The 72089-nt window shown below is 45.3% G+C and overlaps 2 protein-coding genes and 1 pseudogene across 2 annotated transcripts; 2 read left to right on the plus strand and 1 right to left on the minus strand.

Annotated features, from left to right (window-relative positions):
- The first annotated feature begins 2018 nt into the window (after window positions 1-2018).
- On the plus strand, window positions 2019-11800 carry LOC123114991 (uncharacterized; annotated as a pseudogene).
- A 1554-nt stretch (window positions 11801-13354) lies between these two features.
- LOC123113031 (NAC domain-containing protein 86-like) lies at window positions 13355-16873 on the plus strand. The gene is made up of 3 exons (XM_044534133.1): window positions 13355-14158; window positions 14249-14526; window positions 16505-16873. Exons 1-3 carry the CDS (start codon window positions 14002-14004, stop codon window positions 16721-16723), a joined length of 654 nt encoding a protein of 217 aa, XP_044390068.1. The 5' UTR covers window positions 13355-14001; the 3' UTR covers window positions 16724-16873.
- Window positions 16874-24718: 7845 nt separating this feature from the next.
- Window positions 24719-25302, minus strand: LOC123113032 (histone H4). Its single transcript, XM_044534134.1, has one exon. It carries the CDS (start codon window positions 25225-25227, stop codon window positions 24916-24918), a length of 312 nt encoding a protein of 103 aa, XP_044390069.1. The 5' UTR covers window positions 25228-25302; the 3' UTR covers window positions 24719-24915.
- Window positions 25303-72089: the final 46787 nt, after the last annotated feature.

Here is a 72089-nt window from a genome sequence, read left to right on the forward strand (position 1 = left end):
CATCCAAGTCGGGTTGCATCGCGTACCGGCGTCTCCAACGTCATTTGCTTCGACCTATCTTGACCAATGCGTCACCAACAGCATCGCTCCTGCAGCAGCTACGGCTACAAATAAATAGTATGTGCGTCGTGATCTGTCATGTCTCTCATTATGGTTACCATTACTTGTGCAATGTTGCGGTAGATGTTTCCATGTTCATCTAGTATGCTAGATTGTTGCATGCTAATAATAATTTTAATCATGATTTATATTCTCTAAAGTTTAGTCTCATGCTGCTAGTGGAGGAGATGTGGTCTACATGATCTTAACCTTGCTCTGCCTTAAATGAGTCAAATTTCCATCATCGGTTGCGTTTGTAGCACGGTCGATTGGAAGGCGAGGACAACTTCTTTACCTCTTTACCTATTATATTAATATTAATATTAATATTAATATTAATATTAATATTAATATTATATTATATTATATTATATTAATATTAATATTAATATTAATAAACCAGCGATGGCTTCTGGTCGTCCGTCGTTAGTCTTTTTGCAAAAACATCCCTCTGTTTCGGAGAAATTAACCCGCCGTCCTACATAAGTGATGGAAAACGTTTCGTTTTTTTGCAAAAGAAAACCTGCCACCACCGGCCAGCTCCACCACTTATCCATTCCCGGAACGGGTCGAGGCGTCGCAGCTGGCGTTGGCGAACCCATTCCCGGCGGCGGCGGCTTCCGGCGAGGAGGCGAGCGAGCTCGGGAAGCTCCGGAGGGGGCTTGTCGCCGAAGAGGCGAGGCCGAGGCGGCGGCGCACGGGCGCAAGGAGGCGGGGTCGAGGAGGCGCAGGAGGACGCAGGCCGGTGGCGCTCCGGCGGGGGCTTGGCGAGGGCTACAGCGGTCGCGAGGGATTGGCGGCGGCCGGCGTGCTCGCTTGGGAGGATGGAGGCCGCCTCACCGGGGCTCGGGCACGGTAGCACGACGTTGGGCCGTTGCCGATGGCGCCGGGGCCGGGCCGGTGGTTTGAGGGCGACGAGGAGGAGGTGTTGTCCTGGAGCCAGCAACGGCGGCTGCAGCTTGACGATGCAGGCGTCAACAGCTTGCTTCAGGGGCTGCGGGACGTGAGCGCACCGCGCTCGCGCACGAGACCCGTGCCTGATTTGGATCGGATTGCAAGCTGTGTCCTTGTCGAACACAGTTCAATGGAGTGCCCAACCCGGATTGTTCTTTTCTGCTATAAGAAGGAAGGGTAGTCGGCCAGAACTCCATGAGATCAATTTTTGATTTGGACGAAACATCCAACGTATTCGCCGAGTTCGCCGGAGGAAGAAACGTCGAATTCGCCGGAGCTACAAGAACAGACGTCGAGCACTCCAATGTCGCCAGCAGCGGCTACACCAGAGGTATGTTTGACCCCTGTTTGATTTATTTTCCTATCCCCTGTCTCGCTGGCGAGCCCGTGCGCGTCCCTGCTGCTGCCGCTGCTCGCTGGCGAGCCCGTGCGCGGCGACTGCTGCTGCTCTCGCACTCATGTGTGTCCCTGCTGCTGCCGCTGCTCGCTCGTGCCTTTTCCTTCCGTTAGTTTCCTGTCTAGCTAGCCGAAATCACTCTAAGGCTGCGCTTGGATTGCCGTTTTCCAGCCATCTACACGTGTAAAGTATACCCCCGTAAAAATAAAACGGACGAGCTACTTGGATCGTCGTTTTTGCGTCGTAACTTTTACACCCGGTTTCACTTTACACTTGGATATCGTTGGTATTCCGTCGGTTTGCAAAACACTGCTATGTCCGTCGTTTTCCCTAGTCGCTGGCATTCCGCCATTCTTGCTCGGTCGTGATTGACTAGGTAGCCACAACCGAGGTAAGTGCCGCAACGGCTCAACCGGAGCACGCCGAGGCCACCGCCACCGCTCGCCGGAGCGCCGCCGTAGTTCCCCGGAGACACCATCATCACCAGCGCAGTCGCCTCCTGCAGTCCTGCCGCATCAGCTTCACCACCACGGCCCGCCATTGACGCCGAGTGTCCGCAGCCACCACCATGGGTGCTTGCGCGCCGCCGCCACTGCAACCAAACACCGCTGCAGCACCCAACGTCCGCCTACACCACCACCGGTCCACGGCGTCCCCGCTGCCGCCGGATTGCCTTCGCCACTGCAGCAGGATCCTGCGTCCGCTGTGGCCGCGCTGTGACGACGCCTGGCGCTCGTTCTTCTGGTAGCCAACGGCATAGCGCACGGGAGAGACTCTCCGAAACAAGCAAAAATCCGACGAACCAAGCGCAGCATATACATGTGGGAATATCCGGTTGTATTTTACAAATCTCCTGTAATATACAAGGGTATTCATATACGGATGTAAAACTTCTACAGGGATTCCAAGCGGGGCCTAAAGCTGTGAACCAAACGCGTGTGTTCTGAATCTTCTGAACTGAATGCCTGAAAGATCGGTTTGTCCTTCTGAAAAGATTTGCTTGCTTGTCACTGTTTGAATTGGTTATTCCTCAGTTATAGTGCTTGATGGATTTGATAATCTGTGATAGCCTTACTCATATAGTACTAATGAAACCCAATTGCATACTGAAATCTGCTTGGTTATTCTTATGTTATAGTGGTACTAATGAAATCCAATTGCTTACTCATCTATTAGCTTTGAAGTGGCATACACATGAATAGATATCTCAACATATATTTGAAGTGTAACCAGCCTTTCGCAGTTTGATGTATTCCGAATGCCAATATCATTACCTTTTTCAGTTAGGGGGTAGTAGGGATTCATTTTGGTATAAATCTGATTGATAGTTACTGCTCCGGTCTGTAATTTAGCCAGAGTCAGGTTCAGAGTTGTTGACTGGATTTTTTGGGCACAACCATCAAGCAGCCTGAGTAAAGCTTACCTAAGCCAATGATTTTGTTCTTTTAGCTAGAGCCAGGTTCAGAGTTGTTCACTCTGGATTTTTTTGGGCACAACCATCAAGCAAGCTAGCACGTATTGTTTAACTGAAGCAAAGGGCAGCTAAGCTATGAATGCTTCAATTCTTTGTTCTGAACAAATGCATCTACTATTTGTATTTGATCTGAGCAAAGGTGCAACCAATTGAAGTTATTTTGAAGAACCTACACCTGAGTATATATGTTCTGATTTTATAGCCTGTAGAGTCTGTAGAGTAAAGTTTGTACATTTTGTGAATCGCTTTGTTCCGGTTTCCCTTGGTGTATAGTCTATACTGTATCGGGTTATTTACTATGTGCAGATTAGTTTGTGCCATTGCTAATCATGTACTTCTTTCTGTGCTTGGAAGCATAGTCTCATCGTATCCCCTAGATCTGTATAAGTATATTTAGCTCACATACGCTTGGCATTTGTTCTTCAAAAGGCGATGTCCTCGATGCTGGACTCCTGGTAACAGTTTATTACATGTTATTTCTTTTTTTTGGGGAGTCTTTTCTTGAGATTTAGGATTATGGAGTTAACGGGTGTTACTTTTGACCTGCTAATACAGCTGCGTTAAACTTTTTGCTCTTCGAAAGCAACTATGTAAGTCTGACGCTAACATAATGTTTACTGCTAAAATACTTCAGTATAACTTAGAGAAATCTGTCTAGCTCCTGTAGATGAAAGACTTCCTGCAAGTGAGCTCTTGAATAACTCTTACTTCCAGGAAGATGAGGTCTATTCCAGCGCCTCCAATTTCAGTCTCTCTGGTCTCAAGTGTGACTGAAGATGGGTGGCAATCTGCAAGTTTCGTGCTTTGGAAGGGTGAATTCTTACTGAAAAACCATATGCATCTTACCGACCATATTAATTTATTGCTAAGGTTTCCTCATACCAGTGGTAAATATAGCACTGAAGAAACTTTTAAATCAAACTTCACTTCAGTCTATAATGACACTACGAATTATTTCAGGCTGTTTAAAGAATGCTGAGTTGTCAAGCGAGGTGCTGCAGTGGCTGGCGTTGCCAGGCATGGGACGACGTCTCTAGGCTCCTGCCTGAGGCAAGCCTCTCCGGTCTCCTCGGATGCCCTCTAGGAACTGGCACTGCGTATGACGGCCTCCTCACCTAGCACCTAGGTTGACCTAGCCACCTCCATCGAAGCGGAGAGTTGAAAACATATGTATGATTGTTGGACGTGTCAGTCCTGCCATTGGCATGTTCAAAACTATGAATTGAGTGACTACATATATGCTTTGATCAATGAAATGAAAGGATGTTCTGTTACATCTTGTTGTGCAGATATAGGGCTTGAATTATTTTCGGTCGTATCATCTTGGCCCTATAATAAAAAAGCGAGTGTGGGAGGGCGCGACCAGTTGCTACCAGTATCAAGGTGCACTTGATGTGTAGTTATCAGTCAATGAGAACCATAGAAAAATGGAGGCACCGACTCTAGGAGTATATATCCGCTCCCAAAAAAGGGTGTGCTATATATTGAATGGTTTAATATAGGTCAATGAGTTTGAGGCAGCAAAAAGCTTTAGAGCTAAAATCAATAGGAAATGGTATTTGTTTCTTAAGAAGTTTTTTTGATAAATGTAAAAAAGAAAATGAATTAGTTAGTTAGTAATAAGAGAGAAAAGGAGACCATGACTTGATTGTCTATTTATCCTTGCTCCATATTCGAATTTTCTGCCAGCGGCTGTCGTCAACCTGCCCTTGCATGCCATCTACTTCCAATTCACTTTTGTGAAAAGGTGCATGCCCGGCCGTCGACATTGATGCATCCTCTCACTCAACATCGTGTCTCCGCAGGATGGAGCTGACAGATCGGTGAACCGCATAATGGTCAACAAAGAGGCAAAAAGTAGATGATTTTGACGTTTTCGATGGTGCATGCGGAGGTATTTTTAACCTTTTGCTGAAAGCAACACATGGGTCTCCTACTAGATGAGATAGGGGCGAAGCCCTTATTTCATAATTACAAGTCGGTGGAGGAAGGGGTTCATGAAAGCCGCGTGCTAGATTGTGATGACCAATCCCCGGTTCGGTCGTTGGCACCCATCAACAATGCACAGCGGATCAGACTTTGAGTGACCCTCCACGACCCATGTCCTTGATCTCGCTCACGGTAGTGTAGCACTGTGACGGCCGCCAATGACACCCTACTCAGGGTGCTACTTTCCTCGACGGCCTCCCTGTTGTCACTGTAGCGGGATGCGTGGGACCAAGTGTAGGGAATAGCTTGCGGAGAGCGGTCCTCATGTCCAGCTCGACAAGATTAGTTTTAAATGTTTTAAACATTCCATTGTGATTGCACCTGAATGACATGTGTGTCATGCAATGGCTGGGATTGACGAAGTCCAGACATGTTATGATTAGAGGACACTGCGGTAATCGCCGGCGGTGAAAGACTAAGATAAGTGGTGACACGTGTCGGCGAGGGACTAAGATAAGTGGTAACATGGCTGGGACACCGTGTTGAAATAGAGGACATTGAATTATGGGGGTCTTCAGCCGTATTTATCGGGTCCGTTGCAACGCACGGGCATATTTACTAGTATGGCTAAAAAGAAAAGCTGATATGTAGCACGCATCAAAACGAGACTATGACAGCAAAGCACTTGATCTGTATGCCCTTCTTATTCAAGGTACTTAAAGGTTAAAAAAAATCTAGAGATATTTTTATGCACGGTTCTCTCTCTCTTCTTCTTCTTTTTTCCTTTGCTTTTTGTCTTCAGTACATTGGCGTGTACACTCATGAGTAATGAATACGGAATTAATATAATGAGAGCAGCGATTTAGCTCCCGGGATCAGATGAGCCCGGTCATGAATAGTACCGTGATTTAAAATAGAAAAAAAGTTCAAAAAATTCCAAACTTTTTGTGGTCCAAGATGCTTCTGTGCATGAACTCTGTGCAACATTTTGTGAAGTTTGGACATTTGAGGAGCTCGTGGCAAAAAAGATAAATTTCGGATGTCTGAGAAACTTTTAAAAATCGCACTGTTCACGCCTGATTTTGTCTTTTTTGCCACAAGCTCCTTGAATGTCCAACCTTCACAAAATTTTGCATGGAGTTCACGCATAGGAGCATCTTGCACGACAAAAAAAAATGGAATTTTTTGAACTTTTTCCCTATTTTAAACTGCGGTACTGTTCATCGGGCTCATCTGAGCCCGGGCACCGAAAGGGATTTTCGTAATATATAGTACTGGTGTGAGCATGGTTCCATACAATCCAGCTTTTAAAACTTAGCAAGAAAATCACATAGGTCAAGCTTTTCTAAAAAAAATAGACAAACAGTTTATGCATGTAGAAAATGGACACAATTTTTATTGTGTTCAATGGGATCATTTGTGAGTTGTGCAAAAATAAAAATAAAAATACGTTAGTAATTTCCATCCATTGCGTTAGTTGCTTTAGCATCTCCAAGAAAGGCCCTCCAAGGGTCATTTGAAGGCACCCCCTACTTTCTCAGCCCTAAAAACTCTAACAATGCCCTTCATTTCTCAGCTTTGTAAAAAAAGATCTTCTTGTTGCACATTTGCTCTATGTGACACCAAATTTGACACCACAATAATTCGAACTATAATATGTCTACGCATAAAACTCAACAATGTTCAAATTCGTAATTTTAAGCGCCACAATTCAAAATTTTGAACACAAAAAAAATCAAATAATGCTAGGAAATGTTCATCGAACTACATAGTTCATCCAACGCGCGTAGTCGGTGTTTTAAACAAAAATATAGTAAACAAACTACTTGGACACATATCATTCCCATGAGTGCTGAAAAAAGATCATCTTTGAGTTGATCGCGTGTGTTGGCCATGGTCTGAGCCAAGGCTCATGTTTGATATATATTACCTACCATTAATTGTTTATCATTTTCATGGTTAATTAAATGGAGAGGGGCTCCTTCATCGGGGAAAAAAGGTCATTTCAAAGTTGATTGTGCGCTTGTAGGGCTTTCCATCCTTCTCTAGACATCAAGGAATTCATCTAGCAGTAATGTGATTCAGATCCTCCAAAGCCACATAGACTCCCATATCATTTCACTTGAAGTCTTCATTTTGACCCACACTCGTTCTCAATGATAACACAAACAACAGTGCGGGCAGGGAGGCGATTCCGTAGCGACTTGCACCTTGTAAGGCTGGGGCACGGTGTGGGAGAACATGGAGAGGTAGAACGGCGAGAGGGTGGCAGCCTCGGTGGCGCTGGTGGAGGGAGACGGTCGGCACCGCCCAGATTGATGGGCGGGGTGGCGAAATCAGGCAGAGGAGAGGAGTGGGATCCTGGAGGGAGGAGGTTAGGAGGATGGAGCAGGGCGGCCTTGAACTGAGGGCTTGGAGGATTATTATTTTTGGATCCTCTGTTATGAATGTATAGGGGTTGATTTGCAACAAAAAAATGTAATAGGGGTTCTTGGAGTTGATTTTTTGTCCTTGGCCCTCAAAAAGTGATTTGAGGGGTGGAGTAGGGGCCTCTTGGAGATGCTCTTATCTTCTGCTTAACATGGCAAAACTGAGATAGAGTCATTGACTGCCTATAAATCAAGGATATGATTAGTAATATGGTAGGAAATTCTAAGCTAAACATTGTTCACGTGATCCTGATATTGAAACTTAGCAAGAAAAAAATCACATGTATTAACTTTCAAAAATGTGCATGGCAAGGGATATATTCTCTTGCCTTTTTGTAGGACAGCCGATGCTCCATGTGTATTGTCTTCTTTTACGCTGCACCGGCTAATTGATAGAGTGCTCTACACTGTGTGTGCATATAGATATAGTGATGCGGCCCAAATGTAACATGGGGTGCTATATGCACGAGGTACAATTAATTGATCACTTATGAAAGAAGGCATCTTAATTGTCCTAGAATTAAAAGGAAATGGCCATAAGTGATAAGCATATTCAAATTTGAATGCTAATATGAATGTCTCGGTTATGCAAATGTGCTCCTTATATTGACCTTTTTTTAAGCTACAGCAGACAGTCGCACAGCTACTCTGCACGGTGATTACCTTGTTGGATATTTATGAGTTATTTGCCTTTTTTTGGTTCTTTTCATATTTTAACAAACTGATTTGTGTGCATGGTATGGTGTAGAGGGCGGGACAGTGTGTCTAGTTTCCATTACCTAAAAGATGACATGCATGTAGAAACCATAATGTGGCAGCATAGATGGTAGTAGGTGTACTGTTTAGATAAACCATCATTCATCACTGAACAAAAACGTGATATCCCTACACAAGATCGCACACACATATATAGCCACAGTCCACATGATACAGCTGATTCGGTGTTGCTTTGTACATTCTCTCTTCCTTCCTCTTCCTTTTTGTATGTAGAAGCTACCGGTGTACCCACATTCTTGATCCAACTCAGCTCACTACAACCAGTGTTGCTGCATTTCGTCCATGGAAATTAATATGCCTCAATAGCTATGGATGTCGTTATTTGAACGCTATAGTTGTGTTATATTAAGTTATATATGTGTACTAAGAGCATCCGCATCCCTAGGTGTTAAGCAGAGGCTAAAGGTGAGAGAAATTATTTAGCACTAGTGCTAAAGGTTTAGCACTAGTGCTAAAGGATGCATGTGAGGGTAGATGCTAAGATCAAAAGCTTAGCACTAACGCTAAGCTTAGCATCCAATGCTAAGCTTAGCAAAGTATGTTAAACTAATAGCTTGTGTGTCAATCTTTAATTTGGATAATAAATTTAATATATTGAGTGCCTTCAAGTGGTGCTAGAGGATATGGTAAAAAAACACTTATCAAGGTGAATGAGAGAGAAAGTTGACACACTTATCGAGGCTGAAAACTATAATTATTTATAGGGATGCGGATGATCTAAGAAATCGACCAATGGCTCCACAATGCATATATATATATATATATATATATATATATATATATATATATATATATATATATATATATATAACATAAAATGTGTGTAAGTGGCATCTAAAATAACGGGGGAATGCTCAGCTTTTAACTCTTGGATCGAGAGAAAGATGATGCGTATACCGAGGCTATAGGTGTTTATAGGGTGCGGATGCTCAAACAATGTAGCAATGGCTTCACATTGTACATGTATAAACATGTCCTCAGCTTTTTAACTGTTGGGCCGAGATTATGTAATATAATTATATAAACCATTTATTAAGGACCTGGTTTTTTTTTGAAACCTCAATAAAGACATGACATATAGTGGACACTGTCTTAGTAGTTTTATTTCAGCAATGGAGTAATCTAGTCACTCGCAAAAAAATTGATCCACTCACTTGCCAGGATGAGAGAGAGAGAGAGAGTTACACGTCTAGCTAGAGAGAGAAATGAGGGGCGGTCGGCCGTGTAAGGAAAAGGATGAAGCTTGCGAGGAATCTGGAAAAGAGGAGGTAGCTAGCTAAAGGTGGCCCCCATCCGATCGATGGAAATCTCGAGGGGAGGACGACTACTGTGCCTCCTACCCCAGCCGACGACGATCGACCCAGAAGCCAGAACAAGAGAAAACCTACTTATAAGGGCAGCTGGCCGCTCGGTAAAGGCAGCAGCCTCCTCCAACCAGCAGGAGCAGAGAAGAAGAAGCAAAGTGCGCGTCTTGCTCTTCCGCCGAAGCAGCTACCAACCTAGCTGCCGCAGTCCGGAGCACGCAGACGCCGTCGTCGATCGCCGGGGTATGGCGCCGGTGGGTCTGCCGCCGGGTTTCCGGTTCCACCCGACAGACGAGGAGCTGGTGAACTACTACCTGAAGCGCAAGATCCACGGGCTCCACATCGAGCTCGACATCATCCCGGAGGTGGACCTCTACAAGTGCGAGCCCTGGGATCTCGCAGGTACGTGCAGTACGCACCACCGATCTCAGTTCGCATGTGATCTCGATCGCGTATGTGTTGTGAACTGATGCGAATTACAACGTACGTCCTCATGGCGTGCAGAGAAGTCGTTTTTGCCAAGCCGTGACCCGGAGTGGTACTTCTTCGGGCCGAGGGACCGCAAATACCCCAACGGCTTCCGGACCAACCGGGCGACGAGGGCAGGGTACTGGAAGTCCACCGGCAAGGACCGGCGCGTCATGACGCAGCAGCACCACGGCGGCGGAGGAGCCGGCGGCGGCGCACGGGCCATCGGGATGAAGAAGACGTTGGTGTACTACCGCGGGCGCGCGCCACAGGGGGTGCGCACCGACTGGGTCATGCACGAGTACCGCCTCGACGACAAGGACTCCGAGGACACCATCGCCATCCAGGTATGTATAATTAATCACCTTCGTTCTCTCTAGCTATATCATATCTCTCGTCATGTGCATGGTGATCGTCATCTCCTATGCACGGAAAATTAGGGTTCTTTTTTAGGAATTGGAAGTTAGGGCTTTGAGAAAATTTTGATCCTTTTCTTTTGTGCTGGCTGGGCAAAGAAAATTTTCTGCTTGCGTCCCAAATGAAAGGCATAAAAATTTTCTGAGGGGATTAAAACATGGCTTTCTATCACGTCTGTAAAACGGTACGAGTGCTGGTAGTAGCGTATGGGTCACTTTGCTTTCATCCAGCTATACTCTGATGAGACAAACATGTAGGCCTCGCCTTGCTGTCCAAAAAGTTTAACTATCAAAAGTAAAAGCCGGGGCCTTAGTAGTATTTGTTCGTTCTCCAGCTACGCTCTTTGTTCTAAGATAAGAGTAGTACGTACTCTGCGTGTTAACCATGCATGCTACGCTACGTTCTCTCTTTTTTTTTGGGTGAGATTAGAGCAGTGTGCACTGATCATGAGACACTAAAGGGCCTTAGCCAAAGCTAGAGAGCAAAGCAAAGCAAGCCCTCATGCATCTTGGCGCGAGATAGCAGCTCGTGTCATGGCCATATGCATGTCGGCGTCCTCCCGCGCTTTCCGCTTTATTCCGTGCTGAATCCCATCATCATCCTCGCACCCTTCTGATTCTTCCATGGCCGGTAGTCTTCTTATTTCTTCTCCCGCTTTGCTTTGATCATCGATCGGCCTCTTTTCTGATTAACAATCAACAAGAATGTATACAACACTATGATGGCACTCTGATGGATCAAATTGCCCAAAACCCAAGGCCTGTTGACTACTAATTGGCAGAAGTAACTGCACATGAGATAATCATACATCAGTGTGTGCATAAACTTTCAGGAAAGACTTGAGAACCCACAATAGCGGATGGATCTTGTTTTTGCTTTTTTCCTATCATGAGTTAATATACCATGCATGGTGGATGGATCAGGACACGTACGCGCTGTGCCGGGTCTTCAAGAAGAACGCCATCTGCGCCGAGGTGGAGGAGCTGCAGGAGGGGCAGTGCAGCATGGCACTGCTCGAGGGCGCCTGCCAGCAGCTGCTCGCCGGCAGCCGCACGACGGGCCAGGAGTACTACCAGACGCCGTCGCCGGACGTGCCCGCAGGGTCCACCTCCGGCGGTGCTGACGCCGACGCAGACGACGACGCGGACAAGGACGACTCCTGGATGCAGTTCATCTCCGAGGACGCCTGGTGCTCCAGCACCGCCGCCGAGGAGAGCACCTCCTGCGCCGGCTGATCATGCATGCGGCCGGAGAGCTTCTTCTGTCGGTGGAAATAATCCTCCTGATATATACCTATATATTTTTCCTTTTTCTTTTTGTGATCGGTGCTGCTGGCAATTTATCAATAATCACCGAGCGTTGAAGGTGGAAGATTAAGCAGTAATAAGGTATATATAATCCTTTTGGGTTCCATCTTCCAGCGTATTGCTGGGAGTTTGGGTAACCGATTGATCGATGCTGGCCTCAAGGTGAAGGCTGTAATCCTTCCTGGAGTTGAGCTCATAAGGAGGATTTATATTTATATATGATGATGATAGGAACAATCAGACTACATTCGTGTTTTTCTTCTTCTTATGTTCATGCTTTCCTTGGTGTTCATATGTATTATTATGCTTCTCCACTGGAGGCTTTTTTTTCTCCTCTTCCTGTGAAAAAGAAAGAGTGAGGCTATGCCATTCCATAGCATATATAGTTGTTGTGTGTCGTCTCCCTGTATGTCAATAGAATTGAACAAAAATGTAACTGTTTGTGCCTGCCTGCTCAATTTGCATCAATCTGCTCCAAACCTGGCACCTGGTTCTTATTGCCTGAGTAAATTCATCATTCATCTGTTGATCAATAAATAAGAAAATAAAATTGCAACTACAGTATAATTTTTCGCAACCAAATTTGTATCATACATTGTTTACATATATATTTCATAAGAAAAATAGACCAAGCATATAGATATGAAAAAACATTCTTTTATACTTCATGACTCATAAAATAGATATTTCACCGTGAACCATTTTACTATTTTTAAACATATCTTCGTATGCTGAAAACCTACCTTTTTTCTGTACATCACATGCAAAGAACCATCCTATAAACATGGAAAATCCTATACAGCAGGTTCCATTGCATGCTTGGATTGCAAGGCATGCATCAGTGCTGACGAAGAAGCTTAATTGAACACTTCTGTGAACAAAAGCGTTGAAGGAATACTATTCCAGATCAGGGGTTACCACATGCTGTTACCAGTAGCCCTAGAATGTCAATAAGAATCCTTCTCAAGTCAATAAATATAAGCCCAGAGCAGCTTTGTACTCTCAGGAAACATACAGGTCTGGGACTGTATTTTTCACAAAACCGTGTACTGAAACAAAGTATTTCCCGAGTGGTGCTCCAATAACATCTCCTTTTACCACATGGCCAGGAAAGCTTCTATGCAGATCTCAGGCAAAAACAGTAATGATATATCATCTTTCTGGGCATCGGTCCGGCCTGCCTCGCTGGTACCAGAGAAGGCAGAACTAAAGTTCTGCAGTCTACCTTATATGAGTCTTCACCGTGAATCTTCGCTACAAGCGTGTTGGCTCTGAATCTTTTTCAGAATGGCCCAGCAGGTCAATAGTACCCTTGAACCGTTTCGCCGTTTGGATAGTCACACCAACTGCAAAGTAATTTGCAAATCAACATTTAGAAACAGAATTTGCTTTAGACCACATGCATCTGAAGGTGATGCCCTTCTTTTCTTGTACAGAATTGGGTAAGGCTACTCGCTGGCCTCTTTACATGCGACGCCGTCTGCTTCGTTGGCATTGTAGTGTTGGAGGAGTTTCGGAGAAAATAACAGCCAGTTTTTCAGCACATCATTTATCCCCTTCAAAATAAGGTTGCAGTACACATAAATATTTCTTGCGTTGAGACTGATCATTTGATCTTTCTTTTTTTTTGAAAAGGGGGTATACCCCAGCCTCTGATCATTTGATCTTACTAATCAAACGGCTTCCATTCAAGAAAGAGAGGATCTAGATCATTGCCGTTAATTTCTATGGACTGTTGAACACAAGGAGCTTTCTAATCAACTTACGCTTCTGGAGGCATTTGTATGCTCTACTGGAAATGTGATGATCGAAAGCACTCAATTACTCCTTTGTCAGAATCTAAAGCTAAAAGTTTTGTCTGATCTAGATGTCTGAATGGCTAGCAATGCAAGCTCATTGACACTATAGGGCCTCATGGCTACATGAACCTTTCCTTTTCCCTTCTGAAACTTTCTGTTTTACAATGCTGATCCCAAGACAGATGCATGTGGCATAGCTCCCAACCCTTGTCTTTAGTCCTCTTCTTCTCTACGACACTTCAAAGAGGCTAAGCTTGTGAGGCACAAAAACAAGTTCAGTGGGCAAAAGAACATGATCTAATGCAAGGTCCAGGCAGGCGGCATCGTGACAACTTTCTCATGCTGGTACAGCGCCCCTCCACGACCTACCAGCATTGGAGATCATAAAAGTGTGTTATCCAGATAAAAAACAGAACAAAAGTCGGCTCCGTTAAAAGAAATGAAAAGAAGATCCTTCGGTGCTGTAAGACGTCCAGAGCCTGCTTGTGTGAGAATCCTGGAAAGAGAGACACGGCTACTTGTAGGGCAGGCTTTGAATCATTTCACGGAGGGGCTAAAGAGCGCAGAAGCTGGACACGGTAGGGAAAGACAAAGGGGAAAGACAAAGAGAAAGATCGGCAACAAAGGAGGAGGCGAACCAGGAGATCATGGCGCCGGTTGGTCTCCCCCCAGGCTTTAGGTTTCATCCAACTGATGAGGAGCTTGTGAACTATTACCTCAAGAGGAAGGTCCATGGCCAGAGCATCGAACTCGACATCATCCCAGAGGTAGACCTCTACAAGTGTGAGCCTTGGGAGCTAGCAGGTAACCTGAAAAATTAAACTCCGTTGTGTTGTTCATCCTAACTACTGCTGAGTCCTGATTGAACTTGGGATATGTTCTTTGTTTCGGAAGAGAAATCGTTCCTGCCCAGTAGAGACCCTGAGTGGTACTTCTTTGGGCCAAGGGATAGGAAGTATCCAAATGGATGCCGGACGAACCGAGCAACTCGGGCAGGATACTGGAAATCAACCGGTAAAGATCGATCCATCAACTACCAGAAGAGGTCAATCGGTATGAAGAAGACATTAGTCTTCTACCAAGGCCGAGCTCCTCAGGGGATCAGGAGCAACTGGGTCATGCATGAGTACCGCATCGAGGAAAGCGAATGCAACAACACCATGGGGGTTCAGGTTACTCCTTCATCCTCCTCTCCTCACTTTCAGTATCAGTTAAATCATTGTGTTTCTGCTGCATTTAGTGAGCTCAGGATGCAGTTCATAGTACTAAAATCCAGCCAATCTTGTAGTAATCATACCTTGGAAATATGCAGGATTTTAGAGATATTGTCTTGCTAAAATAAATTTGTTTTTATTATAAAAAGCTGTAATAAAATTGACAATAAAAGAGGGAAAAATTAGCTAGGGCATACGCAGTTCAGGAAAACTATGTTGTTTATGCATGGAGTGCATGAAAAGCTAGGGTTTTTATCTCTTTTTCCCCGGCCCATATCCATCAGCATAAAGTATTCCTTGCTTCCATAGACCATAGATACTTTACAAAGTACAGCAGAAGTTCTTCTAATGGGGTCACACATGGTGCACTTTTTTTGGTGCTCTTGATAAGACAAATGTAACATCCAATCCTTGGTTCTGAACTGAAACCATACTGTGTGACTGCATAAGGGGTGCCACCACCGCCTCATGATGCAGAGTACACATAATCTAGGTCTTTTGCATGTTTATGCTACCTTAAAGCTTAGACATCCTTCGGTGTGGCCCAGTGCTGTGTCGGTGGCTTTGCACTTTATTCTCCATGTCCCACTCCTACTTTACTTGGTAGTAAAACTGAACATAAACTTCTGATCCCATGTAAACTGTAGATTAGATGGGAGAGCAGAGCACAGCAAACTTGCTAGCTAGAAATTGTGCATACTGGGCCATCCTTTTCACATTTCTGTGACTGTTTATACAGTAATAGTGTAGTACTATTCAGAGTTTGTGCATCGCTTTATGTGACAACTGAATTTGGTTACATTTAGTCCAAACGTAACACAGCAAATAACCCACCAAAAACTGTTCATAAGTGTGGATGGTTGATCATATTCTAATAGACTATTGGGTAGCAGCATACTACAGTCAGCACTGAACTTGCATATCATTTCCTGCTGCACATAATGCTGAATTCTCTGGAGATTCATTTCCAAAGATTGGTAATAAACAAGGTTTATTTAGCTAGAAACCTAGAATTCTATCATGAAAAGCCAAGAGTAGCTAATGATAAGCCCTACAAAAGAGAACAAGAAAAAAAGCAGGATGCGAACCCCGATCCAGCACATGTATGAACATAGAACATTATTTGAACGTATAGATATAGCACATGTACCAGAGCAGCAAAAGTCCCTAACACAATGAAGCAGCAGCATCTACACAGTTTATAAGTTTGAAGATGCAAGTGTAACACAGATATTTTATTATTAGAACGCAAATAACTAATTGTGAGTCTTATAGAAAAGAATTAAGAAAAACAAAAAACAGACCCCAATCCACCGCGCATAAACATAGAAGGGCATTCAAATGTATAGATATAGCACATTAGCACATGTAACAAAGCAGGAAAAGTCCCCAAAATAATGAAGCAGCGTCGTCGACACAGTTTAAGTTTGCAGCTGTAAATTGTTCAGTAAAGCAGAAAGGTTAGAATGGCATTAATTTTAAATCCATATGATTCAAATTATAAGGGCATAACGTTATTTGAACTTATATATATATAGCACATGTAATAGAGCAGCAAAATGCCCTGGCATAATGAAGAAGCAAAACTGACACAGTTTAAGTATGCAGTTGTATATCGTTCACTAAAGCAGAAAGGTTAGCATGGCATTAATTTTACATCCATATGATTCAAATTATAAAGATATAACGTTAGTTGAACTTTTAGATATAGCACTTGTAATAGAGCAGCAAAATTCCCCGGCATAAGAAAGAAGCATCATTGACACAGTTTAAGTATGCAGCTGTGTATTGTTCAATAAAGCAGAAAGGTTAGAATGGAATTAATTTTCCATCCATGTGGTCATGATTCGTCCAACATAAGAGACAGTTTGTTCCATGTGAAAGCAAAAAAAGGGGGAATGAGGATTGGTTGTTCATCTTTCTTGTTCTTTTACAGGACTCCTATGCGCTATGTCGGGTTTTCAAGAAAAATGTGCCGGCTGGTGAATTTGAAAAACAAGGGGAATGCAGCTCATCACAGGCTAAAGGAAATCAAGAACAGGTTACAGAATTCGAGGATGCTGGAGAGTCCTCAACTGCAAACGAGAATGACAAAGACAATTCTTGGATGCAGTTCATAGTGGAAGACCTGTGGTGCAGCAACAAAACCAAGTAATGAACTAGAGAATGCAGCTTGCTCAACATGATCTAACCAGAAAATCCAGCACTAGTTACACTGCGTATCTTTGTATATGTTTGATAAAAACACTTCTCACTTTGGACAGTATGAACACTTAAGTTTGGACTCTGATTCTTGATGTAGGCTTATACTTTTCTTCTTTTGGTAATGTAATATACAAATGGGCTACTTTGTACTTGAAGTCCTCTTTTACCTGTATCCTCGAATGCACGGATACTTCAGCCGACCAGCGTATCAGTATCGGATACCGTATCCGATACCGATACTCCTCTGATATGTCCCCGATATGCATCCCTGGAGTATCCGAAAATAAAAGATTTAAAACAATTACGATACTCGAAGGATACTTTGCCAGTACGTTTTGGATACTTTTCCAGCCCAGGTAAGAGCCCACTCAGCCCAGTTAAGAGGCAACCAGCAACCCTAGTGCCCCGATGCCCCCCATCCTTTCCCTCACAGCGTCTTTCCTCCCTCCCGTGCTCACACCTCACCACCAAGCTGCTCCTCCTCACCAACATCCCCTATCACGCAGCAGCCATCCTCCTCCTCACCAACGTCCCCTCTCACGCAGTAGCCATGTATGTACACTTCTCTTCATTTCTCCTGCCCATCCAAGCTCATCTCCTCTTCTTTCTTCTCTGATCCCGGAAGATCTCTTATTCTCATCTCCCCAGATTGCTTTGAGTAGCTACAACGTATCCGTATTGGCACTTTTTTGAAATGACGAATTTATGTATCCGTATTGGCCCGATACTGATAACTGTATCCGTATCGGTGCATTCGAGCCTGTATCTATCATCCAATGCAATGATTTATAGTGAAAGCACTAATACAAAAGGCAGAAACGAAGTTTAATGTATCTTATTCTGTGCACAATTTTCATGTTCCAAAAACTTTGTAATATCAGTTTATAATGATTGTAAGGGTATCAGTCTCAAATGTAAAGAGACCAAAGCTACTAATACCATTAGCAATCACCATTACCAACTAATCAAATTCAACTCGGAAATGTATGGTGCCAATATGATAGTGAATCGTTCTTATTAATGTTTAAAGGTTCCTGAGTTGCAAAATGTATACAACTGGTGCAATTGTCATGTTCGTCAATAGCCTAAGCTCGTGTGAAATAAGGAATAGCGTAAGCTACATACAGTTTTCAGACAGTTTTCCAGATGTAGGTTCTAACTAGAGCTGTTTCGATATCATTGTACTCACTTGGCCATTTCAAGGCTGAAAGCTTGAAATCTCCGCATTCAGGTTATCATAAAATCCTTGGATACATGGCTGCATGGGTTGCTGAACACCAAACACAGAACCCGTCGACCTTTATTTATGCGCCTTTAGCACCATAATGTGGCGTGTATTTTCCTATCGTCTGCCTCTGCATATGTTCAGTTCATATGCATTTTCAGCCAAATAAACAAGATAGTCAAAATCTACTTTTAGCCGAAGAAATTAGCTGCCTCTTACCACAATTTAGAAAGATGTTTCACATAGTCAACATCTATTTTCAAAATCAGGCAAAGAAATCAGTTGCTTCCTGTCAAGGGCCTCGGTGCCCAAGACAGCAGGGCCTCGACTACGTAGTTCGTAGTCGCGGTGGATAGGAGCGCTAGGGTTTTTGCCTGGCTGCTCTATGATGCGGGAGGAGAAGATAGAAGGAAATAACTTTATTGCTTGTCCCTAAAGGGTGCTAACTATCTGATATATAAAGGCCCCATGGGCTAATAACAAACTAGAAACCTATACGAAACAAACTAGTCTAGGAACTAATGTGCCCGGATCAGGACTCCTGTCCAGCCTGCGCCTTGCCTGATGCGGCCGTCGGCTGCTCCTGGCCGCGCGGCCCACGTCTGTAAGACGTGCCCCACATGACATCTCTCCCCCCCTCGATGAGCAGCTCGTCCTCGAGCTGAAAAGCGGGGTAGCGCTCGACGAAACTGTCAAGATCCTCCCATGTAGCTGACGAAGCTGCTTCACCCTTCCAGTGGACGAGTAGCTGGCGAACGCCGCGTGCTAGGCGCGCACGAGTCACGCGCTCTGGTTCTGGAACAGCCGCCCCGTTGTGGATCGAAGGCAATCCCGGCGGTGTAGTTGGAGGAATGCCGAAGAACTTCTTGAGGAGGCCCACGTGGAACACGTCATGGAGGCGCGAGCGTGCCGGAAGCTCAAGACGGTATGCCACGTCGTTGATCACTTCTGAAATGCGGTACGGCCCATAGAATCGTGGCTTGAGCTTGCCCCTGGTTGGCAAGTTGAGAGAGGACGCGGCGCGCTGTCGAAGGCGAAGCCAAACCCAATCGCCCACCTCATGCCGAATGTCCCGATGACGTCTGTCGTAGTAGGACTTATAGACCGCCTGTGCCTGTTGTAGACGATAGCGGACGTCCTCGATAAGTTCGTCGCGCTCAGCCATGCTCCTGGCCACTGCAGCTACCCGTGTGTCGCCGGGCTCGTAAGAGCGAATAGTGGGAGGGTCACGGCCATACACAAGCTTGAACGGAGTCTCTTGGGTTGCTGTCTGGTAGGCGGTGTTGTATATGTACTCAGCCCAGGGAAGCCACCGGAGCCACTGCTTGGGACGATCCCCGGTAAGACACCGTAAATACATCACAATGATCTTGTTAGCAGCCTCCGTTTGACCATCCGACTGCGGGTGAAATGCTGACGTCATGTGCAGCTTTGTCCCCGTGAGGCGCATGAGCTCTCGCCAAAAAGCGGAGGTGAAGACGGGGTCGCGGTCAGAGACCATGGACTGCGGCACGCCATGGAGACGAACAACCTCAGCGAAGAACACCTGTGCCACTGACTCTGCCGTGTATGGGTGGGCTAACGCCACAAAATGGCAATACTTGCTGAAGCGATCCACCACGGTGAGGATGACAGACTTCCCGCCTACTCGAGGAAGCGCTTCCACGAAGTCGATGCCGATGTCAGTCCACACGCCCGTGGGCACCGGCAGCGGCAGTAGCAGCCCAGCGGGGTGCAAGTGCTCGGACTTGTACCGCTGGCAAGTACCGCAATTGCGGACGTACTCCTGCACCGTCTTGCGAAGGTTAGGTGCGTGGAAATCGCGGCGGAGACGATGCAATGTGCGCAGGACGCCTTCATGCCCATCATCGTGCACGGCACTGAGAATCTCCTGGAGTAGCGGGGATGACGGCGGAATGTAGAGGCGGCCGTTGAAAGTAACGAGGCCGTCGGAGAGCGCCCAAGGCTGTTGCCGCGCACCTGCCGTGATATCCTCCCGCAGTGTGACGAGCACCGGATCAGTGGACGTCGCTTGCCGGAGGCGATTGATGAAGTCGAAACGAGGCCCCGAGACCGCCATGATCGTCGTCTCCTCCGTGTCGCGGCGGGAAAGTGCATCCGCCACCGTGTTGGTACTACCTGCCTTGTACTCCACCGTAAAGTCGAATCCCAGGAGTTTGCCAACCCAATGATGCTGCGGGATGGTGGCCAAACGCTGGTCAAGCAGAAATTTGAGGCTGTAATGATCCGTTTTTACCACAAACTGGTGCCCCCATAGGTACGGCCTCCAGTGGCGAATCGCGAGCACCAGGCCGATGAGTTCCCGTTCATACGCTGCCAGGGAACGGTGACGTGGCGCGGCTGGCCGGCTAAAGAAAGCCACCGGGTGGTGGTCCTGAAGAAGGACGGCCCCGAAACCGTACGTCGATGCGTCACACTCGACGATGAACGGCCGTGTAAAATCCGGTAACGCGAGGACGGGAGCCGTGGTGATTGCCGTCTTGAGGGTGTTAAAAGCTGCTGCCGCCTCCGGCGACCAAGAGAAACCATCCTTGCGAAGGAGGGCCGTCAGGGGCGCGGCAACCACGCCAAAGTCCTTGACAAACTTGCGGTAGTACCCCGCAAGGCTGAGAAAGCCCCGAACCGCGCGCGCCGAGCGTGGTTGCGGCCAGTCCGCCACTGCCTGCACCTTTTCCGGATCCATGGCCACGCCTGCAGCGGAGATGGTGTGACCCAGGTATGCGATTGATTCAACGGCGAACGCGCATTTGGAGCGCTTGACGAAGAGCCGGTGCTGGTGCAGGACCGTGAAGACGGTGCGCACATGTCGGAGATGGTCAGCCCATGTCTCGCTGAAAATGAGGATGTCGTCAAAGAAGACGAGAACAAAACGGCGCAGGTATGGCCGCAGCAGATCATTCATGAGGGCCTGGAACGTGGCCGGCGCGTTGCAGAGTCCGAACGGCATCACCAGAAACTCGTAGAGGCCGTCATGAGTACGGAAAGCTGTCTTCGGGATGTCCTCCGCACGCATCCGCACCTGGTGGTAGCCGGAACGTAAATCGAGCTTGGTGAAGAAACGAGCGTGCCGTAGCTCGTCGAGGAGTTCGTCCACCACCGGAATCGGGAACGCATTCTTGACAGTAATGGCGTTCAGGGCGCGATAATCGATGCAGAAGCGCCAGGACCCGTCGGCCTTGCGGACCAGCAGTACCGGGGACGAGAATGCGGAACAACTCGCACGGATGATACCTTGGGCGAGCATGGCGGCGCACTGACGCTCCAGCTCGTCCTTGTGCGCGGCCGGGTATCGATACGGACGGACGGCCACCGGGGCGGAACCAGGTAGCAGGGTGATGCCGTGATCGCGGCTGCGGGGCGGTGGCACGCCGGAGGGGTCGGCGAAGATGCCGTCGAACTCGGTGATGATGGCGTCCAGGAAGTCGCGGCCGCTGCATGATTTTAGGGCTGGCCCGTCCGGTCCTGCAATGCCGTGCCAGCACACCCGATGGCCCCGCCGCCAGAATGTCATGGAGAGGGCTCGGAAATCCCACAGGATCGGTCCGAGCGACGCCAGCCACTGCGTGCCCAGGACGATGTCGTAGCCCGCGAGCGGCAAGGCGAGGAAATCCTCCGCGAACTCCTCGTGGCCGATGCGGAAGGGCACGACGCGGTACGCGCCCTGGCACGGAACGCGCTCGCCGTTGGCCACCGTGACGCGCATCTTCTCTGTGGTGGGGGGCGGTAACGTAGCACGAGCGGCCGCCTCTTCGGCGATGAAGTTGTGGGTGGAGCCTGAATCGATCAGGGCGAGGAGGGAGACACCTCCGAGAGTAATCTGCATCTGCATGGTTTCACTCGTGCGCACGCCGGCGATCGCGTGGAGCGAGATTTGAGGGTCGGCCCGCGATGCATCATCAGTGGCGGAGGCCGCGTCGTCGTCGTCGTCGTCCGGCGCTAAGTCGAGGAGAAAGATGCGCTGGCACACGCGGTTGTGGCCCCTGCCAAACTTCTCGTTACAGTTGAAGCAAAGGCCCAGGCGACGGCGTTCCTCCATCTCTGTCTGGGAGAGACGCTTGATTGGGCGTCCGTCCGGCAGATTGTGGCCCTGCTGAGGTGCGGCTGGTGGGGCCGGAGCGGGGGGCGCGAGGCGTGGTCCTGGTGTCGGCAGGATGCCCTTCTGTGGAAAACGCACCGGTGGCGCGGCGGAAAGCGCGCACTGGTCGCGCAGCTCCAATTTGCGGGCGAGGCTCATGGCGACGGCGAGGGACTGTGGGTTATGGATCTCCACGTCGAGGCTGAGGGGTGGCTGGAGTCCCGCGGTGAAGATCTGCACTTTCTGTGTCTCGGATAAGGTGCCTGCCCGGGGAAGGAGTGCCTCAAACCGCTCCTGGAAGTCGACGACGGACGTCGTGCGTTTGCACGCCATTAGTTCGCCCAGCGGGTTAGCGCGCAGCGGTGGCCCGAAGCGGAGATTGAGCAGCTCGGAGAAGCGGCGCCACGGAGGTGTGCCCTCGTCGCGCTGGACCTGCATATACCATAGTTGGGCAGGACCCTCGAGATTGTAGGACGCCATCCACACCTTCTCCTCCTCGGCGATCCGTTGTTGATGGAAGAAGGACTCGCATCTGTTGATGAAGGCGAGCGGATCAGACTTGCCGTCGAACTTGGGGAAGTCCATCTTCTGGAACCTGGGCGGCCGATCATTGTGGTGCTGCCCATCATGGGCGGCGTCAGCGCTGGACGAAGGAGGAGGACTTGTCCTTCTGGAGTGCGGTGACGGACGACTGCAGGGACGTCACCGTGGCCGTCAAGGCCTCGATCATCTTAGCCAGATCCGCGGTGGTCGGTTCTGCCATGCCGGAAGTGACCGAGGCGGCAGCGGATTGTGGCGATGTCGGGGAGCTGGGCGCGGACACAGGGGGGAAAGCGGCCGGCGGATGGAGCGTGGACGAGGAGGAGGATCGCCTGGAACCTGATACCAAGTTGTCAAGGGCCTCGGTGCCCAAGACAGCAGGACCTCGACTACGTAGTTCGTAGTCGCGGTGGATAGGAGCGCTAGGGTTTTTGCCTGGCTGCTCTATGATGCGGGAGGAGAAGATAGAAGGAAATAACTTTATTGCTTGTCCCTAAAGGGTGCTAACTATCTGATATATAAAGGCCCCATGGGCTAATAACAAACTAGAAACCTATACGAAACAAACTAGTCTAGGAACTAATGTGCCCGGATCAGGACTCCTGTCCAGCCTGCGCCTTGCCTGATGCGGCCGTCGGCTGCTCCTGGCCGCGCGGCCCACGTCTGTAAGACGTGCCCCACATGACACTTCCCATCCCAATCCAAGGCTAGCTAGTAATTATTTATATACTGTATCATAGTACTCGTTTGATCATTTCAAGGCTGTGAAAGCCAGAGATCTCAGCACCCAGACAATAATAACAAATTCCTCGGATATATGACTACATGGGTCCACACTGGTAAACCAAACCCAGACCCCATCAACCTAATGTTTGCATTTTGCACCTTTAGGTCCACACTGGTGCATGTTTCTCCATGATGCATTCAGTTCATATATCTTATCAGCCAAGGAAATTAACTGTGTTCTTACCAGTTACCACCATCAAAAAAGATGGGTCGGGTAGTCAAAATCTAATTTCAGCCAAAGAAACCAGCTGCTCCTTGTCATAATTCAAAAGGTAGTCCGTTGGCCGATGTCCATTTTCAAGAACAAGCAAAGAAAAGAAATCAGCTGGTTCTCATCACATTTCAGAATGTTGTCAGCCACTCAACACCTATATTTTAAATAAAAAAAGGAAATAGCTGATTCACATCACAGTTCAAATGGTCAGGTCAGCTACTCAGGTCTCTGGGGTAGTCTTTTGTTTTAAAATATTTTTGGAATTCCTCAAAAAAAATGGAAAATGGAAAATATCAGGAGTCCTGATTGGTAACGCATCCAAATTGCAACCAATAAAGCTGGTATGAGCTCCCAAATCGAAGCTGTGGCTGATCATGACAGCTTTTGCAAAGACATCGAGGTGGTAAAGCAGATCTGTACCGAGAGGTCGCAGGAGCAGCAAAGTGGATCGATTCGGGGCAGAGGCGAGCACGCGATCCCAACTCCAGGGCCCCCATGGCGGCGGCCGCGTTCCCCTCATCCCCGCGGTCAGCGGCGACCTCGGCTCCAATCTGTTTCAGAAGCAAGAGTCATGGGGCGTGAACGAAAACGAAGGGGGCAAGGAGAACAGAGTGCACCTCGGGTGTTCGACGAAATCGCTGGGTCGAAACAGGTTTTGGGTTGCGGCTCGTACCTGCGCCGCCGCCGTGCCGGAGCAGACGAGCCGTTCCATTCTCCGGCTGGGTGGATCGGCGGCTGCAGTTGTTACTCGACGGATGTGGAACTGCAGTTTGAATCAGCTCGGCTGGGTGGGCGTCTCACGGCTCGGAGACGAAGATGCCGGGATGGTTCAGAAGCACACTGAAGCCAACGCGATGGATCTGGTTGCAGAAAAATTTCAGAGACAGACATGGTGATTTGGGTTCGCAGTTCAGAGATGTTAAATAATGCAGAAGATGGCTACAGATGTCGTACGCTGAAGCAAAACCAAGTTGATTTGGGGACAGAAAAATTCAAGAGTAGAGGATGGGGAATCTGTCAGCGGACTCGGAAATACTGAAACCGTGCCCAAGTGAGGATGAACAGCGCAGGAGATGCAGAGGAGTTCAGGGATAAGCTACTGCAATTTCCATTCCAGATTTCTTCCAGTACAACACCAGCTCACAAGACGGGAGCAGACACACACCAGCGAAACACTGCGCATACACGGAGAGCCACGAACCCTAGACAGCAACTAGATAGATACCACTACTACTCTCGGTCGGACGGCGGCGTGGCGAGCTGGACGGCTGGGCCCTCGGCCTAGCCGCCGAAGCCGTAGAGGGTGCGGCCCTGGCGCTTGAGCGCGTAGACGACGTCCATGGCGGTGACGGTCTTGCGGCGGGCGTGCTCGGTGTAGGTGACGGCGTCGCGGATGACGTTCTCGAGGAAGATCTTGAGCACGCCGCGGGTCTCCTCGTAGATGAGCCCCGAGATGCGCTTCACGCCGCCCCTGCGCGCCAGCCGCCGGATCGCCGGCTTGGTGATGCCCTGGATGTTGTCGCGGAGCACCTTCCGGTGGCGCTTCGCGCCGCCCTTGCCGAGCCCCTTGCCTCCCTTGCCGCGGCCCGACATCTTCCTCCTCTTCTCTCTCTTGGGGGATTGGATTGGATTGTTTTGGTGGTGGGCGATGAGATTGGTGGTTGTGGATTGCGGAGCGAGGTGGGATTTATAGCCGCGGGTTTGGGGGGCGCGATCCGCGTGATGCGGGTCGTGGGCCGTCGGATGAGAGTGGACGGTGGGGAGGGGGGGGAAGGGGGGGCGCGGATCGGTGACGTGGCGGGAGGTGTGCTTTTTCTGTGAGGACGAGGCGGGGTGCGGGAGCGCGAGGAGGGAGTGAATCTCGTCTGGGTGGATGGCGGGTGGGACAGCGTGGTTTTCGGATGGATTTTTGCGCGGGGTGTTCGCTGCCGCGAAATTTTGGATGCGTTTTTGCGGAGACTGTCGGTGGGGCCGTGTGCACCGACGGGACTGGTTTGTCTGAAGGCGTAAAGTTGGTTACTGCTAGCGCCAGCGGAAGGCGTACTACACGTTTTCCCGCGACTCTCATCTGGAGGCAAAACTATGCACACCAAGATTGTGCTTCATCTTTCTTTTCGGAAGATTAGAGCATCTACAACGGACTTGACAAATCTGACCCTTAAACGTCCGCGGCAGACAGTGACCAGTTGATACTTCAAATTCATACAAAGCATGTGAAATCAAATCTACGTACTATGTAGATAAGCTAGCCTACACTGCTCGTCGTCGGAAATGTCAACGATCTTTGTGCCGGGCTCCGGTAGATATCCGCCTGCCACAACTTCGGATCATCGTCTTCGTCCATATCGGCGAAGATTTCATCGATCTCCGCCCTCCGTTGATGGGGGAAGCGATGGTTGGCCTCCATCTCGGCCTCCGACTAGATGGCGTCGAGGATGGCCTGCTGCTCCACCACCTCCTCCACTTGGATCACCTCGAACTCTACCATGTTCTCTAATGTCTACTACGCAACTTTATTTTTTAGACTTTGTTGTGCCTTCAAGCGTAGAGTTTTGTAGGATAATAGCAAATTTTTCTCAAGCGGCTGACATAAGATTTATCGACCCATGTGAGGTGTAAGATGAAAATGGTTCTCTCTTAAATAATTCTGCAATCAAATACAAGAAATCTCATGTATCCCCAACACCCAATACAATTCTCAACTGTATAGGTGCACTAGTTCAGCGAAGAGAGAGTGATAGATGTGTAATATGGATGGTAGAAATAGGTTTTTATAATCTGAACGAATAAAAACATCAAGGTAGCAAATAACAAAAATGGGTAAAAAACGGTGTCCTTGGTAGTGTCCATCATGTAGACATTGTAGGTGGAGGTAGTTGCCCATTTGCCGGCACTACTGGGAAAACCCTTATAGGTGAACTCAAATGAGTGGCGCAATATGTAATCAGCCACAACTATTTTGAAAACAAGCAGTGGCGGGTAACAAAAACCACCGCTACCTGTGTCATGGTTTTATCACGGCAGATGTCCTCATGAAAGGACTTAGTCGTGAGGTCATCACCGCTAGGTGATTGCTTAAACGGTGTTAATCGAAATCAAGAAACAAGGATTTACCCAAGTTCGGCTCCTCACGGTGGAGGTAAAAGTCTACTCCTACTTGATTGATATTGATGATGATCTCGATTACAAGGGTGCAACTTGGCTAGCCTAGTACTTGAGAGCTTGTAACTTAATCTTTCCGCCTCCGGGGCTCCCCTTTATATACAGGCGGATGCCTGGGTTGAGTATATGAGCAAATTACTACGAGATTTAATCCGAATAAACAGTAAATAAATCATGACAACAAAAACAGAGATTAAACTAATCATGTGGACTAGCATAGTAGATGAACAGATCAAATCTAGGGCACAGACTAGAACTAAGAATTCTAGCACGATCTCGAACAAGGAGGACAAGATCACATAAGGTTCAGCGGGAGCAGAACCGCCAGTGTTGATGTTGTCGCCCATGTTGTTGAGGAAGAGGTTGTCGAGGTCGGGGAAGAAGTCGTTGGCGGCGAAGTCGTCGCTGCCAGCAGTCACGTGAGTGCGCTCCCCAAAAACCTGATTGCCCCTCTCCCATACAGGATCACAAGAGACGGGGTTCCGGAGGCCTGTTGTCCCTTCCCGCAGTGCACGCCGAAAGGATGGATGGAGAAGACTTGCGTGGTGGCGCAATGATCTGGAACGGTGGTGCGAAACCATGCGATACGGTAGCGGCTAGGGTAGACGTTTGCCTGACTATATAGTGCAGGCCGAGTAGGTCGTGGGAGTAAACCCCACGTCCGAGTCGTCGCGATCCAAAAGAATCAGAAACAGTTCAGTAAATAATGTGTTCGTTAATTATTAATTATTGACTCATTATATTTTCCCGAGCAGCAAAAATATAGACAACATGCATAGCTCTGTCCTCGGCTCGGCGGCATGGCGAGGCAAGCGAGGAGAAGGAGCGTGCGTGTAGGTCTCCTCTTCTCATGATCGTACAAGTGATAGAAGAGCTCACCTTATAAAAAGGTGCAAGTCTCACTCAACTTTCAGGGTGGGACTAAACTTTAGTCCCATTCACACCACTCACAAGCTATGCATGGATGGGCCAAGAGAATTTCGGAATTTTAGTTGGGCTTTGGGCCAAAGGCCTACTAGCAAATTCCAACAATCCCCCACAAAGTCTCATTAGCACATCTCATCACTTATTTCCAAAACATTATTTATATATCGATGCTTAGTGGAGACTGTAAAGTTGAACTTCCACCGAGAGGTTTATGCTAGACTATATCACAACTTGAATAGTGGACTATGCCTTGAACTACAAGTTTTCTGCGGGACTAGTTTCACACAAATTCTTGACCGATACTGGGTTGTCGCAAGGCTTCCCCGCGGGTGGAGCGTATACGTCATACTCTAGGGCCTTTCATGAATTTATTAGAGAACACCCAATTCTCACATACTGCGACGTTAACAGTCAAATTCATATAGGTGTGTTCCTCGAGAGATGCTCTGCAGGACAACATCTCTGCTTACTCAAATAAGCCACTTGGAACACATTAAGATAACTATCAACCTGCCATGCAGATCATGAGAGTATTTCATCTTCACGGAGTGGGATAATTGAAATAGGGATACTCTCCTCTCAGCTGACCAACAACTTGTCTCCCGTTTCTACTTCACGGGATCTCCGATCACATAGAGTGGGTTACCACTATGGACAACTCATGCGGTGGGTCTCAAACCCATCTCCATTGATGCATTGTCTATCACATTACGTGATAGACCCTTTGTGAAGGGATCTGCCAAGTTTTTCAACATTTGGATATAATCCAACGTAATAACTCCGGAGTTCCTCAATTTTCTGACAGATTTTAGTCTCCTCTTCACATGTCTTGAGGACTTCGTATTGTCCTTAGAACTGTTTATCTTGACGATCACAGTTTGATTATCACAGTTCATCAGGATAGGCAGCAATGAGGATAATCCTCAAGTTACAGACCCAGTCCGTATAGTTGCTACCATCATCTTTCAACTTAGCTTTCTCTAGGAACGCATTAAAATTTAGGGGAATGGTAGCACGGGCCATCGATCTACAACATAGATATGCAAAAACTATCAAGACTAAGTTCATGATAAATTAAGTTCAATTAATCAAAATACTTAAGAACTCCCACTTAAATAGACCCCTCGGGTCATCTAAGTAATACGTGATCCAAATCAGCTAACCCATGTTCGATCATCACGTGAGATGGGGTAGTCATCAATGGTGAACATCTCTATATGTTGATCATATCTACTATATGATTCACGTTCGACCTTTCGGTCTCCAGTGTTCTGAGGCCATGTCTGTACATGCTAGGCTCGTCAAGTTTAACCCAAGTATTTTGCATGTGCAAAACTGTCTTACACCCGTTGTATGTGAACATAGAGTCTATCACACCTGATCATCTCGTGGTGCCTCAACATGCAAACTATAGCAACGGTGCATACTCAGGGAGAACAATTTTACCTTGAAATTTAGTGAAGGGGTCATCTTATAATGCTACCGTCGTATTAAGCAAAAATAAGATGCATAAAAGATAAACATCACATGCAATCAAAATATGTGACATGATATGGCCATCATCATCTCGTGCTTCTGATCTCCATCTCCAAAGCATCGTCATGATTTCCATCATCACCGGCTCGAACCTTGATCTCCATCATTTTGCGTCGTGTTCGTCTCGCCAACAATTGCTTCTACAACTATCGCTAACACATAGTGACAAGTAAAGCAATTACATGGGGTTTGCAATTCATATAATAAAGAGACAACCACAGGGACCCTACCGCTTGCTGATAACTTACAAAACATGATCATCTCATACAATAACGTTTATCACATCATGTCTTACCATATCACATCACAACATGCCCTGCAAAACACAAGTTAGACGTCCTCTACTTTGTTGTTGCAAGTTTTACGTGGCTGCTACGGGCTTCTAGCAAGAACCGTTCTTACCTATGCAAAAAACCACAACGGTATTTCGTCAAGTTTGCTATTTTACTTCTTCAAGGACCGGTCGCAGTCAAATTTGATTCAACTAAAGTAGGAGAAACAGACACCCGCCAACCTCCTTTATGAAAAACTAGTTGCATGTCAGTCGGTGGAACCGGTCTCATGTGCGTGGACATGTAAGGTTGGTTTGGGCCGCTTCATCCCACAATACCGCCGAATCAAAATAAGACGTTGGTGGTAAGCAGTATGACTATCACCGCCCACAACTCTTTATGTTCTACTCGTGCATATCATCTACGCATAGACCTGTCTCATGATGCCACTGTTGGGAATCATTGCATGGAAAACAAAAAAATCTACGCACATGCAATGGTCTGTCCATGGAGATGCATATGAACGAGGAGGAGAGTCTGTCTACGTACCCTTGTAGACCATAAGCGGAAGTGTTTCACAACGCGGTTGATGTAGCCGAACTTCTTTGTGATTCAACCGATCAAGTACCGAACGCACGACACCTCCGTGTTCTGCACACGTTCAGCTCGATGACGTCCCTCGCCTTCTTGATCATGCAAGACGTCAAGGTAGTAGATGAGTTCCGTCAGCACGACGGTGTGGTGACGGTGACGATGAAGTGATATCCGCAGGGCTTCGCCTAAGCACTACGAAAATAAGACCTGGGGTGTAAACGGTGAAGGGGGGAACCACACACGACTAACAATTGATCTAGTGTGTGATACGCACCCCCTCCCGTGCACAACCCACCAGGGCGCACCCCCCTCTCCTGGCGCGCCCAGGTGGGTTGTCCCCACCTGGTGGCCCCGCAAACCCTGATTCCGATGCTATGAAATCACATTATTCCAGAAAAAAAAACCAGGGAGAAAGAATTATCGCGATCCATAAGAGGAGCCGCCGCCAAGCCCTGTTCTTTCTTGGGAGGGCAGATCTGGAGTCCGTTTAGGGCTCCGAAGATGGGATCTTCATTCTTTGTCATCACCAACCCTTCTCCATCGACAATTCCATGATGCTCCCCACCGGGAGTGAGTAATTCTTCGTAGGCTTGCTGGTCGGCGAGGAGTTGGATGAGATTCATCATGTAATCGAGTTAGTTTTGTTAGGGCTTGATCCCTAGTATTCACTATGTTCTAAGATTGATGTTGTTATGACTTTGCCATGCTTAATGCTTGTCACTTTGGCCTCGGGTGCCATTATTTCAGATCTGAACCGTTCATGTTATCATCATTATATCCATGTTCTAGATCTGATCTTGCAAGTTATAGTCACCTACTACATGTTATTATCCGGTAACCCCGGAGTGACAATAACCAGGACTTCTTCCGGTGATTACCATAGTTTGAGGAGTTCATGTATTCACTATGTGTTAATGCTTTGTTCCGGTTCTCTATTAAAAGGAGGCCTTAATATCCCTTAGTTTCCATTATGGACCCCGCTGCGATGGGAGGGTAGGACAAAAGATGACATGCAAGTTCTTTCCATAAGCACGTATGACTATTTACGGAATACTCCCTCTGTTTTAGAATATAAGGTGTATTGGTTTCCGTGCAAGTCAACCATGTTAATGTTTGACCAAGATTATAGAATAAAATAACAATATCTGCAATTCTTAGTAGATAAAATTTGAAACTACTTCTCATGCTGGATGGAATGATATAAATTTTGTATTGTGAATATTGATATATTTTTCTAAAAACATGGTCAAACTTGCCCTCATTTGACTTTCCAAAAAATAGATACACCTTATATAAAGGAACGGAGGGAGTACATGCCTACATTATATTGACGAACTAGAGCTAGTGTCGTATCGCCCTAGGTTATAACTGTCTCATGATGAATATCATCCAACAAGTCACTGATCCAATGCCTACGAAGTTATCCTATATTGTTCTTGCTAAGTTACTACTGCTATCACCACTATTACACTTGCTACAAAATTATTGTTATCACTGTGACTGTTACTATTGATGCTGTCACCACTATCAAAACTATCAAACTACTTTGCTGCAAATAATTAATCTCCAGGTGTGGTTGAATTGACAACTCGGCTGCTAATACCTTCAAATATTCTTTGGCTCCCCTTGTGTCGAATCTATAAATTTGGGTTGAATACTCTACCCTCGAAAACTGTTGTGATCCCATATACTTGTGGGTTATCAAGACCTTTTTTTGGAGCCGTTGCCGGGGAGCATAGCTATATTTATTGAGTCACTTGGGATTATTATCATATTATCACTATGAAGAATCTGAAGGATCCTAAGACTAAGATATTTCCCTCAAGTACGAGGGGAGGTAAGAAACTGCCATCCAGTTCTGCTTTAGATTCACCTTCTGTTATGAGTAAACTTGCAACACCACCACATGATATTAATTCTGATATGTCGCAAGTTATTGATGATGCTACTTCTACTATGAATGATGCTTATGATGATGCTAGTACCTTGCTTGTTAATGATGATGTGCCACTTGGTGAATTTCTTGATGAACAAATTGCTAGCGTAATAGTGTAATACAACATGATGTTGTTGAATCTGATGATGAGCTTGAAATAGAAACTCCTGAAACACCTGCTAGAACTAGCCCTCCTAGATATGAATTGCCTAAGGTACCGGAAGGTTATGTTGTGAGTGAAGAAACAACTAGAGATATTCTTGCTTGTAAGGATAGAGATGATCTAGAGAAATTATTACACAAGTATAAAGAAAAATCTGTGAATTCTAGAATGAAAAATGTGATCCTAAGTTTGCTACTTCACCTATCTTTATTGATGATAAGGATTATGAATTCTCTGTCGAACCAGAGTTAATTACTTTGGTTGAATCTGATCCTTTCCATGGTTATGAAACTAAAACTGTTGTGGCACATCTTACTAAGTTGAATGATATAGCCACCCTTTTTACTCATGATGAGAAGACTTGCTACTACTTTATTCTCAAAATATTTCCTTTCTCATTAAAGGGTGATGCTAAAGCTTGGTATAATACTCTTGCTCTAGGTTGTGTGCGTAGTCCCCAGGATATGATTTATTACTTCTCTGATAAATATTTTCCTACTCATAAGAAACAAGCTGCCTTATAGGTAATATTTAACTTTGTTCAAACTAAAGAAGAGAGTCTCCCACAAGCTTGGGGGAGGCTTCGCTAGTTACTTAATGCTTTGCATGATCATCCTCTTAAGAAAAATGAAATACTTGATATCTTCTATAATGGACTAACCGATGCTTCTAGGGACTTCCTAGATAGTTGTGCTGGTTGTGTTTTCAGGGAACGAACTATTGGACAAGCTGAATAATTATTGAATAATGTATTGAAAAATTATGATGATTGGACTCTTCCCGAGCCACCGGCTAAACCCACTCCGAAGAAGAGGGGTATATTATATCTGAGTCCTGAATATATGCAAGAGGCAAAGAAATCTATGAATGAAAAAGGTATTAAAGCCGAGGGTGTTAAAAATTTGCCTCCTGTTGAAGAAATACATGGGCTTAATACACCACCATTGCCTAAGGTGGTAGAGGTAAATTCTCTAATGAAGTTTAATGATAATGATAATCCTCACAATATGCATCCTAGTCAATGCCTTTATGAGTTTGAAAACTAGATTGGAAAACAAGATCACTTCAATACAAATGTTATGAAACAATCGAAATATAATTCTGATATGATTGCTTGCTTGAGTGACTTGTTATTTAGAATCTCAAATGATGTTAGAGGTGTTGGAAAACATGCTTCTATGGTTCAAACCTAGTTAGAACAAGTTGCTAAATCACAAAGAGAATTGCTTGATGAAATGAATCACAATATGCATGGCTTTGTTGTTATAGTTGCAACTAGAGGAGGTAAAATGGCTTAGGAACCACTTTATCCTAAGGGACACCCTAAAATAATTGAACAAGATTCACAGAGAGTTAACATTGATGCACCTAGTCCTTCTAGAAAGAAGAAAAGGAAGAAAAATGATAGGACTTTGCATGCTTCTAGTGAACCTGAAGTAGAAAAACCTCCTGATAATGATAATGAAACTTCTATCTCTGATGCTGAAACTCAGTCTGGTAATGAATACTCACCTAGTGATAAGGAAAAATATAATGATGAGGTTCATGAAGACTCTCAACCAAACAATGATAAAGGACCAGACAATGATGTTGAGATAGAACCACTTGTTGATCTTGATAACCCACAACCTAAGAATAAAAGGTATGATAAAAGAGACTTCATTGCTAGAAAACACGGTAAAGAAAGAGAACCTTGGGTTCAAAAACCTATGACTTCTCCACCCAAGTCAACTAAAAATAAAGATGATGAAGAATTTGAACGCTTTGCTGAAATGCTGAGGCCAGTCTTTTTGCATACTCGCTTGACTGATATCTTGAAAATGACTCCTTATGCAAAGTATATGAAAGACATCATCACTAATAAGAGAAAAATACCGGAAGCTGAAATCTCCACTATGCTTGTTAATTATACTTTTAAAGATGGAGTACCTAAAAAACTTGGAGATCCGGGAATACCAACTATACCTTGCTCCATCAAAAAGAATTATGTGAAAACTGCTTTGTGTGATTTAGGAGCTGGTGTTAGTGTTATGCCTTTCTCTTTGTATAAAAGACTTGACTTGAATAAATTCACACCTACTAAAATATCTTTGCAAATGGCTAACAAATCAACTGCCATACCTATTGGTATCTGTGAGGATGTACCCGTTGTTGTTGCTAATCTTACTATTTTGACTGACTTTGTTATACTTGAGATGCCCGAGGACGACAACATGTCGATTATCCTTGGTATACTCTTCTTGAATACTGCAGGGGCTATTATTGATTGCAATAAAAGCAAGGTCACTTTTCATATCAATGGTAATGAGCATACGGTGCACTTTCCGAAGAAACAATTCCAAGTGAATGGTATTAATGTTATTGAAAAATCTTCGACAATCACTAATGAAAGTTTTCAAATACCTCTACCTACTGTCAAAAAGAAATATGAAATGCTTATTGTTGGGGAAATGCATATTGATACGTCTCCATCGTATCTATAATTTTTGATTGTTCCATGCCAATATTCTTCAACTTTCATATACTTTTGGCAACTTTTTATACTATTTTTGGGACTAACATATTGATCCAATGCCCAGTGCCAGTTCCTGTTTGTTGCATGTTTTATGTTTCACAGAAACCCAATATCAAACGGAATCCAAAAGGGATAAAAACGGACGGAGAATTATTTTGGAATATTTGGGATTTTCCGGAGGAAGAATCAACGCGAAACGGTGCCCGAGGTGGCTATGAGACAGGGGGCGCGCCCTCCTGCCCTGGGCGCGCCTGGCACTCTCGTGGGCCACCCGTAAGGCGGTTGACGCTCTTCTTTTGCCGCAAGGAAGCTAATTTTATGAGAATCTGGACGAAAGATTCACCCCAATCGGAGTTACGGATCTCTGGATATAAAAGAAACGATGAAGGGGCAGAATCAGGGAGCGCAGAAATAGATAGAGACAGAGAGATAGATCCAATCTCGGAGGGGCTCTCGCCCCTTACTGTTGGAAATATGCCCTAGAGGCAATAATAAAAGTATTATTATTATATTTCCTTGTTCATGATAATTGTCTTTTATTCATGCTATAATTGTATTATCCGGAAATCGTAATACACGTGTGAATACATAGACCACAATATGTCCCTAGTGAGCCTCTAGTTGACTAGCTCGTTGTGATCAACAGATAGTCATGGTTTCCTGGCTATGGACATTGGATGTCGTTGATAACGGGATCACATCATTAGGAGAATGATGTGATGGACAAGACCCAATCCTAAGACTAGCACAAAACATCGTGTAGTTCATTTGCTAGAGCTTTGCCAATGTCAAGTATCTCTTCCTTCGACCATGAGAGCGTGTAACTCCTGGATACCGTAGGAGTGCTTTGGGTGTATCAAACATCACAACGTAACTGGGTGACTATAAAGGTGCACTACAGGTATCTCCGAAAGTATCTATTGTTTTATGCGGATCGAGACTGGGATTTGTCACTCCGTGTAAACGGAGAGGTATCTCTGGGCCCACTCGGTAGGACATCATCATATGCGCAATGTGACCAAGGAGTTGATCACGGGATGATGTGTTACGGAACGAGTAAAGTGACTTGCCGGTAACGAGATTGAACAAGGTATTGGATACCGACGATCGAATCTCGGGCAAGTAACATACCGATAGACAAAGGGAATTGAATACGGGATTGATTAAGTCCTTGACATCGTGGTTCATCCGATGAGATCATCGTGGAACATGTGGGAGCCATCATGGGTATCCAGATCCCGCTGTTGGTTATTGACCGGAGAACGTCTCGGTCATGTCTACATGTCTCCCGAACCCGTAGGGTCTACACACTTAAGGTTCGATGACGCTAGGGTTATAAAGGAAGTTTGTATGTGGTTACCGAATGTTGTTCGGAGTCCCGGATGAGACCCCGGACGTCACGAGGAGTTCCGGAATGGTCCAGAGGTAAAGATTTATATATGGGAAGTCCTATTTTGGCCACCGGAAAATGTTCGAGATTTTTCAGTATTGTACCGGGAAGGTTCTAGAAGGTTCCGGAGTGGGGCCCACCTGCATGGGGGGACCCACATGCACGTGGGTAGGGGGGCAAGGCCCCACACCCCTGGTCAAGGCGCACCAAGATCCCCCCTTAGAAGGAATAAGATCATATCCCGAAGGGATAAGATCAAGATCCCTAAAAAGGGGGGATAACAATCGGTGGGGAAGGAAATAATGAGATTTCTTTCCTCCCACCTTGGCCAACTCCCCAATGGACTTGGAGGGCAAGAAACCAGCCCCTCCACCCCTATATATAGTGGGGAGGCGCATGGGAGCTATACACGAAGTTCTGGCACAGCCCTACCTCTCTTCCTACTCCTCCTCTCCCATGGTGCTTGGCGAAGCCCTGCTGGATTGCCACGCTCCTCCACCACCACCACGCCGTTGTGCTGCTGTTGGATGGAGTCTTCCTCAACCTCTCCCTCTCTCCTTGCTGGATCAAGGTGTGGGAGACGTCACCGGGCTGTACGTGTGTTGAACGCGGAGGTGCCGTCCGTTCGGCACTAGGATCATCGGTGATTTGAATCACGACGAGTACGACTCCATCAACCCCGTTCACTTGAACGCTTCCGCTTAGCGATCTACAAGGGTATGTAGATGCACTCTCTTTCTACTCGTTGCTGGTCTCTCCATAGATAGATCTTGGTGACACGTAGGAAAATTTTGAATTTCTGCTACGTAACCCAACACTTACAAGCCATGGGAGCCAAGGACCAGAGGGGAAACCCTTCTCCCATCTAGGGAGAAGGTCAAGGAAGAAGAAGAAGAAGGGGGGCTCTCTCCGGGGGCCATCATCATCACCGCGATCTTCACCAACACCTCCATCATTTTCACCAACATCTCCATCACCTTCCCCCCTCTATCTACAACAGTCCACTCTCCCGCAACCCGCTGTACCCTCTACTTGAACATGGTGCTTTATGCTTCATATTATTATCCAATGATGTGTTGCCATCCTATGATGTGTGAGTAGATTTTCATTGTCCTATTGGTGGTTGATGAATTGCTATGATTGATTTAATTTGCTTGTGGTTATGTTGTTGTCCTTTGGTGCCCATCATATGAGCGCGCGCGTGGATCACACCATAGGGTTAGTTGTATGTTGATAGGACTATGTATTGGAGGGCAAGAGTGACAAAAGCTTCTACCTAGCATAGAAATTGATGCATACGGGATTGAAGAGGGACCAATATATCTTAATGCTATGGTTGGGTTTTACCTTAATGAACGTTAGTAGTTGTGGATGCTTGCTAATAGTTCCAATCATAAGTGCATAGAATTCCAAGTCAGGGATGACATGCTAGCAGTGGCCTCTCCCACATAAAACTTGCTATCGGTCTAGTAAAGTAGTCAATTGCTTAGGGACAATTCCACAACTCCTACCACCACTTTTCCACACTCGCTACATTTACTTTATTGCATCTTTATCTAAACAACCCCTACTTTTTATTTATGTGCTCTTTATTATCTTGCAAACCTATCCAACAACACCTACAAAGTACTTCTAGTTTCATACTTGTTCTAGGTAAAGCGAACGTCAAGCGTGCGTAGAGTCGTATCAGTGGCAGATAGGACTTGAGAGAGTATTTGTTCTACCTTTAGCTCCTCGTTGGGTTCGACACTCTTACTTATCGAAAGAGGCTACAACTATCCCGTATACTTGCAGGTCATCAAGACCTTTTTCTGGCGCCGTTGCCGGGGAGTCATAGCGCGGGGTGAATATTCTCGTGTGTGCTTGTTTGCTTTATCACTAAGTAATTTTTATTTGCTGTTCTAAGTTGTTCTCTATCTTTAGTTATGGGTATGGAACACGAAATACCAAAAAAAATTAGGTGTACTTGCTACTCATGAAGATGGGGAACCTCCTAAAACCCTCGATGCTCGCTATGTTCAAAATGTTATGTACTACTTTGATAATCCTGAGAAAACCCCATTCAATTATGTTATGGGAGTTGTAAGGGCATTTCCCTATCTTATGTTTTGGATGATGATGACAACCATTTGTTGGTCTAATCCTGTGCTAATTATTTCAGGTTCTCAATGATTAGGCTTTCATCGGTTAGTGGTTCTCTCTCGAAGGAATCATTTGAAGACGGGATCCTCTACGCTTTTATCTCTCTGGTCGTAGGGATCCCGTACACTCTAGAGGGAATCCTCTGTGGATAGAATAGGGGAGTCCTTTCTCGTTCACATCCTTTCCTCCTTTTCTAGTCGAGAGAGTGCCTCCCTCCTCATCTATTCCTTGCTATGTGTTCCCAGCGGTTGTACCGCTTGTCCGAGCGGTTGTACCGCTGGATCTTGACGCTACTCTGCTGCTGTCGAGCGGTGGTACCGCTGCCTCCGGGCGGTGGTACCGCCATCTGACTCTGCATAGTCCAGCAGCGGTTGTTCCGGCCATGTACCGCCCATGTACCGGTCAGGGTTCTGTCCTGATGCGGTGGCTGGGCGGTGGTGGCCCGGTTGATCCGGTTGATCCTTTTCAACCGGTACAACCGGAGGTTCGAGCGGTTCTTCCGCTCGTTCCTTAGCCGCTCAAGCGATCAAGACCAGGCGGTTGCACCGGCCCTGCACCGCCCAACTACCGCCCTCAAGGGTGACTCCGTTCTGTTTAGGTGCGGTAGTTGTGCGGTAGCTGGGCGGTTGGTCCGGTTATTTGCTAATGACCGGTACTACCGCCCGATGGCCCGGTTGTACCGCCTGGTAGGGTTCTGCAGTTGCATCGTGAGTCCCGGTTGTACCGGGACAAGGAGCGGTTGTACCGCTGCAGTACTGAAAACACAGTAACGCTTGGATTTTAGTGGGTTGCTATATAAGGTGGTTCCTCCACCTACCACGCCCTATCTCTTACCTCTCTCACTCCACCATTGATGCTCTCAAGCTCTCTTGCCCGATCTCTCTCTCTAGCCACTCAAACTTGTTGATGTGCTAGGGTTTGAAGGAGGAGACCTAGATCTACACTTCCACCAAAGGATATTTACTTCCCCCATACTTTCTTGTGTGGATTTCGTTACTCTTGGTGCTTGAGCACCCTAGACGGTTGAGGTCACCTCGAGGCCATATTCCATTGTGGTGAAGCTTCGTGGTTTCGTTGGGAGCCTCCAATTGTTGTGGAGATTGCCCCAACCTTGTTTGTAAAGGTCCGGTTGCCGCCTTCAAGGGCTCCAATAGTGGAATCACGGCATCTCGCATTGTGTGAGGGCGTGAGGAGATTACGGTGGCCCTAGTGGCTTCTTGGGGAGCATTGTGCCTCCACACCGCTCCAACGGAGACGTACTTCCCCTTAAAAGGAAGGAACTTCGGTAACACATCCTCGTCTCCACCGGCTTCACTCTTGGTTATTTCGTGCCTTTACTTTTGCAAGCCTACTTGTTGTTACATCCTTGCTTGCGTGTGTGCTAGCTGTTATTGCATCATATAGGTTGCTCACCTAGTTGCACATCTAGACAACTAATTTTGTTGCAAAGTTCAATTTGGTAAAGAAAAGCTTAAAAATTGTTAGTTGCCTATTCACCCCCCCTCTAGTCAACCATATCGATCCTTTCAATTGGTATCAGAGCCTCGTCTCTTTATTAAGGACTTTGCCGTCCGAAGAGTATGGTTGATGTCAACGACGGTGCGGAGGAACACTCCGGTGTGAATCCCATCCCGTCTTCGGCCGAAGGGGGAACCTCGGTCTCTCGTGAGGAATTCAATGTGGCTTTAGACACATTGAAAACCTCCATGACGGCCGAGGTTAAAAGCATGTTTACTGAATTCCTAGAGGGACTCAAACTATCTACCTTGCTGATGAAAGTGGGTGATCCCACTAACAAGGTGACGGATGCTAACCCCGACAAGGGGGAAGCTAATAGTGAAAAGAGTCTGTCTACTAGTGGTAGAAATGGCACCGACATCTTTGCCCATGTGGAACCCCCGGTGTATAAAGGACCGATCCCCTCTACGCATTTGAATCATGCCAGGCCTCCTCCTAAATATGTGAAAAATGAAGATTTTGATTCTTGGGTCTATCGCTTCAAGCGTCATTTAAAACATGTGAATACTAACCTTTGGATAATTATTGAAGAAGGTTTCTATCCTCATGATCCAAGCAACTTCACCCCTCGAGAAGAAGTGTACAACCAATTCAATGAGAGTGCTCTCTTCATCATCCAAGATGCTATCCTTCCCGAAGATCTCCCTCATCTTCGACCTCATGTCATGGCTAAAGAAGCATGGAAGTGTGTCGAGCGTATGTATAGAGGAAGTGCTAGCATTCAACGCTCCAACTATGAAGTGGTGCAAGATGAAGCCGATGAGTTTGCAATGAAAGAGGATGAAGAACCTCGTGAGCTCTTTCGAAGAGTGACCAAACTTGCGGTCGCACTTCGAGATCATCAGAGTAAAGACACGAATGACAATTGGATCAAGCGCAAGTTCCTCAAGGCCATGATGCCCTACAACAAGGCCATGTCCTCCGTCATCCGCCAAAGACCGGACTTCCACTCCATGACCTCTGGTGAAGTGTTGGATGAGTTCATTGCAATGAACATCTTGGATAAGACCGCCGACAATGCGGTGCTCCGTTCCCAAAGGGCAAAGAAGCCCAATCTTGCCTTGAAGGCCAAGGTTAGTGTGGAAGAAGAAGAAGAAGAGGAAGATGAGGAGAGCAACCCCGAGGACACAAAGTATGATTATCATGAGCACATGGCTCTTGCCTCAAGACAGTTTTGGAGTAAGAAGACTACAAGACCCAACTTCAACAAGAACAACTCAAGTGGCCTCAAAGGGAAGCAACGAGTTAGAACTTGTTTCAACTGTGGCAATGTCAGTCATTTTGTTGCGGATTGTCCATACGAGAAGCGGGAAGACAATGGTGGCAAGTTCATTCGAAAAGACAAAGCCAAGTCCTTCCCCAACAAGAACAACTTCACCAAGAAGACTCCTTCTCGCGGGTTGGTGGTTCAAGAAGAATACCGTGAGGATGACGATGATGATGAAGATGGTGAAACAATGGCCATGGCATCCGTTGCCATTGTCTCAACTCCTCGGGTGTCTCTATTCGATGCACCTAATGAGAACATCACTGCCAAGTGCCTCATGGCTAAGGCCACCAACAAGGTAACCCCCAACATCAAAACCACCATTATTCCTAACCCTCCTTCAACGGATGACTTTGATAATGGTAAGGGGTCTAATGAGGAGATCAATGAATTTGAGTCCTTCATGAGTAAGCTCAAGGGCAAATCCAAGAAGCATTTCGTTGCTCTCTTGGAACAACTTGGTGAAGCCAATGACATGATCGAGGCTCATGAAGAAACCATCACTAAGATGGAAAGTCATAGTCGTGACTATGCCGATGAGATATCGGATCTCTCTAATGCTCTTGAGGAAGAGCGTGAGCATCGTTTGGCTCTTGAGGAGTCACACAACGATGGTCACGCTAAACTAAAGAAAGATCTTGATCATGCTCTTGTTGTGTCTCGTGTTCTAGCTTCCGAGAAGGCTAAACTTGGGGTTGATCATGTTAGACTCACGAAGGAGTTTGATGTACTTGACAAGGCCCACAAGGTCTTGAAAAGTGCTCATGCCACCCTCAAGGAGTCTCATGCTCAACTCCAAGTTAAGCTAACTAAGGAAAAGGCCACATTTCCTCACATGGTCTTAATTGATAATGCAAATGCTACTAACCCATGTTGTGAGCATGTGCATCTTGTGGAGGAAAATGCCAAGTTGAAGGAACAACTCGAGAAAGGTCTTGTGTCATGCATACAAGGCGAGAAGAACCTAAATGACCTTTTGAGCAATCAAAAGGAAGTTGTGGGAAAGGAGGGAGTTGGGTTCGCACCCAAGTCCAAGAACAAGAAGAAGAACAAGGAGAAGAAGAGCAAGACCAATCGACCTCCTCCGCTCACGCAAACCTTTGTGAAGGAGGGAGAAGGTGCTCCTAAGGAGAAGAAGAACAATGGGAAGAGCGTTGAAGCCAAAGAGCGCAACGCCATCTCTCCCAACAAAGACGGCGACTTTAACCCCTCTTATGTGTTGTGTCGTGCTAGTGATGGACATGTTTATGCTAAATTTGTTAGTTCTCCTTATGAGTACATTGAATGGTCTATTTGGGTTCCTAAGACCCTTGTTACTAACATCAAAGGACCCATTACTCAATGGGTACCTAAAACCAAGCATTGATCTCTTGTAGGTGTTTGCTTCCGGTGGAGGATCATGGTTGCTCGACAGTGGAGCAACAAATCATATGACCGGGAGCAAGGACTTGGTGGTGGACGTGCACAATATCCCATCTATGCCCACCAATGTCGAATGGGGTGATGCCTCACATTCTAAGGTATTGGGTCTTGGCAAGGTTGTCATTTCTCATGATCTAACGATCGAGAAAGTCATGCTTGTTGAGTCCCTTGCATTCAATTTACTTTCCGTTCGTCAACTCGCACTCATGGGTTTTGCCACCTTCTTTGATATTGATACCGTGGCCCTCTTGTGGAGCAAGACTCTTAAAGTAGCCTTTGTTGGGCATGTCGAGAACGGTCTCTATGTGGTTAACTTCTCGGAGCAACCCACTAAGACCGCGACATGCCTAATGGCTAAAGTTGATGTGGGATGGCTTTGGCATCGCCGTTTAGCCCACGTCAATATGAGATCTTTGCAAAGTCTTCTCAAGGGGGACCATGTTCGTGGACTAACAAATGTTAGTTTTGCCAAAGATCGTGCTTGCAGTGCTTGTATCGAAGGAAAGCTTCATGAAAAGGCTCACCCTCCTTCAACCATCATCTACTCAAAGAGACCCTTGGAGCTCCTTCACATGGATCTCTTCGGGCCTCCATCTTTTGATAGTCTTGGAGGGAGAAAGTATTGCTTGGTGATTGTGGATGATTATTCAAGATACACTTGGGTATACTTCTTCAAGAGGAAGAGTGAGACTCAACAAACCGTCATCGACTTTGCAAATGAAGCTCAACGTCAACACAATGCAAAGATCTTGACAATAAGAAGTGACAACGGCACCGAGTTCAAGAACTACACCTTGGATGAGTTTCTTAGTGATGAAGGGATCAAGCACCAATATTCCGCACCATATACCCCTCAACAAAATGGTGTTGCGGAGAGGAAGAACCGGACGTTGATGGATGCGGCAAGGACCATGATGGCGGAGTTCAAGTCTCCATACAACTTCTGGGCCGAAGCCATCAACACAGCTTGTCATGCATCCAATCGGCTCTATCTCCGCAAAGGCTTGAACAAGACTCCGTATGAGATACTCACCGGGAACAAGCCCAATCTCAAGTACTTCCGGGTGTTCGGGTGTAAGTGTTTCATTCTCAAGAAAGGTGTTCGTTTGTCTAAATTTGAAGCTAGAGCTCATGAGGGCATATTTGTTGGTTATGCTACAAACTCTCATGCTTACCGTGTTCTCAACAAGTCCAACGGACTCATTGAGGAAACGTGTAACGTGGAGTTTGACGAAAATAACGGCTCCCAAGTGGAGCAAAGTGGTACTTGTGATGTAGGTGATGAAATTCCTCCCCAAGCCATAAGAAGAATGGGTATTGGTCAAATCCTACCCATTGAGGAACCCCTTGTGGCCGAAGGAGAAGGACAATGCTCTACTCAAGTAGAGCCATCACCTCATCAAGACCCACACGCTTCCGAAGAACAAAGTGAAGGCCCTCAACCTTGTGAACAAGACCAAGGGCAAGATCAACCTCAAGATGGTGGTGAACCTCTAAATGATGCCCAAGGTCAAGTTCTCCCTCTCGAGCAAGCTCAAGATCAAGAACAAGCTCAAGACGACGCTCAAGATGATCAAGTTAACCCTCCCTCCACATCCGAGGAGGAATTAGAGCATCGTGCGACGAAGATTGCTTCCAAGCTCACCACGCAAGGCCATCTCATGGAAAATGTATTTGGAAGCCTAAGAAAGGGGGTAAGAACTCGTAGACAATTAGCAAACTATTGTGAACATCACACGTTTGTCTCTTGTGTTGAACCCCAAAAGGTCTATGAGGCGCTCGAAGACTCGGATTGGCTCAATGCCATGCATGAAGAACTCAACAACTTCGAGTACAACAAAGTTTGGAGATTGGTGCCAAGGCCATCGGGGAACCACAACGTCATTGGAACAAAGTGGATCTTCAAGAACAAGCAAGATGCTCATGGGAACATCATTCGCAACAAGGCAAGATTGGTGGCACAAGGCTACTCTCAAGTTGAGGGTATCGACTACGGTGAAACCTTTGCTCCCGTTGCTCGTCTTGAATCCATTCGTTTGTTGATTGCATATGCTTCCCATCACAACTTTAAGTTGCAACAAATGGATGTGAAAAGTGCTTTTATTAATGGTCCCATTAATGAGTTGGTCTATGTCAAGCAACCCCCCGGGTTCGAGGACCCCTACTTCCCGGATCATGTGTATCAACTCGATAAGGCACTCTATGGCCTTAAACAAGCCCCACGTGCGTGGTATGACCACCTTACCGAGTTGCTACAAGATCGTGGCTTTGAAGTAGGACAAATCGATCCCACTCTTTTTACTAAGAAGGTCAAAGGGGAGTTGTTTGTATGTCAACTATATGTTGATGATATTATCTTTGGTTCTCCTAACAAAGCTTTCAATGAGGAATTTGCCGCTCTCATGACCTCCAAGTTCAAGATGTCTTCAATGGGAGAGTTGAAGTTCTTCCTTGGTTTTGACATCAAACAACGAAGAGAAGGAACCTTCATCAACCAAGCCAAATACACTCAAGACATGCTTAAAAGATTCAAGCTAAGTGATGTCAAGCCGGCTTCTACTCCAATGCCTACCAAGTGCCAACTTGACATCGATCCCAATGGTAAAGCGGTGGATCAAAAGGTATATCGCTCCATGATTGGCTCCTTGCTTTACCTTTGTGCATCTAGACCGGATATCATGTTGAGTGTGGGGATGTGTGCACGGTTTCAAGCCGCACCAAAGGAAAGTCACTATGTGGCGGTCAAGCGAATCTTTCGATATTTGGCTCATACCCCAAACTTTGGCTTATGGTACCCAAGAGGAGCAAATTTCAAGCTTGAAGGTTTCACGGATTCCGATTGGGCGGGGGACGAAGTGGATAGGAAGTCCACTTCCGGAGGGTGCCAATTTCTTGGTTGCTCTTTGGTAAGTTGATCTTCTAAGAAGCAAAGTTGTGTGTCCCTCTCGTCCACCGAAGCGGAGTATGTGGCGGCTGGTAGTTGTTGTGCTCAACTCCTATGGATGAGGCAAACTTTAAAGGAGTACGGTGTCATTCGTGACAAAGTGCCTCTTTGGTGTTATAATGAAAGTGCCATCAAGATTTCTCTCAACCCGGTACAACACTTCAAGACGAAGCACATTGAGATTCGGTATCACTTCATCCGGGATCACATTAGGCGAGGAGAGATCAAGCTCAAGTATGTCAACACTCATGATAACCTTGCAGATATTTTCATGAAGCCCTTGGATGAAGCAAGATTTCGCGAGTTAAGGCATGAGCTAAATATCATTGATTTGAGCAATGTGACTTGAACCCGTACACCCCCACCACACTCAACGTAGTGTCTAGTTTAGGTGTAGGCATAGACATAGGGGGAGTGTTGTTCTATCAATGAACTCTCCCTCCCCCATCATGCATAAATCGATCACCTCTTTCACATTAGCCATTGTTGATGGCATTTGTGCTTCAAAGACGAGTGTTGGTCATGGGCCCAAGGATAATTCTTCGCGGTGCCATACCACTTGACTCAAACATAGGTGGCTTCAGCCATCGCCCTCTCTTAAGAGAGAGGACTGAGCTCGCTCAGCTTGTGTGCAGTTGCTTTTGTTTTCCCTTCGTGTTTCCCTTTCTTTTGTGTTGTCCCGTTTGTCTTGTTTCTTTTTGGTCCAGGCTTTGGTGGTCGGGCGGTACAACCGGTGTCGCGGGCGGTTCTACCGCTGATACCTGGTTGTGCTGCCCCAGTTGGGTTGCCTTCGGTGCTTGGGCGGTTGTACCGCCCATTTCGGGCGGTACTTCCGGTCACCTGACCTGCGGTACAACTGGTCCTAGGAGCGGTTCTACCGCCGCGCGGCTATGGGCCTATTTATATCCGACGGGGCGAAGGGTTTTCTTTTTCCCTTCGTCCCCAGTCGCCTCCTCCTTGCCCTAGCCGCCGGTCACCTCTGCCTCGTCCCGGAGTGCGCCCCGCGCTTCGGTCCCGAGGGTTCTCTGCGGATTCTCTTCGTGGAAGTCTTCCGGTCTTCTCCCATGGATGGTGGTAATGTCCTTGTTCTTCGTTCTTTGTTCTAGGTTTTCTTCGTGTTCTAGGGCATTACCTTATCCTCCTAGTGTTGTGGTTGTTCTTTGGTTGGGAGAGACCGTCGTTCTTCTTGTGTCTGTGTAGTACATAGAACTCCGAATATTGCTTGAGTGATTTGCACGTCTTGAACAGATCTAACTACCCTGGTAGTGCCACTGTCAGCGGTTCTACCGCCCAGACGGGCGGTACAACCGGTGGGGCGGTTCTACCGGTGGGGGATCCGGTTCAACCGGTAGATATGAACCACATCACTGTTCTGGTTTATTTGTGTTGCATTTTTCGTGTGCTTTCCTCTCATTCCTGTTGGTTTCGTGTGTCCCCTTCGTGTTTGTGTTCAGGTGGCTCCAGTTCTCGCCCTGCTCCTCGCAAGACCAAGAAGAGGGTTCGACGGGCTCCGCGCCCGGCTGACTCTGAAGATGAAGTTGTGATCCCCACCAAGCCCACTCGCCGTGAAAAGTCTGCCGCTGTTAAACAACGTGTGATAATGCCACTCCACCATTGGAAAGCCAAGGATTGGGAAGCCTTCTGCTCAAAGAATCCTTATGTGGTTCCCGTAGCTCCTCGTTGGACCACTGTTCAGTTTCGGAATGAGATGCAAGTACGAATTGTTCATGAACTCTTTGAGCACAACAAGAACAGATATGCCAAGCAGTGGACCATCGATCTTGATCATTGGCGGAACAACCTGGAGTATTTTGGTGAGGCTTTGGCTCTCTGTGAGGAGTTTGATCTTGTCAAGCTCATGTCCGTCAACTGTGACTTTGATGTTCAACTCATCCATCAGTTCTATGCCACCGTTCACTTTGGAGAAGATGACGCGCGCACCCTCACTTTCATGTGTCGTGATGAGCTCTTTCAAGTTCCCTGGAGAACCTTCTGCAATGCTATTGGGTATGATGATACCGGTCTGGAAGGAAGGGGTGGCATTCGCCCCCATGATCATCCTGACCCCATGCCCAAGGAGAAGCTTGCCCCTCTGTACATTTGGGGCCATGGTATTATTGGTGAATCTAAGGATTTGGTGAAGGTCTATGACATCATGCATCGTGTTTTTCGCAATGTGCTTCTGCCCAAAGTGGGGAATCAAGATGAAATCCATGGCTATCTTGTTGAGTTGATGGTTGCTATGAAGACCAAGGTTGGATCTGGGGAGACGTTTGATGTGTCCAACTGGCTGTGGCACGAGATGTACAACATGGTCATCTATAGGAAGGTCCCCATTTATGCTCCTTTTGTCATGTGCTTTCTGAACTCAGTGTGGGGAGTTCGCCGTCCTGGAGAGCCCCTCACCTCTCCTGACAATCTTACCAATCATGAAGTCAAGCTCCTTAAGAAGAAGAAGCACGCCGAGCCACGTTTCCCGGCTAATGCTCCTGAGGATGTCTATGCCACTTCTGATGATGAGGATTTTGAGTTGGAACCAGGGGCCAAGCCCTCGTGGGTGGACAAGCTCGCTGCCAAGGTAAAGAAGACCTTCTGCCTCCAGTCTGACATCCAGAAGAGGATGTATGAGGCACATGTCAATGAGAAGCTTGCGCGGCGTCGCCAAATTGCTTTGATGAGGCACCTAAGCATGTCAGTTCAGAGTGGCTCTAAGAAGTGCATCACACCGGAGGAGCGTTGGATATCCTCCCACAGCACCTGGACTGATGATGAAGCCCCTCCTCAGCCCTCCACCACCGCTACTGCTGCTGATGATATCATGGAGGACTCAGATCGGGACGATGATGAAGTTTCTGATGATGGTGAAGATTATGACAATGATGAAGACCTTGATGCTACCGAGGAGTCAAAGGAGGACGACTGAGCCTGGGGCGATAGCTTCGCTCTCTTCCTTTTTGGTGTCCTGATGCCAAAGGGGGAGAGAGTGTGATAGGACTCGGGAGTTGCATGGGTGGTTGCATAGTGTGTGTCTCGTTTTGAACTTGTCTGTTGTCTCCAGTTGAACTTTGGTCGTTATCGTTTGTTCTGTGTGGTTTTTGTGCCACTCCTGCTATCTCTTTGTTATGCTTGTTGGTCTTAATTGGTAGTATTGCTCTTGTTTCTTTGTGTTGGCTACCTTCATGTTATATGCTTTATATGTCTAGCCTATAGAATCTAGGGGGAGTCTCGACCTGGGGCTCACATCTAGGGGGAGCTCCGTCTAGATTCTATAGTCTTCTATCTTATATCGTGTTGTTGTCATCATCCACCAAAAAGGGGGAGATTGTAAGGGCATTTCCCTATCTTATGTTTTGGATGATGATGACAACCATTTGTTGGTCTAATCCTGTGCTAATTATTTCAGGTTCTCAATGATTAGGCTTTCATCGGTTAGTGGTTCTCTCTCGAAGGAATCATTTGAAGACGGGATCCTCTACGCTTTTATTTCTCTGGTCGTAGGGATCCCGTACACTCTAGAGGGAATCCTCTGTGGATAGAATAGGGGAGTCCTTTCTCGTTCACATCCTTTCCTCCTTTTCTAGTCGAGAGAGTGCCTCCCTCCTCATCTATTCCTTGCTGTGTGTTCCCAGCGGTTGTACCGCTGGATCTTGACGCTACTCTGCTGCTGTCGAGCGGTGGTACCGCTGCCTCCGGGCGGTGGTACCGCCATCTGACTCTGCATAGTCCAGCAGCGGTTGTTCCGGCCATGTACCGCCCATGTACCGGTCAGGGTTCTGTCCTGATGCGGTGGCTGGGCGGTGGTGGCCCGGTTGATCCGGTTGATCCTTTTCAACCAGTACAACCGGAGGTTCGAGCGGTTCTTTCGCTCATTCCTTAGCCGCTCAAGCGATCAAGACCAGGCGGTTGCACCGGCCCTGCACCGCCCAACTACCGCCCTCAAGGGTGACTCCGTTCTGTTTAGGTGCGGTAGTTGTGCGGTAGCTGGGCGGTTGGTCCGATTATTTGCTAATGACCGGTACTACCGCCCGATGGCCCGGTTGTACCGCCTGGTAGGGTTCTGCAGTTGCATCGTGAGTCCCGGTTGTACCGGGACAAGGAGCGGTTGTACCGCTGCAGTACTGAAAACACAGTAACGCTTGGATTTTAGTGGGTTGCTATATAAGGTGGTTCCTCCACCTACCACGCCCTATCTCTTACCTCTCTCACTCCACCATTGATGCTCTCAAGCTCTCTTGCCCGATCTCTCTCTCTAGCCACTCAAACTTGTTGATGTGCTAGGGTTTGAAGGAGGAGACCTAGATCTACACTTCCACCAAAGGATATTTACTTCCCCCATACTTTCTTGTGTGGATTTCGTTACTCTTGGTGCTTGAGCACCCTAGACGGTTGAGGTCACCTCGAGGCCATATTCCATTGTGGTGAAGCTTCGTGGTTTCGTTGGGAGCCTCCAATTGTTGTGGAGATTGCCCCAACCTTGTTTGTAAAGGTCTGGTTGCCGCCTTCAAGGCCTCCAATAGTGGAATCACGGCATCTCGCATTGTGTGAGGGCGTGAGGAGATTACGGTGGCCCTAGTGGCTTCTTGGGGAGCATTGTGCCTCCACACCGCTCCAACGGAGACGTACTTCCCCTTAAAAGGAAGGAACTTCGGTAACACATCCTCGTCTCCACCGGCTTCACTCTTGGTTATTTCGTGCCTTTACTTTTGCAAGCCTACTTGTTGTTACATCCTTGCTTGCGTGTGTGCTAGCTGTTATTGCATCATATAGGTTGCTCACCTAGTTGCACATCTAGACAACCTATTTTGTTGCAAAGTTTAATTTGGTAAAGAAAAGCTTAAAAATTGTTAGTTGCCTATTCACCCCCCCTCTAGTCAACCATATCGATCCTTTCAGGAGTAACGTTGGATCAACGTGTATACTTTAGGGATTATCGCTTGACACAAAAATGGAAACTAGTATGGGATCAAATTAATATGTTATATTGGTATGCTCGGGATCTATGCTTGAGATATGATTATACTTGTTACTCTAGGATGAAGGCTCCACACCTTCCCTTTTCATGCGAATTTAATGATGATGAAACCTTAGCCTCTTATGCTAATGGTATCTATGATTACTATGATGTGGAACAAATAGAAGAATTTGTTGCTTTTATGGGTGCTTATGAGATTGAATCTATGTTTAAAGCGTTTGACGATTTTGATGATTCAGTTTATAGACCAGAAATTTTTGCTATACTTAGATATTACTATGAAAATTATGAATACAATTACAATATTAATGCATTTATTGAGAAAGTCTCCGCTGTCCAAGAAGAGACTAATATTTTGCAGGAAGCTATGGAAGAAGAAATTGATGAAACTGTGAGCTCATTGGATGAAAAAGATGATGAGGAGAGCGAAGAACAAAAGGAGGAAGAGCGGATTGATCACATGTGCCCACCTTCTAATGAGAGTAACTCTTCAACTCATACATTGTTTAATTCCCTTCGGGCTTACCGAAGGATGATTGCTATGATGATTGCTATGATCCCGTTGATTCTCTTGAAATATCCCTTTTTGATGATGCTTGCTATGCTTGTGGCCAAGATGCCAATATGAATGATGCTTATGGAGATGAACTTTCTATAGTTCCTTATGTTAAACATGAAATTGTTGCTATTGCACCCATGCATGATAGTCCTATTATATTTTTGAACTCTCCCGGCTACACTATATCGGAGAAGTTTGCGCTTAGTAAGGATTATATTGATGGGTTGCCTTTTACCATTGCACATGATGATTTTGATAGATATAATATGCATGTGCTTGCTGCTCCTACTTGCAATTATTATGAGAGAGGAACTACATCTCCGCCTCTTTATGTTTCCAACACGATAGAATTGCAAGAAACTGCTTATACTATGCATTGGCCTTTACTTTGTGTGCATGAATTGTTCTTTTATGACATGCCGATGCATAGGAAGAGAGTTAGACTTCGTTGTTTCATGATATATGTTACTTTGTGCTCACTACTAAATTACAAATCATTGTTAATTAAAATTGGCTTTGATATACCTTGGGATCCGGGTGGATCCATTACTTGAGCACTATATGCCTAGCTTAATGGCTTTAAAGAAAGCGCTGCCAGGGAGACAACCCGGAAGTTTTAGAGAGTCATTTATTTCTGTTGAGTGCTTTTATATAGTCTAAAAACAAAAAAAAATAAAGAGGGGAACCTAAAAACTTTTCAAAAAGAAAAGTGAAAGTGAGAGAGACAAGCATTGTTGAAGTGGGAGCTAGCCTTGAACTTTTTTCATGCTCACAGAAACTTTGCGAATCTTGATTACAGAAACTTTTCATCAAAAATAATTATCCCCTTGTATAATTCCATTGTATTATAAAAATAATGTGCCAAGGTTTGCCTTTAGGATGTTTACAATGCTTGTTGGTTTGTACGGTGCAGGACAGAAACTTTGGCTGTAGTGTGCGATTTTACATTTTTAACTGGAATGTCAAACGGTTATGATTCCTTTTGAGATGTCTTGATGTACAAATTGTTTATTTTTCCTAATTTTGGTAGAATTTTTGGGGTATCATAAGTATGGTGAATGTTCAGATTTCTACAGACTGTTCTGTTTTTAACAGATTCTGTTTTTGATGCATAGTTTGCTTGTTTTGATGAATCTATCAATTTATATCAGTGGATTGAAGCCAGGAAAAAGTTATGTTACAGTAGACACAATGCAAAAACAAAATATGAATTGGTTTGCACCAGTACTTAGAGTAGTGATTTGCTTTATTATACTAACGGATCTTACCGAGTTTTCTGTTGAAGTTTTGTGTGGATGAAGTGTCTAATCGAGGAGGTCCCGATATGAGGACAAGGAAGAGAGGCAAGAGCTCAAGCTTGGGGATGCCCAAGGCACCACAAGTAAATATTCAAGGATACTCAAGCACCTAAGCTTGGGGATGCCCCGGGAGGCATCCCCTCTTTCTTCAACAAGTATCGGTATGTTTTCGTATTCGTTTCGTTCATGCGATATGTGCAAGTCTTGGAGCGTCTTTTGCATTTAGTTTTCATTTTTCTTTTATGCTCCATGCTGGTATGAGATAGTCCTTGGTTGATTTATAGAATGCTCATTTCACTTCACTTAAATCTTTTGAGTATGGCTTTATAGAATGCTTCATGTGCTTCACTTATATCATTTGAAGTTTGGATTGCCTGTTTCTCTTCACATAGAAAACCGCCATTTGTAGAATGCTCTTTTGCTTCACTTATATTTGTTAGAGCATGGGCATATATTTTGTAGAAAGAATTAAACTCTCTTGCTTCACTTATATCTATTTAGGGAGATGCCATGAATTGGTCATTCACATGGTTAGTCATAAAATCCTACATAAAACTTGTAGATCACTGAATATGATATGTTTGATTGCTTGCAATAGTTTTGCGATATAAAGGTGGTGATATTAGAGTCATGCTAGTTGAGTAACTGTAAAATTGAGAAATACTTGTGTTGAGGTTTGCAAGTCCCGTAGCATGCACGCATGGTGAACCGTTATGTAACGAAGTTGGAGCATGAGGTGTTCTTTGATTGCTTTCCTTATGAGTGGAGGTCGAGATCGTGCGATGGTTAACTCCTACCAACCCTTCCCCTAGGAGCATGGGTAGTAGTACTTTGCTTCGAGGGCAAGTAGACTTTTGCAATAAGTATATGAGTTCTTTATGACTAATGTGAGTCCATGGATATACGTACACTCACCCTTCCACTTTGCTAGCCTCTATTGTGTCGCGCAACTTTCGCCGGTATCATGAACCCATTATTTATCTTCCTCAAAACAGCCACCCTACCTACCTATCATGGCATTTCCATAGCCATTCCGAGATATATTGCCATGCAACTTCCATCATCATCATATACATGAATTGAGCATTCATTGTCATATTGCTTTGCATGATCGTAATAGCTAGCATGATGTTTTCATGTTTTGATGCCATTGCTATGCTAAATCATTGCACATCCCGGTACACCACCGGAAGCATTCATAATTTCATATAGAGTCATATCATTGTTCGACATATCGAGTTGTAATATTGAGTTGTAAGTAAATAAAAGTGTGATGATCATCATTATTAGAGCATTGCCCCAGTGAAGAAAGGATGACGGAGACTATGATTCCCCCACAAGTCGGGATGAGACTCTGGACTTTATGAAAAATAAAAGAGGCCAAAAAAGCCCAAATAAAAAAAGAGGCCAAAGAAGCCCACCAAAATATATATTAAAAAAGAGAGAGAAAATAAAAGAAAAAATGAGAGAAAAAGAGAGAAGGGGCAATGTTACTATCCTTTTACCACACTTGTGCTTCAGAGTAGCACCATGTTCTTCATATAGAGAGTCTCTTGAGTTATCACTTTGATATACTAGTGGGAATTTTCATTATAGAACTTGGCTTGTATATTCCGATGATGGGCTTCCTCAAATGCCCGAGGTCTTCATGAGCAAGCAAGTTGGATGCACACCCACTTAGTTTCCAGTTTGAGCTTTCATACACTTATAGCTCTTAGTGCATCCGTTGCATGGCAATCCCTACTCACTCACATTGATATCTATTGATGGGCATCTCCATAGCCCGTTGATATGCCTAGTTGATGTGAGACTATCTTCTCCCTTTTTGTCCTCACAACCACCACCATATACCACCATAGTGCTATGTCCATGGCTTGCGCTCATGTATTACATAAGAGTTGAAAAAGCTGAAGCGCGTTAAAAGTATGAACCAATTGCTTGGATGAAACCGGGGTTGTGCATGATGGGAGTATTTTGTGTAATGAAGATGGAGCATAGCCAGACTATATGATTTTGTAGGGATGAGCTTTCTTTGGCTATGTTATTTCGATAAGACATAATTGCATGGTTGGTATGCTTGAAGTATTATTGTTTTTATGTCAAATGATAGACTATTGCTTTGAATCATTCGTGTCTTAATATTCATGCCATGATTATACATATGATCAAGATTATGCTAGGTAGCATTCCACATCAAAAATTATCTTTTTTATCATTTACCTACTCGAGGACGAGCAGGAATTAAGCTTGGGGATGCTGATATGTCTCCGTCGTATCTATAATTTTTGATTGTTCCATGCCAATATTCTTCAACTTTCATATACTTTTGGCAACTTTTTATACTATTTTTGGGACTAACATATTGATCCAGTGCCCAGTGCTAGTTCCTGTTTGTTGCATGCTTTATGTTTCACAGAAACCCAATATCAAACAGAATCCAAACGGGATAAAAACAGACGGAGAATTATTTTGGAATATTTGGGATTTTCTGGAGGAAGAATCAACGTGAAACAGTGCCCGAGGTGGCCACGAGACAGGGGGCGCGCCCTCCCCCACTGGGCGCGCCTGGCACTCTCGTGGGCCACCTGTAAGGCGGTCGACGCTCTTCTTTTGCCGCAAGAAAGTTGAGAAAAATCAGGGCGAAAGATTCACCCCAATCAGAGTTACGGATCTCTGGATATAAAAGAAACGGTGAAGGGGCAGAATCAGGGAGCGCAGAAACAGAAAGAGACAGAGAGATAGATCCAATCTCGGAGGGGCTCTCGCCCCTCCCAAGCCATGGGAGCCAAGGACCAAAGGGGAAACCCTTATCCCATCTAGGGAGAAGGTCAAGGAAGAAGAAGAAGAAGGGGGGGCTCTCTCCCCCTTGCTCCCGGTGGCGCCAAAACACCGTCGGGGGCCATCATCATCACCGCGATCTTCACCAACACCTCCATCATCTTCACCAACATCTCCATCACCTTCCCCCCTCTATATACAGCGGTCCACTCTCCCACAACCCGCTGTACCCTCTACTTGAACATGGTGCTTTATGCTTCATATTATTATCCAATGATGTGTTGCCATCCTATGATGTTTGAGTAGATTTTTGTTGTCCTATTGGTGGTTGTAGCGACCAGACCTCAAACAGTCTGATCTCTGTGCTTAGTGTCATCCCTGGATCAGTAATGCTGACACCACACAGTACTTGGAGGATTTATAACAGAGTAGCAATCATACACTTATTACATCGAGTGTCTCAAAAGAGAACTTATTGAAATAAGTATGGCTTAAGGCCATCTAAAACGATAACAGCGGAAGGCTTGGAAGATAAGCGGGTCCATCAACTCCAACAGCATCACTGAGTATAGGACCACGACCTAACAACACCTTACTCATCGTCTGAAAAGTCTGCAACATGAAAGTTGCAGCCCGAAAACGGGTCAGCACATGGAATATGCTGGCAATGTAACACATAGAGAATAACAATGGAGATAGGCTATACTACATGCATATTTGGCTGGTGGTAAAGCTCTATGGTTACAGTTTTTGCATAAAGCCAATTTTCCCCTACTTCAAAGGAATAAATTCATTTAACTATCATGGTGGTTGTTAAACATTGAGAATGGTTGACAGCATTCTCAATCCCAATTAAAAAGTACTCATTAAAACCCAACAATATTAATTAAAGTAACATGATGAGATTCACATGATATCCAGGTACTAGATACTCAAGATGTCCATAACCGGGGACACGGCTAACCATGATTAGTTTATACACTCTGCAGAGGTTTGCGCACTTTTCCCCACATGACTCGATCGCCTCCGCTTGGTTTCTCGCACTACATGGTGTTTGAGAAACGGATGACCGAGACATAGTCTTTCAGAAGCACTTGCACCTTATATAGGGGTAGACCGTACCAACCTACATCCCCTACATCTGCTAGTCCACCCCGTAAGAGTTCGCACAACTTAGTCAACTATGCTAGAGCCCATAATAGCATGTGGCTGCACACGGAAGTTTCTAGTTTGAATAATCTCATGATCCCTTTGAGCCTGGGTGGCGGTCCGAAGAAATACAGGCAAGTCCTGCTAGAAAACAGGTGCCTCAATCCACCCAGATGTGTGTTTAAGTTGCCACCTTAAATAAACCATTAATTAACAATCTCACATCTGTCATGGATATTCACTCACCCAATCCACGTCTACTAGCATAGCATGGCATAATAAGCAAACGTAGAAGTAACTCCCAAAGGTTTGAAAATAAAACAGGTAATAGGTACTACCTCAATCTACTTCCCATCCCACAATTTAATTAGATCCTAATCAATGCAATGTTTGAGGATAGATCTAATGCATAAAACTGGGTAGTAGAAAGGTATGATCAAGTGTTACTTGCCTTGCTGATGATCCACGAAACCTAGAGACTCGAAGTAACAGGCGGCGCACTCCGGGTATTCTATCGCAGACAAACAAACAAGCATACAATAAGTACTCATCTAATGCACAGGTAAAACTCGAGTAAAAGATCTAACCAGAATGTTCAACTTAAGAACTCCGGTTTGCAAAAAGAATCAAATCAAATAAAGCAACGAAAGTCAAACGGCGAAAGAAAACAGCTTCGTTTTACTAATCTGGATCTAAGTCAAATTTTACAGAAGCAAAAACTTGTTTAAGTAGATTATTCGGAAAGAGGGTTTCGAGACGAAACTCCAGGCGCTTGAATCGCCTGATTCCGATAAACGAGCGAAAAGTTAAACTAAAACGAAAATCGGATCAGGAATCGCGATCAGAAAAATCGCGGATTAAATCCGAGAAAAAGAAAAAACGACGAACGAGTTAACGAACGAACGTTCGTTAACTAAACGAATCTGACGAAAGCGTTCGTTAAAACGAACTAACGGACGAACGTCCGCTAATTAACCTAAACCGGAAAAAACCGAAAACTAAAATAAAAAAATGAATCTAAAAAAAACGAAACGAAACCGAAATAAAACCGTCCGGTTTTTAAGAAAACCGGCGGCACGTGGTTCGAGGCGGCGGCTAACCTCGGCGGCGGCGGCGGCGAAGTCCGGCGGGGCTCCGGTGGCGGCTGGCGGCGGCGGCGTTTAGGGTTAGGGTTTGGGCGCGGGTGGGTCGACGGCGGCGGATCGGGCTGGCGGGGTCGGGCGGCTGGGCCGGGGCGGCGCTATTTATAGTGCCCCCCCGAGCGGAGTCCCGCTCGGGCACGGCCCTTAGGTCGGTGCGCGTTTTTTTTAAATAATTCCCCGCAGAAGAAAAATAGAAAGAAATACTAAACGGACTCCAAAATTCCCGAAATAAATTTTCCCCGACTTCTAAAATCAAGCCGGACTAGATGAACATTTATTCGGGGACTAAATGCAATTTTGAAAAACGCGCATTTTTCCTAAATTCAAATAAAAGCGAAAAAACTCCAAAATAAAATCTTATTTGATTTTTTTATTAAATCTTCATTATTTCTTTATTTTGGGAAAGTCATTTTATTCCCTCTTTGAATTTTTGGTAGTAGAAATAATTGAAGATAAAATAAATAAAATCAATGATCCTATTTTCAAAATTTGAGAAATACCCAAATAAGAAAATAACGAAATCCCCAACTCTCTCCGTGGGTCCTTGAGTTGCATAGAATTTCTAGGATCGAGCCAAAAATGCAACAAAATATGATATGCAATGATGATCTATGTATAACATTCCAAATTAAAAATTTGGGATGTTACAAACCTACCCCCCTTAAGATGAATCTCGCCCTCGAGATTCGGGTTGGCTAGCAAATAGGTGAGGGTGGTCCTTGAGCAGATCTTCCTCTCGCTCCCAGGTGGCTTCCTCCTCAGTGTGGTGGCTCCACTGAACTTTGCAAAACCTGATAACCTTGCTGCGGGTAACTCTGCTGGCATAATCCAAAATCTTAACAGGTTTCTCTTCATAGGTCAAATCTTCTTTCAACTGAATTGTTTCCAATGGCACCGTATCTCTCAGTGGTATATCAGCCATCTCCGCGTGGCACTTCTTCAACTGTGAAACATGGAACACATCGTGAACTCCTGACAATCCCTCAGGTAATTCCAACTTGTATGCTACTTCTCCCATGCGTTCCAAAACCTTGTATGGCCCCACAAAACGTGGCGCTAACTTTCCTTTAACTCCAAAGCGTTTAACTCCTCGAAGTGGAGATACTCGAAGATAAACTCTGTCTCCGACTTCATATTCTGTCTCCTTGCGTTTCGAATCTGCATAGCTCTTCTGCCTTGACTGAGCTACCTTGAGCCTGTCGCGAATCAACTTTACTTTCTGTTCAGACTCCTTAATCAAATCTGGTCCAAACAACTGGCGGTCTCCAACCTCATCCCACAACAACGGGGTTCTGCACCTCCTTCCGTACAAGGCTTCGAAAGGGGCCATCTTCAAACTGGATTGGTAACTATTGTTGTAAGAAAACTCCGCGTATGGCAAGTTGTCATCCCAACTTGATCCATAATCCAAAACACAAGCTCTAAGCATATCCTCCAAAATCTGATTGACTCTCTCGGTCTGTCCATCTGTCTGTGGGTGGAAAGCTGTGCTAAACTCCAGTCTGGTTCCCAATGTTTCGTGCAACTGCTTCCAGAACTTCGAGGTGAATTGGGTTCCTCTATCTGATACGATACTCCTCGGAACTCCATGCAAACATACAATCCTCGTCATGTATATCTTAGCCAATTTAGCACTGCTGTAGGTAGTCTTTACTGGGATGAAATGAGCTACCTTCGTCAAACGATCAACTACAACCCAAATCGAGTCATAGCCTGAACGAGTCCTGGGCAATCCCGTGATGAAATCCATGCCTAGTTTATCCCACTTCCATTCGGGTATAGGCAATGGCTGCAACAATCTAGCTGGCTTCTGGTGTTCTGCCTTCACCCTCTGACATACATCACAAACTGCTACATACTCTGCAATATCCTTCTTCATTCCGGTCCACCAGAATGTTTCCTTCAAATCCAAATACATCTTTGTATTTCCGGGGTGAATCGTGTGCCTCTTGCAGAATCAGCTTCCTGATCGCCGGGTCATTGGGCACATAAACACGGTCCTCAAATCATAGGGTATCGTACTCATCCTCACGAAATCCTTTAGCCTTCCCCTTGCTTATCTATTCCCTAATGGCGGCAACTTCCGTATCTGCCTTTTGAGCTTCTCTGATTTTATCCATCAACCTAGACTGAATCTCCAATGCTGCTACATAGCCTCTCGGAACTATTTCCAAACATAGCTCTCGAAGGTCCTCGGCTAACTCCTTGGGTATTTCTTCCGTCATTAGAGTATTGACATGGCTCTTGCGACTCAACGCGTCTGCTACAACGTTAGCCTTCCCGGGGTGATAATGCAATCTCATATCATAATCCTTAATAAGTTCCAACCATCTCCTCTGCCTGAGATTTAACTCCTTCTGCGTGAAGATGTATTTCAAACTCTTATGATCCGTGTACACCTCACAATGATTTCCAATGAGAAAATGTCTCCACGTTTTCAGTGCATGCACTACAGCTGCTAACTCCAAATCATGAGTAGCATAATTCAACTCATGAGGCTTAAGTTGTCGTGAAGCATATGAAACAACTCTTCCTTCCTGCATAAGCACTGCTCCAAGTCCTCGACGTGAAGCGTCACAATACACTTCATAATCCTTAGTCTGATCTGGCAGAATCAACACTGGTGAGGTAACCAAACGTTTCTTCAATTCTTGGAAACTAGCCTCACACTCCTCAGTCCAAATGAACTTAGTATCCTTCTTCAACAACTCTGTCATAGGCTTGGCAATCTTCGAGAAATTTTCAATGAATCTTCGGTAGTATCCTGCGAGTCCAAGGAAACTCCTGATCTCTCCAACTGTTGTTGGTGCTTCCCAGTTTGTCACAGTGACAACTTTAGTGGGGTCTACTGCGATACCTTCTCCGGATATAACATGTCCGAGAAATCCAACTTCCTTCAACCAAAACTCACACTTGCTGAACTTGGCATATAGCTGATGTTCTCTGAGCTTCTCGAGTACTAATCGCAAGTGTTCCTTGTGTTCCTCTTCATTCTTCGAGTAAACCAAAATATCATCAATGAACACCACGACGAACTTATCCAAAAACTCCATAAACACCTTGTTCATCATGTTCATAAAATAGGCTGGGGCGTTAGTCAGACCAAATGACATAACGGTATACTCATACAACACGTATCTGGTGGTAAAAGCCATCATCGGTATATCTTGCTCCCGAATCTTTAACTGATGGTACCCTGATCGCAAATCGATCTTGGAAAACACCTTAGCTCCTTGCAACCGATCAAACAGATCATTGATCATTGGCAGTGGGTACTTATTCTTGATTGTTACTTCATTCAATCCGCGATAATCAACAACCATTCTTAACGATCCATCCTTCTTCTCCACTAGAAGTACTGGCGATCCCCAAGGCAAAGAACTTGGCGAATAAAACCTTTGTCCAACAACTCCTTAATCTGCTTCTTGATTTCCTCCAAATCTTGGGCTGGCATCCTGTACGGTCTCTTGGATATTGGACCGGTGCCTGGCAGTAGCTCAATTAAGAACTCAATGTCTCTATCCGGTGGCATGCCTGGCAACTCTTCTGGAAATACGTCAGAAAAATCTTTTACCACTGGTACTTCCTCCTGCACAACTCCTGATAAGGAATTTACATGTGCTCTCCTCGGCTCATGCCGTGATACATACTTGATCCTTATCCCTTCTGTTATCGTAAGCAAAATTGTCTTACTGGCGCAATCAATGTTCCCTCCATACTTTGATAACCAATCCATGCCTAATATCACATCCAAACCTTGCGATTCCAAAACTATTAGGTCCGAGGGAAATACATGGTGTCCAATCCTTAATGGCAGTCGATCACACCATTTACTAGCCGTATACTCTGCTCCGGGTGAGGTTACTAGCATGGGTGACCTAAGTGCTTGGGTTGGCAATTTATATTTATCCACAAATCCCCTTGATATGTATGAATGCGATGCACCGATATCAAAAAGAACAACTGCAGTAAATGTCTTAACCAAAAACTTACCTATTACTGCATCTGGCTGAGCTTCAACCTCCTCCACGGTAACGTGGTTTACTTGCCCCCTGTTGAAAGGGTTCGGCTTCTTTCCTGAGCTTCCATTGCCATTTCCATTTTGGGCTTCTGGGCAGTCATTTGCATAATGCCCCGTCTTGCGGCACTTGTAACAGGTGATATGGCTCAGGTCTGCCTTGGATGGTGTTGACGGGTTGGTGCGGCTTTGTCCATTGCTTCCTCCATTCCCGTTCCCATTCCTTGTGCCATTGTGATTGTGCAAGCTGCCTCCTCCATGAGTATGCTGAAAATGCCCTCCTGACTTTGGGGTAAAGCGTGGCTTCTGCTGAGCTCCAGAATTGTACTTCCCTTGTCCATACTTCCTCTTACGATTGTCAATCTGCTGCTGCTTCCCTTCAATCATAAGAGCACGATCTACTAACTCCTGGTAGTTATTGAAAGTGGCTACCATCAACTGCATGCTCAGCTCATCATTCAGGCCTTCTAGAAACTTCTCCTGCTTAGCTGCATCCGTAGCAACGTCATCTGGGGCATAACGTGCTAGCTTACTAAAATCATCCACATACTGGCCAACTGTCCGTCCTCCTTGGCGTAAGTTGCGAAACTCACGCTTCTTCATGGCCATAGCTCCTGCTGAAACATGGGCAGTACGAAAAGCTTGCTGAAACTGATTCCATGTGACAGTGTCTACAGGGTAAGTGGCTGTAAAATTCTCCCACCATGCTGCTGCGGGTCCGTCAAGCTGATGTGCGGCAAACTTCACCTTTTCTCCATCTGTGCATCCTGCAGTGGTCAACTCCCTTCCTATCTTACGGAGCCAATCATCTGCTACTATCGGCTCGGTGCTACTGGAAAACACCGGCGGATTCAACCTTAAGAAACGTGCCAGATGGTCAACAGGTGGTGGTGGTGGTGGGTTGTTGTTGCCTTGGTTCTGTACCAATGTTTGAATCAAGGTATTCTGCTGCTGAATCAACTGAGTGATCTCTGGCGGAAAAACAAACTCGGGGTCGCGTCTCGGAGGCATCTGAGGGTTTAAAGGGAAGAGTTAAGAATAGAATGAGGTCTAGTGAGAATACACTACCCATATGCACATGAGTCAAAAACACACAATATCATTCCAATCAATTCAAACAAGGGCATACAACGGTCTAACTGTCGTTACAAAAGTGCTTGGACTAAAACTAGTTAAATGGTGGAAAATTCTACTACTGTTATGGTGGTCAACTAGAAAAACTGCTCCGATGAAGATTCCATGATATCTGCTCCAGCTTCATCAACATAGTCATCATCGCTGTCGTCGGGATCCGAGTCGGTGTCGTCGATGATGATATAATTATCTGGACATGTAGGTTCATCCTCTTCTGCTCGGGGTGCTGAACCTCCCATGAATACTCCAATCTTCTCCTTAAGGTCACCGTTCTGTCTTACTAGAGCGACGATTTCTTCCATATAGTCTTTACGCGTAGCCTTGAGTTCTGCTTCTAGCTCCTTGATCCTGGTCATAGCCTTCTATAGCTCCTCCATATCTGCGCACATCTGGTTCTCCTGGCGTCGGATGTGTTGGTTTAACTCCTGAATATAAGCTGCGATTGATCTGTCCCTCCTGGTGGTGATCATCTCCCAATGCTCATCTCGGCGCCCACAAATCTGGTAGATAGTATTCTTGAGATCGTTGTAGTAAACTTCTCCAATTCGTCCCATGGCGATGTGAGCTGCCATGCTCTTTCCTAGGCTCCATGTTGGCACATCAAAGGTAAATTCTATTGGCTCCGTGACTGGTGCAAACGTCCTTCCTGGAATGTAGACTTGAATCCTCCAGCGCTCCTCTTCAGGTAAAGTGGCGTTGAAGGTCCCGGTGAAGCTTGGTACTCCTATGTTCAGGTATCTAGTGGCTTCCTTCAAGTGACATCCAAAAGGTGAATTCTCATCTGGTTGCGCGAACTTGATCCTTGCATCCGCCATCCTAAAGAATAGAAAAGATGAGGGGTCAGAAATGAGAAGAAAGAGTAGTGATCTAGGGCTTAAGCTTAGTGGCCGTGTCCTACAGTCAGCGTGTGCTCTGATACCACCTTGTAGCGACCAGACCTCAAACAGTCTGATCTCTGTGCTCAGTGTCATCCCTGGATCAGTAATGCTGACACCACACAGTACTTGGAGGATTATAACAGAGTAGCAATCACACACTTATTACATCGAATGTCTCAAAAGAGAACTTATTGAAATAAGTATGGCTTAAGGCCATCTAAAACGATAACAGCGGAAGGCTTGGAAGATAAGCGAGTCCATCAACTCCAACGGCATCACTGAGTATAGGACCACGACCTAACAGCACCTTACTCGTCGTCTGAAAAGTCTGCAACATGAAACGTTGCAGCCCGAAAACGGGTCAGCACATGGAATATGCTGGCAATGTAACACATAGAGAATAACAATGGAGATAGGCTATACTACATGCATATTTGGCTGGTGGTAAAGCTCTATGGTTACAGTTTTTGCATAAAGCCAATTTTTCCCTACTTCAAAGGAATAAATTCATTTAACTATCATGGTGGTTGTTAAACATTGAGAATGGTTGACAGCATTCTCAATCCCAATTAAAAAGTACTCATTAAAACCCAACAATATTAATTAAAGTAACATGACGAGATTCACATGATATCCAGGTACTAGATACTCAAGATGTCCATAACCGGGGACACGGCTAACCATGATTAGTTTATACACTCTGCAGAGGTTTGCGCACTTTTCCCCACATGACTCGATCGCCTCCGCTTGGTTTCTCGCACTACAGGGTGTTTGAGAAACGGATGACCGAGACATAGTCTTTCAGAAGCACTTGCACCTTACATAGGGGTAGACCGTACCAACCTACATCCCCTACATCTGCTAGTCCACCCCGTAAGAGTTCGCACAACTTAGTCAACTATGCTATAGCCCATAATAGCATGTGGCTGCACACGGAAGTTTCTAGTTTGAATAATCTCATGATCCCTTTGAGCCTGGGTGGCGGTCCGAAGAAATACAGGCAAGTCCTGCTAGAAAACAGGTGCCTCAATCCACCTAGATGTGTGTTTAAGTTGCCACCTTAAATAAACCATTAATTAACAATCTCACATCTGTCATGGATATTCACTCACCCAATCCACGTCTACTAGCATAGCATGGCATAATAAGCAAACGTAGAAGTAACTCCCAAAGGTTTGAAATAAAACAGGTAATAGGTACTACCTCATCTACTTCCCATCCCACAATTTAATTAGATCCTAATCATGCAATGTTTGAGGATAGATCTAATGCATAAAACTGGGTAGTAGAAAGGTATGATCAAGTGTTACTTGCCTTGCTGATGATCCGCGAGACCTAGAGACTCGAAGTAACAGGCGGCGCACTCCGGGTATTCTATCGCAGACAAACAAACAAGCATACAATAAATACTCATCTAATGCACAGGTAAAACTCGAGTAAAAGATCTAACCAGAATGTTCAACTTAAGAACTCCGGTTTGCAAAAAGAATCAAATCAAATAAAGCAACGAAAGTCAAACGGCGAAAGAAAACAGCTTCGTTTTACTAATCTGGATCTAAGTCAAATTTTACAGAAGCAAAAACTTGTTTAAGTAGATTATTCGGAAAGAGGGTTTCGAGACGAAACTCCAGGCACTTGAATCGCCTGATTCCGATAAACGAGCGAAAAGTTAAACTAAAATGAAAATCGGATCAGGAATCGCGATCAGAAAAATCGCGGATTAAATCCGAGAAAAAGAAAAACGACGAACGGGTTAACGAACGAACGTTCGTTAACTAAACGAATCTGACGAAAGCGTTCGTTAAATCGAACTAACGGACGAACGTCCGCTAATTAACCTAAATCGGAAAAAAACCGAAAACTAAAATAAAAAAAATGAATCTAAAAAAAAGAAACGAAACCGAAATAAAACCGTCCGGTTTTTAAGAAAACCGGCGGCACGCGGTTCGAGGCGGCGGCGAACCTCGGTGGCGGCGGCGGCGAAGTCCGGCGGGGCTCCGGCGGCGGCGGCGAAGTCCGGCGACGGCAGCGGCGGCGGCTGGCGGCGGCTGCATTTAGGGTTAGGGTTTGGGCGTGGGTGGGCCTGCGGCGGCGGATCAGGCTGGCAGGGTCGGGCGGCTGGGCCGGGGCGCCGGGGCGGCGCTATATATAGTGCCCCCCCGAGCGGAGTCCCGCTCGGGCACGTCCCGTAGGTCGGTGCGCGTTTTTTTAATTAATTCCGCGCAGAAGAAAAATAGAAAGAAATACTAAACGGACTCCAAAATTCCCGAAATAAATTTTCCCCGACTTCTAAAATCAAGCCGGACTAGGTGAACATTTATTCGGGGACTAAATGCAATTTTGAAAAACGCGCATTTTTCCTAAATTCAAATAAAAGCGAAAAAAACTCCGAAATAAAATCTTATTTGATTTTTTATTAAATCTTCATTATTTATTTATTTTGGGAAAGTCATTTTATTCCCTCTCTGAATTTTTGGTAGTAGAAATAATTGAAGATAAAATAAATAAAATCAATGATTCTATTTTCAAAATTTGAGAAATACCCAAATAAGAAAATAACGAAATCCCCAACTCTCTCCGTGGGTCCTTGAGTTGCATAGAATTTCTAGGATCGAGCCAAAAATGCAACAAAATATGATATGCAATGATGATCTATGTATAACATTCCAAATTGAAAATTTGGGATGTTACAGTGGTTGATGAATTGCTATGATTGATTTAATTTGCTTGTGGTTAGGTTGCTATCCTTTGGTGCCCATCATATGAGCGCGCTCGTGGATCACACCATAGGGTTAGTTGTATGTTGATAGGACTATGTATTGGAGGGCAAGAGTGACAGAAGCTTCTACCTAGCATAGAAATTGATGCATACAGGATTGAAGGGGGACCAATATATTTTAATGCTATGGTTGGGTTTTACCTTAATGAACGTTAGTAGTTGTGGATGCTTGCTAATAGTTCCAATCATAAGTGCATAGAATTCCAAGTCAGGGATGACATGCTAGCAGTGGCCTCTCCCACATAAAACTTGCTATCGGTCTAGTAAAGTAGTCAATTGCTTAGGGACAATTCCACAACTCCTACCACCACTTTTCCACACTCGCTACATTTACTTTATTGCATCTTTATCTAAAAAGCCCCTACTTTTTATTTACGTGCTCTTTATTATCTTGCAAACCTATCCAACAACACCTACAAAGTACTTCTAGTTTCATACTTGTTCTAGGTAAAGCAAACGTCAAGCGTGCGTAGAGTCGTATCAGTGGCAGATAGGACTTGAGAGAGTATTTGTTCTACCTTTAGCTCCTCGTTGGGTTCGACACTCTTACTTATCGAAAGATGCTACAACTATCCCGTATACTTGTGGGTCATCACATATCCCATAGAAGTAACTTAATGATTTACGAAAGTTCTTCGGTTTCATGCTAATCGAAAGTGGTTGTTAATAAGACCTGATCAACCTTATTAATGGATCATTTTTGGACGGTATGAAGTTGATGAATTTACTAAGCACTACATTTTGTCGCTACTTTTTATTTTCTGTTTTTATTAGTTAAATAAAATAAAATGTCATCTTTTGTCTGTTTTCTGAATTTCCCATGCAATAAAAAATGACCCAAAAATAAAAGTTCTCAGAATGCCCTGAAATTTTAATACGATTTTTTCTGAATATTTCTGAATTTCTGGTGCAAATAATATCAGAGGGAGGTGCACTAGGTGGGCACAACCCACCTGGGCGCGCCAGGACCCCCAGGCGCGCCTTGGTGGGTTGTGGTCCCCACGTGCCCCCCTCACTTATCCCTTCAGCCCACTTCATCACTTACCTCCAGAAAAAAAAATCTCCATTGCTCTCTCTCTCTCTCTCGTGTTCTTGCCCTCAAACCCGCGGATTTCGATCTGTGTGCTCGAAGCTCCGATTTTGAAACTGTTTCGAGGGATTGTTGCTTGGTATGTGACTCCACCGTTAGTCAAATTAGTTTTTGTTTTAGTGGTTTATATTTTGAATAATTAGCTACTCTTGGTGCTGCTGTAGATGTGCTTGCATGTTGAATTCTTAGAGTTCTAAGTAGTTTGAATGCTTGTTATGGCCTCTATGCATCCCTATGAGTAGTTGCTACCAATTTATTGAAGTTCTGTTGACAAATTTTTGTCACCCAAATTTTTTCATAAAATTGTACACGAACATGATGAACTTGTTTGGAAGGAGTTCTTTGAGGAGGAGATCCTCGGGGGCATCTTCTAGTGACAGTTCCGCTCGCCGGTCTTATGTTGAACCAAGTGAAAGTTCCACTCATGATGCCGCCACCAAAACATGCTTATGGCCTTGCGATGAGTATATGATGCGTGTGGGTATTAAGGAGGAATTTGAGCAATATGTTCACAATGTTGGTCTCGGTCCCTACCTTCCAGATAAGTGCGAACAACGCCACCTTCTCACTGAATCATTTGTCAAAGGATTTAAATTTCTTCCTCATGAGTCTAGGGTGTCGTTTATGCGTTATGATAATCCATTTACCATCCCACTAGAGAATTTTGCTTACCACTGCAAACTCCCATTCTGGGGTTCGCTTGACGAACCGCCAAGGGCTGAATACCAAACTTTATTAACTAGTCTTTGCTGCGGTGAGACGACGGGAGTGACACATGGTAGAATAAAGAGCATTCATTTTCCCGCAGTTCAGTACTTTGCATTATTTAATGGGAAATGTATAATAGGCAAGCAAGATTGTAGTACACTTTGTGCTCCAGACTTGAGCCTCATTCACACTGCTTTCATTGGTGAAAGGAATTATAACCTTGGAGCAATTGTTGCACGCAGACTTCAGCACAACACTAACAGTGGCTATTTCTATGGTGGAATATATGCCACGCGTTTAGCATGAGGGCTGGGTGTTTCACCGTTGCCCTTTGATCCTATCCTACCCACGCAGTATTTAGATTTTGATACCTTAAAATATCATAAGATTCTCAAGGGAAAGGTTGATAACTTCACTTATATTCTATTGTTTAACCAAAAATCTGTTGTGCACACATATTTGCCTGCGCCTGCTCTTTTTGACTATCACAGCAAGGGGAGATATTTTGTTCTTGAGAGCGAGGCCCGAGCTCACAACGCAGCAGTGGAGGCAGCACGACAGGCTGAGGCATCCGCATCGAGAGCCTCCGTGAGCTACCACGCCAACTACTATCCAGGCTACTGATCGACTACCAAGTTAGGCCAAAAGCCTAAGCTTGGGGGAGTACGTGTTTCTCACCGACATTACATTCATGTTCACTTATTCCATTAGTCAGTGTCCACACTTTTTCATTGTATCATGCATGCTTAGATTTATTTTTCTTGCTTTCTTCTTGTGTGTTTGAAAAACTTTAGAAAAACAAAAAAAAAAGTTGTAGCTAATTTACTTTCTATGCATGCTTAGTAGTAATATTAAAAAGAAAACCCAAAAAGATTTCCTTGTTCTTCTTTTGCCCTTTGGGAGCTTTCCCGTGTAAATAGTTTTTCTCATATTTGCTTTCCCCTTTTATTTCCTTGTTCAAGAAAATAAAAATATTTCAGTGTGTTTATCTGAATTTCTTTTCGTTTTATTCGAGTTGTACCGAGGAGAAGACCACAATGAAAATGTTGAGTGGCTCTCATATGAATAGTTGTTGATCTAATAAAGAGCCCATTTTACCTTGTCTTCTCCTTTTGAATAAAATGTTAGCAGATTCCAGCTTAGTCCATGACACTCTTGCACTATTATTATTTTCACATCGTTCAGTCGTGCAAGTGAAAGGCAACAATGACGACATTCGATGAACTGGCCATGATAGAGACAAACTGGTATGAACTCGACTTGTTCTGTTTGTGTAAATATGTTTAACCTAGTATCCATGATTCAACCCATTATGATTAAACATGTTTGCAATGACAATTAGATATTATAGTTTATCATGCCATGCATAAGTAGCTGGGAGTGGATAATGATTTATCTTGGATATCAACATTGCGTTAAAATGATTGTGATGTAGTATGATGATATGGTATCCTCCTCTGAATGTTCGAGTGGCTTGACTTGGCACATGTTCATGCATGTAGTTTAATCAAAACCAACATAGCCTCTATGATATTTATGTTCATGGTGTTCATATCCTACTCATGCTAGTGTCCAATGTTACTTATGCATAATGCATGGTTATGATCGTTGTTGCTCTCTGCTAGCCGCTTCTCAATCTAATTGCTAGCCTTCGTCTGTATGAAGTGGGAATTTTGCTTGTACATAAAAAAACCTTGAACCCAAAGTTATTCCACATGAGTCCACCATACCTACCTATATGCGGTATTACCATGCCGTCCTAAGTAAATTTGCATGTGCCACCTCTAAAAACTTCTAAATAAATATCTGTTTTGTGTGCCTGGATCATTCATGGAACGACATGAGGTGGTCGGTATCTTCCATGCTAAGTGGGTTATTCTCAGGTTGAGTGTTTATTCACTCGCCATCTCACGAGAAAAGGGCGGTAATAGGGATGCCCAGTCCCAAACTGCAAACTGAAAAAGAGTTAATCTCTTGAATAATCAAACAAAAACTCCCAATGGAGTCAAAACCTTTACTTTTATCACTTGGGAACCGCCACTAGCGTGCTTATCATGGAAGATATTGATAACTGATGGTCGTGAAGTAAATGAGAAGGGTGCATGTCTCAAAATATCATTTACATCTATTTTAAAAATTGAGCTCTGGCACCACTGCAAATCACTGCTTCCATCTGCGAAGGGACTATCTATTTACTTTTATTGTGTGTCATCACCTTCTAAAACAAGCGCTAGAACCTGAGAGCACAACTGTCATGAGTTATGCATTGTGTGTAGCTAATGTTGGGTGCATCATGACTGGATCTTTTCTACCATGAATTACAATGTTTAGTCATTGCTTGAACTTTGGAGGTGCTCTGCGTTTATGTTTTGCAGTCTCAGAAAGGGATAGCGAGATACCACTATTGTCATATTATATCATGGTTGTTTTGACAACTTGTTGCCGTTTGAGATACCTTATTATTGCTTGCTAGCTGACTATGTCATTGATATGAATCATTATAATCTTTAAGAGTTATTGTTGGCATGGTTAGTTATAATGTTGGCTGAAAACCTGGGTACTGTTTAAGCTTATCTATGCAAATAAGAGCAAAAGAGTTCGTAAAACTTTTTCTTTTTCACTTTCAGTTTATCAACTGAATTGCTTGAGGACAAGCAAAGGTTTAAGCTTGGGGGAGTTGATACGTCTCCAACGTATCTACTTTTCCTAATGCTTTTCCTCTTGTTTTGGACTCTAATTTGCATGATTTGAATGAAACTAACCCTGGACTGACGCTATTTTCAGGAGAACTACCATGGTGTTGTTTTTTGTGCAGAAATAAAAGTTCTCAGAATGGAATGAAACTTTGCGAGGAATTTTTATATAATATATACGAATTTTTGGAGCCAAAACCTACTGGAGAGGGCCCCCTAGGTGGGCACAACCCACCAGGGTGCGCCCCCCTCTCCTGGCGCGCCCAGGTGGGTTGTCCCCACCCGGTGGCCCCGCAGACCCTGATTCCGATGCTATAAAATCACATTATTCCAAAAAATCAGGGAGAAAGAATTATCACGATCCACGAGACGGAGCCGCCGCCAAGCCCTGTTCTTCCTCAGGAGGGCAGATCTGGAGTCCGTTTGGTGCTCCGGAGAGGGGGATCTTTGTTCTTCGTCATCACCAACCCTTATCCATCGCCAATTCCATGATGCTCCCCACCAGGAGTGAGTAATTCCTTCGTAGGCTCGCTGGTCGATGAGGAGTTGGATGAGATTCATCATGTAATCGAGTTAGTTTTGTTAGGACTTGATCCCTAGTATCCACCATGTTCTAAGATTGACGTTGCCATGACTTTGCCATGCTTAATGCTTGTCACTTTGGGCCCAGGCGCCATGATTTCCGATCTGAACCGTTTATGTTATCATCATTATATCAATGTTCTAGATCCGATCTTGCAAGTTATAGTCACCTACTATGTGTTATGATCTGGTAACCCCGGAGTGACAATAACCGGGACTTCTTCCGGTGATTACCGTAGTTTGAGGAGTTCATGTATTCACTATGTGTTAATGCTTTGTTCCGGTTCTCTATTAAAAGGAGGCCTTAATATCCCTTAGTTTCCATTATGGACCCCGCTGCCACAGGAGGGTAGGACAAAAGATGTCATGCAAGTTCTTTCCATAAGCATCTATGACTATTTACGGAATACATACCTACATTACATTGACGAACTGGAGCTAGTGCCGTATCACCCTAGGTTATAACTGTCTCATGATGAATATCATCCAACAAGTCACCGATCCAATGCCTATGAATTTATCCTATATTGTTCTTGCTAAGTTACTACTGCTATCACCACTGTTACACTTGCTACAAAATTACTGTTATCACTGTTACTGTTACTATTGCTTCTGTCACTACTATCAAAACTATCAAACTACTTTGCTACTAATCACTTTACTGCAGATAATTAATCTCCAGGTGTGGTTGAATTAACAACTCAGCTGCTAATACCTTCAAATATTCTTTGGCTCCCCTTGTGTCATATCTATAAATTTGGGTTGAATACTCTACCCTCGAAAACTGTTGCGATCCCCTATACTTGTGGTTTATCAGCCCTTCCTTGCCCTGTGCCCCCGTGCCATGTTTCCCCAAGGGGAAGGAAAGAGGGGGGGGGAGAGGGAAG

The sequence above is a fragment of the Triticum aestivum genome, chromosome 5B (assembly GCF_018294505.1).
Source record: "Triticum aestivum cultivar Chinese Spring chromosome 5B, IWGSC CS RefSeq v2.1, whole genome shotgun sequence".
Taxonomy (NCBI): Eukaryota; Viridiplantae; Streptophyta; class Magnoliopsida; order Poales; family Poaceae; genus Triticum; species Triticum aestivum.

Excerpts from the sequence above, each read along its gene's own strand:
- LOC123113031 (XM_044534133.1), top strand. The coding sequence starts at position 14,002 with ATGGCGCCGGTTGGTCTCCCCCCAGGCTTTAGGTTTCATCCAACTGAT. Across the intron at positions 14,159-14,248 it reads TGAGCCTTGGGAGCTAGCAG|AGAAATCGTTCCTGCCCAGT; the intron begins GTAACCTGAAAA and ends TTGTTTCGGAAG. Across the intron at positions 14,527-16,504 it reads ACAACACCATGGGGGTTCAG|GACTCCTATGCGCTATGTCG; the intron begins GTTACTCCTTCA and ends GTTCTTTTACAG.
- LOC123113032 (XM_044534134.1), bottom strand. The coding sequence starts at position 25,227 with ATGTCGGGCCGCGGCAAGGGAGGCAAGGGGCTCGGCAAGGGCGGCGCG.